At 45.6% G+C, this 62,518-nt stretch overlaps 1 protein-coding gene across 2 annotated transcripts; it reads right to left on the bottom strand.

Annotated features, from left to right (window-relative positions):
* Positions 1 to 2,096: 2,096 nt before the first annotated feature.
* On the bottom strand, positions 2,097 to 24,050 carry SHOX (SHOX homeobox). 2 transcript variants are annotated; one of them, XM_083734564.1, is made up of 5 exons: positions 23,148 to 24,050; positions 18,829 to 19,037; positions 10,249 to 10,306; positions 10,033 to 10,124; positions 2,097 to 4,206 (listed from the first exon to the last, which is right to left on the bottom strand). In XM_083734564.1, exons 1-5 carry the CDS (start codon positions 23,491 to 23,493, stop codon positions 3,961 to 3,963), a joined length of 951 nt encoding a protein of 316 aa, XP_083590690.1. In that variant the 5' UTR covers positions 23,494 to 24,050; the 3' UTR covers positions 2,097 to 3,960. The 2 variants fall into 2 exon arrangements, with proteins under 2 accessions (XP_083590690.1, XP_083590691.1); XM_083734565.1 differs by having other exon boundaries at positions 10,036 to 10,124.
* Between the last annotated feature and the right edge of the window lie 38,468 nt (positions 24,051 to 62,518).

Genomic DNA, 62,518 nt, shown 5'->3' with positions numbered 1-62,518 from the left:
CCGCCAATTTCGTTAGGGCCTTCTGTGCTTTGAAAAATCTCCCCACTGAGCCCCATTTTCAAAGGCCAAATGAGTCCCATTAAATATGGCCATCTGAACACCCTGTTAGTCCATGGCAGGGTGGGGAACCTGTTGCCCTCCAGATGCTGTTGGATTCCAAATTCCAAACAGCATCGTCTTTGATCAGGTCTGGGATGGAAGGAAGGAGCTGTAGTCCAGAAATATCCAGAGGCCCCCAAATTCCCCATTCCTGGCCATGAAACATAAAATCAAGGTCAAATGCATTTCTACTGAAAAAGGCATGCTCAGGGTGTAAGAGATGGGTGCCTCCTTCTGAAAACAAGTATCCCTGTCATAGATAGTGTATGTTTTAAATAAGCATTGTATCACATAGACTTTATTTAGTCTTGTTGAGGGGGGGGGTCAGATTTCAAGTCAAGCAAAACAGATCCGTCATATCCAACTTTGCACATGAGACAAGTCATAGTAGCTCAGACGATTGTGAATTTCCAGCAAAACTGGGCACTACCACACATTGGTACATCTTTATGGTGAATTAAAAATGGAATGTGCTGGCTACATATTAGTTAATTAGACCCAAACAGTTCTCTTCTCCCATCTATTTATTCAAAGTGCAGGAATTGTATGAGAAACAGGAGGAAGATTTGCAGTTTTTGTTATACTGCATTAGCAATGGGTGGGGTTAATGGGAGTTGTATTCCAAAACAGCTGGAGATCATCAGTTTGGGGAAGGCTAAAATATTTGATCTTGATGATCTGTTATTAGTATTATGTTTAAATTCTCTACTTGGTGTTACCTACTGCTTCGTAGAGGGACACGGGTGGCGCTGTGGGTTAAACCACAGAGCTTAGGGCTTGCTGATCAGAAGGTCGGCGATTCGAATTCCCACGACGGAGCTAGCTCCCGTTGCTCGGTCACTGCTCCTGCCCACCTAGCAGTTTGAAAGCACGTCAAAGTGCAAGTAGATACATAGTACCGCTCCGGCGGGAAGGTAAACAGCGTTTCCATGCACTGTTCTGGTTCGCCAGAAGCGGCTTAGTCATGCTGGCCACATGACCCAGAAGCTGTATGCCGGCTCCCTTGGCCAATAAAGCGAGATGAGCGCCACAACCCCAGAGTAGGTCACGACTGGACCTAATGGTCCCTTTACCTTTACAGCTTCATAAACCACTTTCTAGCTGGTTTTTCGCTAGCTCAGGAGCACACAGCACAATTGTTCCTCCCTCCTATTGGTTTCATTCTGTGGGATTTCCACACAGCACATCCCTCACAGATTGCACCCTTTGGCTGTAGCATAGAGCTACCCGCATTTGAGGCCAGATCCACACTACCAACATAAATCCAGTTTAACCATTATCACTCTTCTCCAAGGCACCCTGGGAATTGTAGTTTTTTCAGGGAACTCAAGATGTCAGAGAGCTTTCACTAAAGCTTTACAAGAGTACAATTCACAGTTGTAGGTTAGCCTCTATAAAACTAGTGTTCAGATTGTAGTGTGTTGACATAAACACACTTCCTTCCATGTGATTCAAGCATAGGCAAACTCACTCCTCCAGGTGTTTTGGGACTACAACTTCCATCATCCCTAGCTAACAGGACCAGTGGTCTGGGATGATGGGAGTTGCAGTCCCAAAACAGCCAAAGGCCCGAGTTTACCTATGCCTGATGTGATTGATAGTTATGCATACATTGGTGTGCAGGGCTGCCGCAGCTATTTTTAATTTCAGGTTTCCACCATACCCTTGACAGAAAGAGGTACTGGGGCTTTCACAAAGAGGTAGGAAAGTCGGGCAAAATGTTTCAACTTTGAAAACTTGTCCAAAATATAATTGTTTTGCGAAGAATAAATAAACTGAGAAAAGAGAACCATCCTGACAACAAGATTGCACGCTGGTTAGAAAAGAGAGAGCGAGGGAGAGGGAGAGAGAGATAGAGATGAAAATATTGACTTTTTAAGAAATACAATACATTCTGTCCTATGGACACTTTGCTGGGGTGGGGGAGGATATCAACAAAAACCTCCCAAACAATTAATGGGTTGCTTCAAAAAAGAAATACACTGGAAGGTCAATGGAACAGACTTAATGATTTTATGCTGTTGAGATGCAAAGATTCCATCAATGAGACTTGGATATCATATGCAAAAACAGATTTAGAAGTAGACAAGAGCAGTATTTGTTTCCAGAAGAAGCACCAGTTAATAAATTGGTTGAAAGGAATTTACATGTAAGTGAGCAATGTGGGTATAATAAACTTAGACACTTTGGTAATATAATTTCAAGGAGTTCTCCTCAATTTCTATGAGTCGTAGTAGCAGCTCATACTAGCTGATAAGCTCCAATGAGCTTGCATTTGGTGTATAAAATTGGCTTCAATTTCCCCACCCCACCCCCCAAAAAACCCCACTGAACTTGTCCACCTCTACATGACATTGACTTGGTTGTTGTTTCCTTACTTTAAAACAATTGCCAAATAAAAATAAAATTATAGTTATAATAATTAATACAGGCATTTGAGCTTAGTTCCCAGAAATATGGCACATGAACTGGATTCATAATCATGGCGGTTCTCTTTTATATATGCAATTCATATTTCTTTCCCAATCTGTAGAAGGCCCAGACTTTATCATTTTGGCAACAAATGGCAATTCCCAGGTCTGAACACAAAGGACCAGGTTACAGTTCCTGCAGAGTTGGTTTTTAACAGAAAAAGAATGCGCGGCTATTTCCCCGCCCCCCCCCCTTTAATCTATAATATTTACAGTATTGCACTTTACTGCACTTAATTGCATTTCACTAAAATTAACGCTGCATCAGTATTATGCTTTTTTAAAAAAAACTGTGTCCATCTTTGACAGATGAATCAACCCCTCTAGATCCTGTAAACCAAGCAGGCCTTCCGCAGAGATCCAGACATCTGGAAATAAAAACGGTGAAGTAAACCTGTTCACATAGTACAAGCATTTCAGCATGTTCAGGTGGTTCTCAGTAAAACAGATGTGTTCATCATTGTTCCAGTCATTTGGATCACCAACTAATTTGGGTGTCTCTCTTTCTCACACGCACACTCAGTTGTTGTTGTTCTTGTTGTTCCTTGTGAAGGATGTAGTCATTTGGACACCCCATTGTGTTATTGCTGCTTTGTTTAGAAAACACTGCCTTGTCTCAGATCTGAAATTCCACGTTTAAATTCAAACCAGTTCTGCAGCAGCAGCAGCTCCATAGCGATGGAAGAGATTCATGAGATTGAAATAATACCATTGGCAACAAAGAAGAAATGTCATCTTAATGGAGACCAGCCCCACGATGTTGTTAAGCTTTTTCCCTTTTTTTCTGTTTCAGTATACTTGGAGATTTTCAAATGTTGTTTAAAGTTAGGCACATGCACGACGTAGCAAAACTGGCAGCAGCAAATGGTGTTGGGCTGACATGATCATCTTCAGTTTGGCCAGGGTCCACTTCCATTTGTCCCAAGATTCATAGATGCCACGTGATTGGAGGGTTCTGTTCCCCGCCCCCCCAAAAATCTACTTTCCTCCAAAGTTTCCTCAATTTTTTCCCCCAAAACTGACACTTATAACTGAGATCCAGACTGATTTCAAACTTAGTATTTATGCATCTGGTGGCTGAAGAACAGTTTAACTGCAATCATTAGCACTAAGTGCTTTTTGAAATAAAAATTTAAAACAGAAAATAGGCCAGTAGGTCCTTCAGTCCTCAGATCAACTGAACAAGTTGCTGAAGTCTTGGAACAAAATAAAAGGAGAGGATGAGAAAGAGAGGAAAGAAGGAACAGGCCAGCGCTGAGCCTGTCTACAAGTACTTGTGGGCCTTTAAAAAGGTACCAGTTGTCCTTATCGCAGCCAAGCTCGGAGACTGGATAGAGGAAATAAACTATTGTCCATCCCTGGCAACAAAATGGCTTCTGGGGAGGAAATGTCAGAGCCCCAGGGCCTCGGCGTGCTTCCGAGCCTTGAGCCTCAAGTCAGCGATGCTGGAATTCTTGCTGTTGCTCTTCGCGGCCGCTGCTACTACTGCGGCCGCAGAGGCGGAATCTGCCAAGGAGGCAATGGGAAGTCCAAAAGGGGGCGGGGGAAACATCAGATAAGGGGCATGTGCAGCCAGGTGAGGGTGGAGGTGAGGGTGGGCATGGGTGACGCCTTCCAGCTGCAGCTGAGCTTGGACCTGAGGGAGCAGAAAAAGGACACAGAAGCAAAAGGGACAATGAGTAAAGGAGCTTCCAGGAGGGTAAACAAATGAGTGTCATTTTGTGCATCTGTAAATAGGCCGGGTTTTCAACGGGACATACACCAGGATAGGTCTGCAGCCTGTAGGAATAGAATGGCCTTCCGTAACAGGCAGATGTGGGTTCCTGGTAAACTGGGCTAGGTGGTTAAAAGGTCTGTAAGCTAATACCACAATAAGGTCGACAGGATATCACAGTGTTGTTTTTGCTTCTAACCACTGTCATCTGCAACAACAGAGAGATGTTCTCACTCTGTTGTCAGCATATCATATCAGAAACCACTTAAGGTCCAGACCCAAATAACCATGAGCACTTTCTTCTTATGTCTCAGCATTTTAATCTACTGTTGAACAGTGCCACACTTTGTACATGGTGATCAATCCTTTACCAATGTTCCTTAACTTGTTGAATTGCCACATTCCACTCATTATTTTACTGCCATTAACTTAGAACTGCAGAGTTCCCCTTTTCTGGATCTTCCAGACACACAAACTCTTTCCTTTTCTGTAACATGGTTCCTCTACATAGCGATACCTATTCAAGCTTCCCCTTGGCTGGGAGAGAACGGCTTAATGGCAGTGTAAAAAAGGTAAAGGGACCCCTGACCATTAGGTCCAGTCGCAAACGACTCTGGGGTTGCGGCGCTCATCTCGCTTTACTGGCCAAGGGAGCTGGCGTACAGCTTCCGGGTCATGTGGCCAGCATGACTAAGCCGCTTCTGGCGAACCAGAGCAGTGCATGGAAACGCTGTTTACCTTCCCACCGGAACGGTACCTATTTATCTACTTGCACTTTGACGTTCTTTCGAACTGCTAGGTTGGCAGGAGCAGGGACCGAGCAACGGAAGCTCAGCCCGTCATGGGGATTTGAACCACCGAGCTTCTGATCAGCAATCCTAGGCTCTGTGGTTTAACCCACAGCTTAGGGCACCCTGAATACTGCATATCAGGCTCTGGGCACTTTGCAGCAACCCCACAGTGTTGTTCAGCGGTATTAGACCCCTATTGCACATTGGAGATCAGCAGAAGCTGAGTCTGCAGAACCCTGCATTGCTTTTTTATATATATCCCCACACTGCAGGTAGAACTGAGACAGCAGGATAGAGCAAACCTGCAATGTAGTTCACTTTTTTTTCCCAGTTGCAGATTGGAGGGCTGTGCTAAGGAAGAGCAACTTACAGCAGCCCTGCAATGTAGGCCACTTTTATAGATCAGGCCAGATGTAGAACTATATGAATGGCCTTCTCAAACCTTCTCCCAGGCCACACCAAGCACTCGTTTGCAAGAAAAGCCTTGTGTTCCATTGGCTTGCATGCAGACTGGTGTTTTTTAAAAAATAAAAAGTGGGCATGAAGTAAGACCTGTGTTATGGCAGGGGAACCTATCTTTTCTGCTAACTCTAATATTTCAACCCCCTTAGCCACAGACTCTGGTAAAACCTGCACATTTTGTTTCAGATCCTCACTTGTGGCCTGATATTATAATGTAAGGCCCTACCCCATGGTGTTTTTTATGAAGCAAAATTAATGCTTCCTGGGAGGTCACACAGACATTTTTTCCTTCTCCAAGGAACTAAAAAAGGAGAGCCATACCCACAAGTGTATGCAGGAGAGAAAGTGCAGCCACACACATTTGCAGTTACTGCAGTTACTGCTAAAGTCCTTGTGGCACACGTCCAGCAAATAAAGGACTTTTGAATAGTAATAACAATAATAACGTTAAAAAGGCGACGGTGTAATTAAATAGCTGCAAAAGTGAGTTTGAACTGGTCCTAAACACTACTGGACTTTCAACAGAAACACGTGCTGCCAGATCTGATGCAGAGTTATAGCCCCAAGGTGCCAGATAACTTCTCTGGTCTTTGTTTATAAGGTTTATAAGTCCCCTTGTAAGATTTGTTTTAAGATGGCTATAAATAATTTTTCCTTAGTATAGCTTTTTAGCTTTGAAGCTGTTGAATTTTTTTTTAAGTATAGGGCGGGGTGGAATGGGGAAATTTGGCTCTGTTGCTAGCCTGATCCAATTCTATTCTCATTATCATTATTTACATTTATATACTACCTTTATCATCCAAGGATCTCAAGGTAGTGTTCTCCTCCTGCCCATTTCATTCTCCCAACAACCTGTGAGGAAGGGTGAGGCTAAAAGGTGGTGAGTCACCCAGGGAGCTACATAGCTGAGTGGGGATTCGAACGCTGATCTCCCAAGTCCTACTCCAACCCTCTAACCATTACACCACATGTAAGGCATGCCAGGGATACAGGATCAGTCTGTGAACAGAATCACATCCGCTTCATCTCTTTATTATTTGACCACTTTCTAAGAATACTTAACAACGGTTCAGGGACACTTATGGCTATCTTAAAGCATATTTATTTGTGGCCATCTGAAACATAAGGGACTGGGGACTAGACACTTATTAAAGCCTGAGAGGGTTTAGGTGGAAAAGATTTGTTGTACGTGTGTGTGATTAAATTCAATCTCTTTGACAACCGGTATGAGAGAGTAGGTGGCTATTCAAACATTTGAATAAAACTGAGCAAGAAGAACCAAGTGCTTGTCAATAGTCTCCACGCCTTCCCACTTTCACTGCCCGGAAGTGTGGAGGCATTTAGTGCCTGGACAGAATACTGCCTGTACATCTCTGTATGTAAAAGGGTGAGATACACTTAAGAGAGGGAAGAGAAAAGTCAAGAGAAGGGCCTCAGATCTTCCTGAGCTGGCTACTCATCCGCAAGCCTCCTGCCATGTGGCCTTGTCTGCAGGCTTGCTTATTTTCTCCTCTTCCTCCCTTGTCCTTGGGTGGGAGAATTCCATCAAAAACTATGGCCATCTTATTCAGGCCACAGCTCCCCTTAACACGTCTAACTTCGAAAATAAATGGAGCTGTTTTTCTAGTCAGTTTCACCCTCAAGCTAATGAAGGTGAAATTGACAAAGTAGCAAAGGTTTCACATATTCGGGCAGCCATTGAGAGGCAAAGAAAGGTAAAGAATCATCTCCCCAATATTTTCTTCCTCCTGCCTGTGTTTTTTAAGGAAAGAAAGTGGAACAAGTTCTATTTCTCTGTGTCTCAGTGGCTAGGGTGCTTTTGCAGGGAATCGACCAGTTTTCTTTGACACAGGTTGTTTCTGACACATTTCCATCCTGAGAAGTACCCAAGCCCCACTGACACGTGGGGGGGGGGGACTGAAACAAGGACCCTCCTGCCTGCCTACCCCTCACATCCTGCCTCGCTAAGTAAGTGTTTTTGGGTTGTTACTTTTTTCCCCTTATCATTTGCATTGGAGACATTCAAAATAGACTGGTCTGAATGGCAGCATTTCTGGGTGGCTTTCAAAAAAGATAAAGTCCACGCGAGTAGCTTTGAGGCAATGTGAGGTTAAAAGTAAAGGTAAAGGGACCCCTGACCATTAGTGTCCAGTCATGACCGATTCTGGGGTTGCAGCGCTCATCTTGCTTTATTGGCCGAGGGAGCCGGCGTACAGCTTGCGGGTCATGTGGCCAGCATGACTAAGCCACTTCTGGCGAACCAGAGCAGGGCACAGAAATGCCGTTTACCTTCCCGCCGGAGCGGTACCTATTTATCTACTTGCACTTTGACGTGCTTTTGAATTGCTTGGTTGGCAGAAGCAGGGACCGAACAACGGGAGCTCACCCCGTCGCGGGGATTTGAACCGCCAACCTTCTGATCGGCAAGCCCTAGGCTCTGTGGTTTAACCCACAGTGCCACCCGCATGCCTTAATGCGAAGTTACAACCTCTTAAAGAGAAATTTTCACACATGACCACCACAACCCCGCAGCCCAAGTTCCCTTTGTTAAGAGGATCGGCAAATTTCCACCCAGCTCTTCTACGTGTGCCTTTTTAGCGGCAGCTTGATCTACAGCAAATTAGAAGATGAAGCGCTTCACAACATGGAGAGAAACAGTTACCACCACTGCTGCTTTGCTGCGGAACAAGCCCCTGTTAAACGGCACAAGCATTCGGGAGTGAGAAGCTGACAACTCTTGGTGTCCTTCTTAAATGTGTTAACAACACAGGATCTAATTCAAAACAGAAACCAAATGTGTGTTGATTTCTTCTCCTTGGACCACCCTGATTTAAGCCTCGCATGTGAAATCACCAAGGGCGACGTTGCTTTAGTTCTGCCAGAGATAAATGCTGCTGCAGAAGAAATCAACTACTGTACCTAGGCCCCACTTTTCTGAAACCCTGTTTGAAATAAATGGGACCTTTCCAGAAGCCCGAGAATCACAGGGGTGCTTAATTATATAGGAGGCTGTAAATAGATGTGAGCTGAGGCATCTCTGCTGCTTACTGACTTTTCCCTATGGCTTGTGTGTGAGACTACTTTCAGTTCCCAGTTATGAAGACTAATGGGGCAAAAAGAGTGAGCAAAGCATGGTTTTTGCATTCCATACAGTGCTAGTGCGACATAGTGACTGGAGGGTTAAAGACCTGCATTCAAATCCCCTTGCAAGTAGCAGGTTTACAGTGAATTTAAGGGCAGAGAATGCATCATTCAGTACTCATTACTTAAATCAATCTAATAAGGTAGGTCTCTATTATTGCCCATATCAGAAGATGGCTGAGAAACAGACTTCTTCATGGCCATGCAAGTTTGGGAGGTGGTTTCATTGTGTGAGTCCTGAAACATGCTTGTGCTACAGTATTTTCTTTGTTGCTTTGATAAAGATTAGCTTTGAACAAAGAGCAGTTTCTCAGCCTAACCTACTTCACAGGAATGTTGAATCCACACCACGCATTTGTAGCACATGGCTTTCCCCAGTCTCAGTGAAAAGTAGCTTGCTACAGGTGCCGGGAAGTGTAGCTCTGTGAGGAATGAGCGACAGTTCCCAGGATTCGGGGTGTGTGGAGGGGGAATAAGTGTGTTGAATGTGTTTTAAATGTATGGTGTGGATCCACCTGTCCCTTAAGCAAAATACAGCTCAAGCTATGATCCTGTATACACTTACCAAGAATGATGTCCCCATTAAAAGCAACATAATTTACTTCTGAGTGAACATTTCTAGGACTGCAATGCAGGTGTGCTTTAGGATGACTACTTAGGAGAGAGGAACAAAAATAATGGAATTCTACATTTAGGTATTTGGGGGAGTGAAGCTACAATTACCTGGATTTATTTTCTTCCCCTCTGCATTCAATATCTTTCCCGCCACAGGTAAGAACTGTTGTGCCTTTAAAGACTACTTGAAAGGCAGAAATTTAAGTGGTTCAGTACAGAGATTAACGTGTTTGGTTTCTACTAAAAGTAGCTGAGGCAAATCAACTACTCATCTTTCCAAGTGGATGAGCAGAAGTAGCTGGAAATTTTGTTTTTCCAAACGATGCAACACTCCACATTACTATCCTACACAGTGTTCACTCAGAAATAAGTCCTACTGGTTTCAATGGCGCTTACTCCCACATTGAGCGTGAACAGGATTGCAGCCAGACTTGGAAGCCACAGTGAGGAAGTCCTCGTTCCAAACCTGGGGGCGCTTGTCGATAAGGGCGCCTCTGAGGGCGCGCAGAGTGCACTCCTTCGCCACTGACCCATCCCAGCCTTGAAAAACGCCCCGACACCAAGGGGCGTGGCTTCCTGACGGACCTGCGCTCCGACCACGCCTCCTGCCCCGCCCCCTTCGGTCTGACAGCCCGCGCGGAATAGGCGTGTCCTTTTCTACAGAGTCCCTCCCCTCCCGAACCTCGATTCGCCTCGGACGTACAGGGAGAGAAACGGGTCAAAAGGAATCAAAACGAGCTACCTGCTGGAAAGGCATCCTCAGGGCGCCCATGTTGACGTAAGGGGCCACTCGGCAGGCGTCTAAGTGGCTGGCCGTCCCCAAGATCACACCTGCAAAGCGGAGGGGGGGGGAGACACGTGTCTTGGTGAGGAAGGAACCTCGGGGGTCTGGATAGCGCTCGCCAACCCCCTCCCCTCCCCCAGCCCACCCAAGCACTTTCCAGCTCGAACTCACCTTTATGCATCTGGTTCTCCTGTTTCCGGCATTTGGCTCTTCGGTTCTGGAACCAAACCTGCGATCAAAGAAAATGAGGGGAGGAGAGGTTTGTCACCATCAGTTCTGAAGCGTCTGGCAGCCACCCGTGCTTATAAAAACGAACTTTTTTGACCAATACAGACATTCCCCCCCCTTACCCACACACGCCCTTGCTTAATATTCAGTCCTGTTGGGCTGGGAAGCTTGCTCCCTGTTTTGTGTCATTTTGATTGCTCGTACAATAAAGGAGTTTTATTTTGATTGATACGTCTTATTATAGAGACAGGTAAGTTCCTACCTAGCCACAGAAGGACAAGCTTTTGAGGATATTCAGAACACACGAAAATATGGAGTCCGAATGTCAGATGACAGAAGCTATCTCAGCCCGTGTTCCACAGTCTCAGAGAGGCAGAGGAAAGATGAAGACCTTATACTTCGCCTCCCCCCCACCCCCTTCTTCTTCTTCCAGAATCAAAGTGGCAGTTTTGCTATGCACGCTACTGAAACTTCTCTTTCCTCTGCTCTGCTCATCTGGTGGCTTTCTCTCTGAGAAATGCTTGTTTATTTGGCATACAAGTAACAGTATACATCACGCAAAACAGCAGGACTAGTCAAAGGCCCTTTTAAGACAAGGGTCGTGGTATTGGTAAGCTGGTTTCAAGAGATTCACAGTGTGATCCTTATATGTGTCAGAAGTAAATCCCGTTGGCTTCAATGGCGCTTCCTGTCGGGTAAGCGTGTATAGGATTGCAGCCTGAGTTGTTTCGAAATAAGAAAATAGGAAAGCGTTCCCCCTCCCGTCCTATACAGCCTGTGCTATACCACTAAAATGGTATAAATGCAGCATTTCCTTTCCCGCTGTTGGAATGACAAGCAATCCTGACGTCTGCACTGGTAGGGGTTGGCACAGTTGTGCACTAGAATGGGGGACTGTGTAAACCTCTTAGAGGTTTTTGTTGTTGCACACACACCCATACACACACATTGTATTTTTTTAAAAAAAACCTGAACTAATGACCTGAGAACAGTGACTTTCTGTATTATTCTTATTACTATTACAAAGCATAAAGCAGCCACCAGATCAGAAAATGTGGGCTGCAAGTGATGAGACGAGTTTCACTTGCAACAATTATAGGTGCAAATAGAGCAGGTGCGATCCGAGTGCGAACAGAGAATCGGACAAGAATCGAAATGGGACTCATTCGCACTTCTGCTTAAAAAAAAAACCACCAACGGAACAATGCGCAGCTTGGAGAAAGTCGTCCCCTGTTGTAAAATGCAGAGTTTGCATCTTGATCCTCCCAAGCATCGCTGATGTCAAAGTCAAGCAAACAAGCGCTTTTAAGAGGAGCAGTCAAGCCAGGAGCGACCTCCCTCCTTAGGTTGCGAATCCAAATTCGCAAAGCACCGCGAAGTTGATGTGGGGGTGTAGCCGCTTCCTCCCCGCGCATGCGTACTCTCTCTTTTTCCTTTTTTTTAAAGTCCTGGTCAAAAGGAGACTTTGCTTCCTCCATCTCAAGGGATTCAGAGGAAGGGGCTGCCAGTGTGGCGCAACGGAGCCCCAAGGGCAGCAACCCTTCGAAGGTATAAGAGGCAATACATGGATTGGTCTGTGGGGGCGCTAGACAGAGCCATGAAACATCCCCAAAGTTCCGCTCCCAGAGACCACTAGGCTGGTGCTGGGGAAATGAAGCTCTTCTAGAGTTTTTAATACTGTATGGAGAACCGGTCAAGCATATGAGCCCTCACCTACAGGCTAAAGTGCGACAACCCGGGCACAAATTGAGCGCCTCGGCGCGACAAAGAAGCTTGCACAACTGCTCAGTTTATAGCACTTCGGATATCAGTCAGGAGGAGGGACAATTTGGATTCCTGCCCCCCCCCCCGTAGGGGAGGAATTTTGCAAGGATATATTCAAGGCTTAGACCGCAAAAAAGTCAATGTATTTGAAGAGCTATGCGTGTAGTTCAGTATCCCATAAATATAACGCGAATGATACAGGTCCGCGCGCGCACTTCTTTAAACCAAAGAATACGTTCCGATCTAAAGGTTTACATTTAGAACAGCAGCCACTCTTGAGGGACCCGGCCAGAAATAGAGAGGACTCCCGAAGAACAAACAAATACGGCCTGAAATGGGAGGGGCACTATTCTCCTCCCTAAAAGTGTGTGTGTTTGTAATGCTTTTATGTTGTCAGCCGCCTTGGGCTCCCTTTCACCGGGAAAGGCGGAATATTAAAAGGGGGCAAATCATTATGTCGAACTAGCAGATGAACAAAATGCCTCAGGGGCTATCCAAAGAAAGAAACTGTTTAGTCCAGCAACAAAGACGGCCCGTTTGCCTAGCTTTTAATCCGGGGAAGGGAAGCAAAAAGAGCCTCTTTTTGGCATCTCCTATTCGAAATCAGGAAAACAGGCAGACGGCGTTCAGGAACAGAGAGCCAAGCCGCAATCCAATGCCCACACCGACCTTGGAGCATGCCCCATGGAAGTCAATGGGGTTTACTGCTGAGAGAACAAGTATAGGTTTCGGCTGGCAGGCAGCTAAGGGAGATTTCCCCGTGGGGAAGAGGTTATCGGCTCACACACTAAACAATGAGACATAAATGTGACAGATCGCCACACACACACACACCCAAAAAGTGCCCAGTACTAAGTGCCGATTTACAATTCACATCCATCTCACATCCATCCACACACACAATTTGCTCTCTCGCGTCCAGCGTTCCTCCAATTTGCCTGAATGTGGCTTCCTTTCCCCCTGTGTGCCAGGCAGTGGCGTTTCCTCGAGGTTAATTTTGAACGCATATAAATAAAGGACCAGTTTTAGTGGGTTTCCCCCTATGTCGACTCGTGCGGCATCGCTTTTTTAAGGAAAAACGGGGCGGGCGGACTTGGTGAGTTTCAGCTAAACCCTTTTATTCCCGAATTTTTGCCAGGGTTTATTAGGGCTTTGTCACATGCTTCCATGCTGACCTTGGAATTGCCCACTAAAATGGCCAACCATGGATCCACACCCAAACACTGATTGCTCGGAAGAAAGTCCCATCACGGTTCAGTGGAGGGACTCCTCATTTACTTGGGATTTACTCCCGAGCAACCATGCAACAGAAGAGGCTGCCAGCGATTAAGGTTGCGATCCTAGAAGAACTTCACAGAAAGCAATTCTAGAAAAGTAGCGAAACCAGTAAAGTTTCCTTGAAGATTAAAAAGTATATTGTGGCATGAACCTGTTTCCTTACAGGCAAGGCACAGCATTTCGTTGAATTCCGCCGGGCTTACTTTCGAGTAAACGATGCTCAGGACCGCCCTGCACAGCCACGACCCCCAAACCCTCCCTTGAATGTCAAGTCAACTTCGAATGCAAATTCCGTTTATAGGGAAATCAATTAATTCCACGCAAATCATCCAGAAGGATTATTCAAAGGGGGTTAATCCAACAGATTTCAATTACCCCTTCCCATTTGTCTTTTGACTGGGTTATGGATCCCACCATAAATCCCTTTTTCAGAGCCACGATTGACTTTTAAATAGGCTTGACTTCCACGCGACAATCAAACACTTTCCAAACTTGGGTGGGAGGAATTATTTCTAATTCTGCCGTCAGATTTTATTCTTTTTCTTTTTTTAAAAAAATTGCCATCCTAGTAATCCTCCCCTAATTCCGGAAATTCCCGTGTATTATAAATTGAGGCGGGGGGTGTCCTTAGATCTCTCTGGCGTACCAAACAGCATGGGAGCCTTCTCCCATGAGAGGGGAAGAAGATGTTTTTTTACAAATATGTTTAAAGGATTACGTCTACCGTCAAATGCTCAGTGTCTCCACCACCCCCCCTCCTCTTACTAAATCAAACTTCAGTCAGCCTCTGTCTGCTGAGACAGATCAAATCTGGGAGTTAAGCAAACATCGCTCCCATTCGCCCCGCCCCCCCTCCAAGTTCCTCAGCTTGCCAAGTTGATCATACGGTTAATTAATACTAACTGCACTTCCTACATCACATTTCGCCTCCGAGCTTTCTTCAATTGCCTTAATGATGGCCATTTACAACGGAGTAATTAGTGCAAAGAAAGGCTTCCAAAGACATTAATTATCCAGGGGTAGTGGAATGGTTATCTTCAACAGGAATTGGCCGCCTTCACACGTGCGCTAGTGGCGTCGCCTCCCCCTCCCTGATCCGGGTCTCTAATAGGTGATGTCTCGAATTAAAAGCTGGGGGAACGGGAGGGGGGGTTTGCTCAATTTCTGAGCGATCCCTGAACTTTTTGAAAGGGAGCTTTCTTTACCAGTGGAAATGTCCCCTTTCCCTTTTAATGTCCTGATCTCTGGCTCCCTTGGATTTCCTGGTTCTGTGAAGAGCGCAACACGCAGCACAGCCTTTGGGAATAGATAGACGGCCGTACGACCCTCAACACGCCCAGTCTCGTGGGATCTCCGAAGCTAAGCAGGGTCAGGCCTGGTTAGTGCTTGTGTGGGAGACCACTGCCTAGGAACACCAGGTGGGCATTCTTAGCTCAGTCGTGAGACTCTTAATCTCAGGGTGCTGCAGTCGAGCCCCACGTTGGGCACACGATTCCTGCACTGCAGGGACTTGGACTAGATGACCCTTGCGATCCCTTCCAATTTTACAATTCTAAGACTCTTTCGAACACCTCTGGAAACTTGGCCACTTCAAGCGGACTAACGTTTGGAGTATCAACCTCCTCCATCTCTCCGCCTTCCTTGGGAGAAAGGGCCATTGCTTTCAGCGAAACACCGGTGTGCTGAGAAATTTCAGCTTTAGTCAAATTCAGCCGAAATATTTGGGTTCTAGCTAGGTTTTGTTCCGACCGTTAGCATTGTGAAAGCCCCACTTGAAACGAAAATGTTAGTTTCTTAATATAACCACCTACCATTCATATAAACCTTGAGAATGGGGATCTTTTTATGATATGTCAAATAATAATAATAATAATAATAATAATAATAATAATAATAATAATAATAAATCCTGCTTAATTAAGCCGGGGAAGGAAATGTGCATTTAAAAGTTGTAAACAGAAAACCTTCAGCTATCCTGAGGACAGAGGGTGGCTGTACTGTATTGACAGATAACTAACCAATGAGTAAAAATGAATATGCCCCTCATGTTATTTATTCTTCATTCCATATCCTCTTCTCTCTCTCTCTCTCTCTCTCTCTCTCTCTCTCTCTCTCTGCGTGTGTGTGTGTAGCTCTTTATCCAGCATTAATGATTTTGGAATGACTCCCATGACCTGCCTCTGTGCTAATTCCGATCTCTACGCCACTCGTCATAATATAATTTATACCAATTCCGGGGAGAGTTCCTTCCCCACCCCCAAGGGTCGTTTGGTCGTCTGTTATCCTGTTAAAGGAGGCAGACTTTATTTTTATTTTTTAATCACACATCGGGTGCAGATATGTGGCAAATTCTGTGGCAAAAATGTCCTTTTACCCAGCTTTAGCCACCCGGTCAGGAGCAGCGTGCGAGAGGCGTGTGATGTGGGGGACTAATCCGCGTTAAACGCTGCCGGCTCCTACCAGTGGCGCCTGAAATGCACTTCTTAAAAAGACTCGCTGTGCCCAGCTGGGCAAGGAAACGCGTCCCTTCCCATTTTTTTTTATTTTTTTTTTTTTTATTTTTTTTGCTTTGGAAAAAGGCGAAAGTGATGAGGAATAAAAGTGATGAATTAGCCCGCGCGCGCAGCCATCATAAATCAGCCCGGGTGTGATTCCCGATCAATTCCAAGTAGTCATGAATATGCTAAGTAAAGCGCAGGACAGTGTTTTAGACAGTTATTTCTTCATTAAGGATCACTCAGTGATTTCTTTCACAAATGCTTTAATCTGATTTCCTTTTGATTTCCATTAGAGACAGTGAATAATGACATTTAATTTAGCCTTGCGCCATAAAAACCCGAAGATATTTGCTCGTAATTGAATTACTGCCTGCTCCTCACTATGGTCTCATAACTTTCAATTATAACCCTGACAGCTGGGCGATATGAGTTGCCGGTACAACACTAAAAATAAAAGGTTAATAAGAAGTAGCTACCGTAGGAGCTCCAATTTATTTACAGCACATTTCCACACTAAATTGAAACTAGATCCTTTAACAACAAGGGACAGGCGCTACAGACGGGGATTAGGAGGCAATTCGGAGAGTATTAAAATATCTTTGGGTTGTTGTTGCTTTCGCCCTTCGGTCTCCTTCTTTTTCTCTTCCTCCTTTAATAAGATGCCGACCGAGTCCTTTTTAGCCGATCGAATCCTGATTATGTTTTAATTAAGGGTTCTCTCTAAAACGGCTTTCTCTGGACTATTTTTGAGGGGTGGGGAGAGACTGAAGGATGTTTTCCCCCTTCAGAAATATGAGAGACAGAGAGAGAGAGAGAGAGAGAGAGAGAGAGAGAGAGAGAGAGAGAGAGAAGAAAAAGTTGCTGGGGAGGGGGAGGTGAGACGGTGGAATATTTCATGAAACCTGCAAGCACTTGGAACGCCAATTTTCCTGTAACTATGAATATCCTGTTAAGGTGCCGCGCTACTCCGGTAATAAACTACTTGAAAGAAAGAGTGCGGAATTCAATTACAAGTAATTTATTTTTATAGAAACACTACGAGTAATTTATTTTTATAGAAACGCTACATCAAGGCTCTGGCAAGATATTATACCGGCTCGCCTAGAAGGAGCTGAGAAGATGACATAAAAGTTGATGTCCCCTTCAGCCAAAGTTTAATCTTTTCATTCATTTATCTTGGGCGGTTAGATCAATCTTCGGCGCGGGGGGTGGGAGCCACGACTTCTCTCTCCCTCCCCCTCTCAGTATTCCCCCTCGTAAGCTCTCCTTTCCAAGAAGAGCACACCAGTAAGCGCTATTCCGTTCCTGGGGAATATTTCATTTATTGTTGTATTTATTTAAAACCCGAACTGTTCAGGAGCCTAGTTTTCCCAGCTGTTTCAGGAGGAAACAGCCTACAAAGAAACGTTTTAAAAGTTAAATGGCAGACCTGCCCTGGAAAGAGGAATTACACGCAGGCGTTCTAGGCGCACAAAAATGCTGCTCAACGCTGGACGTGGAAGTCAACCCCACTAATATTAGTGGGGCGTTCATACTAAAAGTAGGGGTGGCTAACTCTTCTGTTAGAGTTACAGATAGGTAGCCGTGTTGGTCTGCCATAGTCAAAACAAAACAAAAAATTCCCTTCCAGTAGCACCTTAAAGACCAACTAAGTTAGTTCTTGGTATGAGCTTCCGTGTGCATGCACACGAAAGCTCATACCAAGAACTAACTTAGTTGGTCTTTAAGGTGCTACTGGAAGGGAAAAAAATTTTTTGTTTTGTCTTCTGTTAGAGTCGTGGGGCTCTAACCCCCCAAAGTCCCAGCCAGCCTGGGAACTGGTCAGGGATTATGGGAAATTTGGTCCAGCAACATCTGGCGGGGTCAACATCTGGCGAGCCACCCCTGACTTAAAGCATTTAGACTGAGATTCCCCTTTCCTAGTGTGACTCTCACCATCACCTCCAAGGAAAAACACTGGGGGAACTGGAAGCGTGGTTCATTAAAATAGTTTTTTGGTGCTGTGGGAGTTCAGCCAGAATAAAGGCTCAGCTGGAGCTCAGTCTTCCCCACATGCCTTTGACCCCAAAGCCATGCTACAGGCTGCTCTCTTCCACGGAATCATAGAATTGAAGAGTTGGAAGGGACCTCAAGGATCATCTAGTCCAACCCCCTTCTTCCCTCCTTTTTGCACAACCTCTGTTTGAGGGGGTTCGATGCTGCGACAATCGCCACATCCTGCATCATCCTTTTTTAATTATATCTATTTTCTTGTTTGCTTCTTTTCCAGCCCCCCCCCCCTCTTTAGTGAGCAAGGCTAAAGGCCTTTTTAAAAAATAAAAAATGCATTTTTAAAGGCAACAATCTGTTCTTGTATAGAGCATATGCCTTGGCCGCATGACCAGCAGGCAGGCCCCACAACCCAAACATCTCCTCGAGGATTGGGAGACGTTCTGTTTTCCAGGGGGTCGACAAACGGAGCAGATGGGGCACTATGAATTCATACCCTTGTTATGCAAGTCAAATAGAGGCACGTTTCCCCTCCCCCCACCACCACCGCCGCCGCCCCACTCCCGGGCTCTGGATAATCCAGTCCCAGAGCACCCAACCAGCCTAGCTTGATCTACACCAATTGTTCTCCGAAGTTGCTCCCACCCTCTCCCTGTTAAAAACAAAAATAAGAGAGGAGCAGTAGAACCTCAAGGGAAAAGGGAAAGGTTTTTCGTTCCTGGCTGGGGCTACTAATCAGGCCTCTGATTGGTTAGCGAGCGGCACTCAGGGATGTTTCGAACGCTCCATGTCTGCTGAAAATTCTAAAGGGGCGAGAAATCGAGAGCAGCGCCAGTGGCTGGAATTTCCCCCCATGGCTGCTGGCCCCCTCCCTCCGTCACACGTGTCTGGGTGCTGCGCGTGACAAAAAGGAGGGGATTTCAATGCGGTAGACAGAGATCCGAAACAAGGCCAGCAGGAGGAGGACTCTGGTCTTCTTCTAAGGCTGCCTTACCTGAACCCTGGCTTCCGACAGCCCCAGCCTCTGGCTCAGCTCCTCCCTCATAAAGGCGTCCGGATAGTGCGTCTCGTCGAAGAGCCTCTCCAGCTCGTTCAGTTGCTCCAGTGTGAAATTGGTTCGACTCCTCCTCTGCTTCAGCTTGGTCTGGCCGTCCTCGTCTTCGGATTTCACCTCTTCCCGCTTGTCTTTGCACTCATAGATCCCTGCGGGGGGGGGGATGGGGATAGGGAAGTGGAAACGAATACAACAAAGTTGCGCATCATAGAAGCCTCCTTAATTTCCTCCTTAAAGCCCTCGAGGCGGGAGAATTGGGCACATAGTTTCCCCAGCCAAGGCGAAGGACGGTCGCCCTGTGAGCACCCCCCCCCCCCCAAAAGGCAAGCAAAAGTTGGCATCGTCCCATATGCTCAGATGACACATTTGGGGGGTTGAGTGAAATATTCATTAGTAAAATTTCGGAGCGCACAGAGAGCTTCCTCTGATCACAAGCGTAATTGACTGCTACGCAGCCAGGGGAGATCTTTCTCTCTCCTTGCATTTCTCCTGTTGTAGCGAGAAAATTCTCTATTTATTTGGGCGCAGAACAGGTGATGGTCCTTAGAGAGACCTTGTGTGACTCACATATTCTCCAGCTAAGGTTGCTAACTGCCCCTTGTAAGGGGCATCTCCCGTCTCTCCAGGCATACAAACTTTATCATCTTATTTTTGAAGACTGCCGGATCATACCTCGGTGGCAATATGTTGTCGCGGCTAGGAAGTGTGGCCTAGGTTTTCTGAACTGACAAGCCTCCTGAGAAAAGTTAAAGATCCAAATACCCCACGCAAGCCAAGAGTAGCAAAGATTTTACGCGAAACAAGTGTAAAGAGGAAATGGCCACTTTCAGATGAGGCTCTGAGACGTGTCCACTATTCCTGGCCAGTCGCCTCCACCGGGAGGGGATCGGGGCCTCATTTTGCAGTCTAGACATGGCGGAAGGGGATCGGAAACACGCTTTTTAAAGACATGGTGGAGCCCCCCTAATAGCTACTGAGCAATAAGAAAAGCACCAGAAAAACGTCATGTTTGTTTCGCTCCGTTACGCGCGCTTTAAAATAAATCCAAAGGATATTAGAATCCATAGTCCCCAACTGAGAGGCTTTAGGAATGTGGGAACCGACACACACACGATATGAACCCAGCTTTCCTGTGACCAGGTAACCATTAGAAATGATTCGGGCGACATAATCGGGATGACCTTTGGCCAAAGCAGGTTAAATGCTGCCTTTTGTGGGCTGTGCTTAAAAAACAAAAACAAATGGCACAAGACGATATTCTTATAACCCATCGCCTTTCCAATATAGTATTGATAAAAGCCACCAAGCCTCAAGTTCGGTCCGTTTGGGGGAAGAGTCCTCCCTCGGGATAGAAATCGGTAAGAAAGGAATCACCCAGAGGAAAAGATAGCGATTCTGCTGCAGCAGCAGCAGCAGCCTGGGCCCGGTGCGCTCTGGGTGGCAGAAAGAGCGTGGCCTGGACGCCCTCTCTGCCCCGCAGCCACGGCTGGCCTTCTGAGGAGCCAACACGTCACTCCCGCAGCAAAACGTCACGTTCGCAAAGAACAGGAGCGCGTGAAGATGTAACGAGGGACTGGGCAGAGGGCGGGGGAGAGAGGATTTCATCTCGCCTGTTCTGAAAGGGATTGGAAATTCGGAGGTTGGCGCAAGGACTTCCTCTTGCCGCCTTTACCTGGGGAGCTCAGGTCACACTAACGGCAATAACCTCGACGTGAGCGCTCTCCAGCCAGATGCAAAGGACCCCCTTCCCACCTTAGGGAAGGAAGCCTTGCTGGGCCCAAAGGGGCACCATTCCTCTCCGTGGAACTTATTTACTGGCAAGTTCAGCGGCAACGCGGAGGACTGCAGCCTGTCGGACAGCTGGTTTAGATAGACGTGCCCGTCTCCAAGCGCATTCCCTGGAAGTAAATCCCCTCGGTTCCAGCCTAACTGGCCTCCCAAGGAAAAGTGGGTTGGGATCAGGAGTGACACGGTTAAACTTCTGCTGTCCTGTTCTATTGTTTTGCTTTGACTTTAAGGAAGCAGTGTTGTGTTCCAGCCTACTACCTCTTATATGCAAATCTTCTGACATCGAAAGGTATTATATACCTCCAAGTAAAATAAGTTTAAGAATCAGGACATTTGGTTTACAGAATAATTTTAACTGATGGGACACACCGAATTGCCTAAGTATCCCCAGGCAACCCTCAAATTGAACATAAAACTATATATAAATGTATCCTCAGCGAGAGAGGTTTTTACTGTCGTGGCTTTTTAAAAATACGACGAAGCAGCCTTGAATTAAGAGGGGAAATTTTTAATTTAAATACAGTGTTATGGTTACCTACAGGGTTTTGTTTTGCACAACAGCTACCAAACACAGGTGTGAAACTAACGGATTTTTGACACTAGGAGCAAGATCTCTCAACACACACTGTCTATTAGTCTCTCGCCCTGATTCCGCTGAAACTCACTTCCGGCCCAGGATCGCTACATTTTTTGCGCCCTACGAACATTCGAGGGGTTGCCTCCCTTACAACTCCCTTTAATGGAGACACGTTCCAGCGTTCCAACCATTCACAAATATGGTAATGATTTTTCGCTTGTAATGTTTGTTGTACCGCTGGAAACGAGTCTTCCTCCATGGATTCTTCCTGAGGTTGATACCCTTTTGAATTACTTTCTTTTTTAACCGAAAAACAATTACAAACTTGAGATGTGTGTGAGAGAGAGAGATTACAATATATTTTATGACATTTCAGAGTTGCGTGTTCAGGTGGCTGCTGAGAATGAAGCACGTTTTCAATAAACGGGTATGTATATAAAATATTAGATATGTATATTGTTTACCAAAACAGTAACCGTGCATTAGAACTGACAGCATTTCAGGAAACTCAAAGGATTTCACGCCTTCCTATTTCAAAAAATGTATTCTGAAAGGCCCTTCTCTCTCTCTCTCTCTCTTTCTAATATATATATGAAATTGGAATTATTAAAGCTTCACAGAAATTAAATTCTCATTTATTTAGCCCTGCGTCTAAGCTCTCCTTCCATTTATAACGAATCTAATAGAACATAAAAAGAATTATTAATAATATGTAGAATTGATATTAAAGGAGCGAGCAGATTTGAGTGATAGGGCTTTTCTATAAAGGACAGAATGCTGTTTCGTTTCGTTTTGTTCTGTTTATGGTACAAGTGGCCCAAATCTCCTAAATACTATCGATCCAACACACTGTTATTATTTTACGAAGCGAAGGAGCAGAACGAATGGCGGAGTAAAACATATTTTAAGGAAGGGAGATTAACATAACTGAGCAGCCCTGCTGAATTTTAATTTTAAATTTTCCCTTCTCACACCTAAGGGATTGCTGCATTTAATCCCATCGTGTCTGCCCTGGAGGAAACCTGTCTTAAATCGCCGAAAAACGTTTTATCAACTTTCTTAAAAATTTACTTTCCCTCACCCTCAGAATGCTCCCTTCTATAGGCTATCGACCTGGTGGCCCGGGGTGAAGGGACTCTATCTTACACATCAGGAAGGAAGGAAGGAAGGAAGGAAGGAAGGAAGGAAGGAAGGAAGGAAGGAAGGAAGGAACTGACACCCGGAGAAACTATCGACACGGGCTCGGTACAAAATCCTAAATGCGCTTTTCCTTCCTTCTTTTCTGCTTCGATCCTCCCCGCAGGCCTCTGACCAGTTTACCCTGAGCTTGGCTTCCCTTACGCCTCTTTTTAATGGAAGAAAAGAAACAAAAAAGAAGCCATAATTGAAGCCACGAAGTTGGAGGCTCGTTCCAGAACAAGCTCCTTCGGGCAGCAACACAAGCAGGCAACCGGGCAAAGGATACCCGGGCTTCCGATCGAATCGGGTCGTCGATGCGAAACCTGCTTCTTTCTTTTTCCTCCCCGCCTGCCCCCCCCCCATCTCCCCGCACTCCTATTGTTCCCAGAAAAGCTAAGGGGAAAGTTTGGGTGTTTCTCTCCCTCCGCTCCCTTTTCCTTCTACTTTCCACTCCAGAAGTGCTTCACGATCCCAGCGGCCGTTCCTGCTGTTGCTAGACAAGTGGTGTATTGTTGTTGTTGTTGTTATTATTATTATTATTATTATTATTATTATTATTATTATTATTATTATTATTATTAGTTCGCCCCCTGCCCAACCGCTCCTCCCCACCCAAAAAGCCTCGAGGCCTTCGGCGCTGGTGTCTGGGGCAGGGAGAGGAGGTGGAGAGACAGACCCCCCTCCACACGCCTGGTGGGTCCAGTGCCCTCCTTACCTTCCGAGGTCCTGCTGGCGTGGTTGAAGTCCTTGAGCTTGTCCTTGTCTCCGTCTCCGTGCTCCTTGAAGAGGTGCACCGGGCAGTGCGCGCCGCTCTCGGCCAGCTCCTGCAGACTGCCGGCTTCCGAGGCGCCCAGCTCCCGCGAGCGCGCCAGCCCACTCTCCAAAACTTCCCGGTACGTGATAGTCTCCTTCTTGTGGCCAGTGCCTCCTCCGCCACTGCTGCCGCCACCGCCGCCTCCTCCTCCACCACCACCTCCGCCGCCGCCACCTCCTCCTCCGCTGCTGCTCTCCTTGCTTTTCTGGTCGAAAGATTTGGAGACAAACGCGGTAAGTTCTTCCATGGCGACCCGGTGGCTGGGGAGGGGGAGGGGGAGAGAAGAAGCGCACGCTCGCGATCCACAGTGAAGAGGTCCTCCGAGCTGCAGCGGCTGGATCTGGGCGTGGGTCGCGGTGGTGGGGCTGGTGGGGTGGAGATCTGCACTCAGGAGGTCCAGGGGGCCGCCTCGTCGGTCCAGGCTGCTGCTGCTGCTGCTGCTTGAAGGTGGTGTTGCGCGTTGCGTGCGCGTGTTTTGTTTTAAATCCTCCTCCTCGTGACAAGCAGCGAGGAAGACCACGTCGAAGAGCAGAGACGGGGCGCTGTCTCGGGGCTTAGATCCCTCCCGCTGTTATTTATGCCTTTCAATGGGGAGATCACACTATTTATACATGGCTACCTCAGCCCAGCCCCCCAGCTCTCTCTGTCTCCAGCAATTACTGCCTCTTCCAGAGTCGCAGGCAGGACTCCGAGGAGAGATCTCCCCCCACCTCGGGCCAGCAATTGGCTTTCTTTGCATTTCATCGCGCTTTGGCACCCGTCGCACCTTGATTTAAGGGTGGCAAAGAGCAGGGAGAGGGAGGGAGGTAGGGAGAGAGGGAGGAATCCAATGAAACTCTTTCCCTCTCCTCTTTCTCCCCCACCCTCCCTCCCCCACTCCATCCCATAGCCTCCTCCCAAACAGGTATCTCTCCGCATTCTTTTCAATGGCTCGCAGGAACCAAACGGAAAGGAAGTCGTGGGGGCGGCGGCGGCGGCGGCGGGGGTGGGAGAGACTCGAGGAAGACCTGACTGGCTACCAGGAGATCTTCTGCTTATTATGGACACGCTAGGAGCGGGGGGAGAAAAGCTGGGCCGCCAACTCTTGCTAGACAACCGGGAAGGGGGAGGAAATGACAACAAAAAGAGCGGACTCTGGTTGTTCAATAAAAAGGTAAATCCGTGCCAGTTGGAAACGAGTTTTTCTTGGGCGACCGGGGGGTTGTTTCATTGTCGTTCTTGATGTGTATGTTTTGAATGTAGAAACCTGTTATAGAAAAAAAAGGCATCTTTCGTTCAAATGTCTTTCTCCTCAGGAACGTGGTCTTCCCTTCCTCTAATGCTAAGGGAGGGTTAGGAAGACCCCCCCCCCTCCTTGGGTATTTGTGTCTTTGTAGGGAGAGGGGCTCCCAGTGGATCGAGAGAGGGTCGCGTCGGGGGGGTCTGTGTGTGTGTTTGCAGCAAATGGCAAGGAAGAGCCCCGGAGCCCCGTGGAGACTAACAAATGCAATCTGTAGCCTAAGGTTTCGTGGGCCACAGCACCCGCCGCCCCTCTGTCCGGTGGAGGAGGCTTGGGCCCGCGGAAGGCTTACGCCAGAATGGATGGGGTGGGTTTCTTACATCGAAGTCTACTGGGGAGTTCAATGGAACTTGTTCCCAAGTACAGTGGTACCTCGAGTTAAGTACTTAATTCTTTCCGGAGCTCCGTTCTTAACCTGAAACTGTTCTTAACCTGAAGCACCACTTTAGCTAATGGGGCCTCCTGCTGTTGCTGCGCGATTTCTGTTCTCACCCTGAAGCAAAGTTCTTAACCCGAGGTACTATTTCTGGGTTAGCGGAGTCTGTAACCTGAAGCGTATGTAACCCGAGGTACCACTGTAAAGTGCGTGGAAAGTGGGTGACAGGCAGCAGCCTTAGACTTCAAAGCGCCGAGAGATGTTGAGATTTCTAAACTCTGCTCTCTCGCCCGGCGAGATGAAATGCTGGATGAGTCTGTCTCTGTGTGTGTGTCTGTCGATCGAATCGACAGTTGTGCCAATTTGCCATGGGGGATTCTTATTGGGACTATCTGCAAAAAAAAAAAAAGAATGCTGGTACCTATGAACAGGATTAAAACTATTTATTTCGAATTACACACACACATCCAAACACGTGCTGTCAGACTAAAAGCAGGAATCCGGCTGGTTTCTCCAACTGCAGTCTTGCAGACTGTTCTTGCTTCTGTTTTGCTTAGGGCGAACTCCTTTTAAAAATAAAACTCATTTAAAAAGAAGCAGCAGCAGCTTAGGTTCTATGCATGTTTACTCAGAAGTAAACCCACCCACCCCGCTGCTCCTTAGTACTGTAAATATAATTGGAATTGGGAAAACCCTAAACGTGTTTACCCGGAAACAAGTCATCATATTAAATTCAGTGGCACTAATTTCCAAGTGAACATTCGTCTGGCGCTCTTACTCGCAAGTAAAATGCCAATGGATTTTTATTCCCTAAAGTAAATTACATTTTCTCGCTCGGATGCTAGCATCTTCATCCCCACTGTCGGCTTCAAAGCCCGTCTCCATAAAATGACGTTTATTTGCACATATTGGCAAATGTGCAGCGATAGATGGGGATTTCTGGTTGGTTGTTTCCCCTCCTCCTTTGTGTGTGTCTGGGGTGGTGGGGGGGGGGGAGAATGCACGATTACAACTCAAATCTCAAAGGATTTAGCCTTTCACAGACTGATGACAATTGTTAAAGGATCCAGCGGGGTATATCCGGTCCATTCTGGTGCCTTAAAAACACCAGATTTTCCCACCTAAAGCGTGCCACAAACACCAGGCAAGAATGTTCTAATCGCCTCTTCTGGTCTGGCGTCCTTAAGGGGAGAATTGATTAATGAAGCTGCGTGCACCGCGTCGCCTCCCCTTTCCCTCGTCTCCAATTTTAACAAATCTTGTTGGGGCATTGAATTATTGTTTCCTGTCTAGCACGGCCCTCTCCTCCTACCCCCCCCTTCCTTCTGAAGCTGCGACCCTCGTGCACACTTCCGAGTAAGCGCGCCTAGGATCGCGCTGCGTCGTGCATCTTTGATTTGCAAGTGCAAAATGCCACACCGTTCCGCCTTCTGCGTTTCGGATCGGGGAGCAAGAAACTTTCCGGATGGCTCTAAATCATTAACAGAACCCTAAAACAACGCGCGCGCGCGCACCCTCCCGCTCTCTTTTTCCCCACCTCTCCCCGGAGGCTGTTTTTAATTAATCCGCCGGTGCGCATAAACAGCAGCCTCAGCCACCTCCACCAAGGAAGAGAGGAGGAGAGGGAGAGGAAACAATTAATAAAAGCGCTTTTTAAAAGGAGATCAATTCCGGCGTGAATTTTAAAATAATTATCTGGAGGAACTAGGATTGATCGTTTGATCTCGGCGCAGTCTACGGGCCTCCAGACGTTTACGAGGGGTCTTGCTCCCCAACCCCCCACCCCACCCCACGCCCAGCTGAGAGCTGGTTCAACAAGCGAAGGGGGCGCGGGCTTCCCTAGATCAGAAGGAACGGGTCGTCAAGCCTGCGCGCAAAAACCAATCAGACGCGAGGGAATCAGCCACGGAAATTGAGGATCAATGTGCAAAGCGAAGAATGGCGCGCGCGCACAGAAACTGCGCTCCTGGAGCATCCATGGCGGAAGGCGCTTCCGGACCAGGAGGGGGCAACCCAGGGCCCGATCCTAACCTCACCTTCTTGAACCTGGTCACAAATACAGCCACGTAGATGTGCCACCTGGCCCTTCCTCCAAGGAACACAGGGGAAGGCATATCTGGTGGTCGTCTCGTTTGTATTCCGCCAACAACTCTGTAAGAAGCGACGCCCAACACAATTCGCTTTGCTACAGTGTTGTACCTAGCGGAGAAAGCGAGTTGGGGCAACAACAAAACAAGCTCCCGCTTTTAAGTCGGTTAAGGCAGGTGGGTCGGAGGTCACTGGTCTGCATTAGGAGATCTGGAGTAAGGCACTTGATGGAAAGCTGGCGTATGGCCTGGATGAAAAGGGAGATGCGATTGTTGAAATCAATGCAAACCTCCAAAGTTCCAAACCACTTTGGTTCTCTGGAGGTACCAAAAAAGCAGAGAGAGGAGGAGAGGAAGTGACCTTGATACAGGTGCCCCGCCATTTTTATTGTCCAACATTTCTTCTTCCTTTTCTTCTTATGTTTATTTTATTTGAGGGCTACTCTTCTGTTTTTTTTTTGCTATCTCCGAAAAGACCACCGCCAGAAATGGTCCAGGTGGGAGGATTTCACCCACAGGGGGGGAGATTCTTGTCATATGCCCCAAGCCCCACCCGCTTGCCATCCCTAAGTACCACTTCTGTGCAAAACACTTAAAGAGTTTTCTCTACACTGTCAAGTGTGAAGATCACGCCACGTGTCTATCCTCTCCTACCAATCGCAGCTTCTGGGGAAAATAGACCCGTGTGAAATCGTTGGCATAGAACAGTGCGGACAGACTTATCACGCTCTTGTAGCGTGAAAGATCGTGAATGCATTACTGTAGGAAGAAATTGCGTTTAAACTGGTGGAATTTAATTCCAAATTAATGTTTCTTCCACGTTCACTAGAGTGTTTGGATGATGATGGTACTTCCCAGAGATATTTCTCTGGCAAATCTCACGGTAATACCGGCAAAACAGAGTGGCTATTTAATCTATTTCCAATAGCCCTGAAGGAAAGTTAATTTCCTTGGATCTCAAAGCACCAGCATCATTTGATCGATTTGTAAATACTGTATTGTTGTTGCTGGTGACTTCGGAGGCGGTAATCCCCATTACTAACAAAGCTCTCCAAGCTCTCTCTTCTCTTGCACCCTTTCTTAAACAGAAGTAAGCCCTCGTAGACACCCAAGCTGCGCCTGTGGCCGCCTGTCTCTCCCTCCCCGTGGCAAGGAAGACTTGAAGCGCGCATCAGGTGCAGATTCTTGGCGGAGATTGCGCGCGCGCGCGCTTAAAGTGGTCGTCCGCATGCCTCCCACATCTGCCTCGTCAAATGACGGATTTCAAAGCTCCCTTCTTCTGGAAGGCTGATATGATCTAGCCTTGGTCTCTGGGCCTGGCAACTCGGTACTTCCAGGCCCCCTGGAAGCAGACAGGGCCGATACCACTCCCAGCTGTTCAGGAAGAATGGAGGCGTTTGGTAGGGAGTGGGGCGGCTTGCTGCTTCCATATAAGGGCCCTACTGAACTCAAGCCGGGGAAGCAAAACCGCTTCCATATTTCTCGCCCTGACATTTTTACGAGCGTCCCGTGGCAAACATAGGTTGGCCTATTTGCAACACAAATTAGGGTTCGTTCTCTGCTCGGAGTTGATGAATTGGGCCATGGTGGAAGCGGGGAAAGGAGGGCAAAGGGAAGAGGGGGTGGGGGGAGATGGAGAATGAAAATCCAGAAATTTGATTTTTCAGGAAGGAGCGATCTGAAAAATGAATTGGGGTTTGCAACTTTGTTCCTCGGCGTGGAACTCGGGAACTTTCTCCAAGTTGCCTGCTTGGCGGCTGGATCCAGACCCGGCGCAGCCCTCGCTCCCGTTCAAACGACTGGGAGTGGGAGCGCTGCTTGTCCCTTGGGAAACCTTTCCCCTCTCTCTGCCTCCGCCAGACAAGGAGACACACTGCCCAGGGGTGCCCACACAGGGAGAAACAGAACTGACAAACCAGAATCTGCATGCCAACTGCTAACGTTTTCACAAGCCCAGGGAGATGAGTGTGTCTGAGAGTGAGTGTGTGTGAGAGAGAAATTTTATGCCAGTGTTTTAGCCCGTATCCTTATTAAATCCGAATCTAATGGTTTCTCCCACCAACACCAGTTTCTCCTTTTCCTTCCATCTGGATCCGGATTAATGAAGTGTATCCTTCGTCTTCTGTGCCCTCTTTCCCTCCTCCTAGTTTTACAGAAAAAGGGCTTTTAAAAAATACTGGGTTTCTTTCCTGTGGCTTAAAAACAAAACAAAACAAAACAAAACTCTCGTCTGAGAAGGGGAGACCGCACCCTCTTCTTCCCACACAGCTGTTTGGGACTGGCTCTGGACCTCCTCGATTTTGCCTCTGTTCTCAGTTCCAACCCTCCCTTCCCAGGCGGCCCGCCTCGTCTGAAGGACTCCAGAGACTCCCTCACCCAAAGACAAGCACCTTTGCTTCGATTTCAGGGTCCCCGGGTCAGAGCGGAACATTTCCACGGAGCAGCGGTCAAGTGGGAGGACAAACAGGGCAGCTGTAAGGGCGCAGCAGACCACATTTTCTTTTCATGGCATCTGGCGATGGGCTAGTTCTGCTCGTGCTAGCTCACATAGATGGGGGAGCGGTGTGTGTGTGTGTGTGTGTGTGTGTGTGTGTGTGTGTGTGTGTGTGTGTAGATGATAGAATATGAATGTGGGACTCCCGGGCCTTTCCCTGCGGAAGCGAGGGATGTGAGCTGCGTCTAGATGCCCAGAGGAGAAGCTTATGGTATATAAATGGGGAAATGTTATCGGGTAGAGAGAGTAACATAACGAAGTCCTCGTCCGCAGCAGCCTCAGACAGAACATTTCGCCAGAGGTCTTGCAGGAGAACTTATTTCCCTTTCTTTCTTTCTTTCTTTCTTTCTTTCTTTCTTTCTTTCAAAACGCCATTTGTCTTTAGCTTCAATTCGTCTTTCTGATCCTTTTCTCTGGCGACGACTGGATAGTTTTTCTCTTCTTTTCCCCCTGCCTCTAATCCGGAAACAGTTCCTGAACGTGGCTCTCGCATTGGCAAGCTGGCATTTCCCCTAGGCCGAGGGCGACGGGCTGACTCTCCCGGCGCCGTGGGGGCGCGGTTCCCCAGTAGCTAGACAGCGACGCCGAAGGATGCCGGCGATGAGTAAAGGCGGTGATGCTGGTCAAACTCTCGAGATCAGCTGTAAAGACCAAGTTGAGAGTGAGCGGCTGTTTTAGCCTCTTAATCCTGGGCGTCATTAGACCCTAACCAGTTTTAAAATGTCGTTTAGCAAAGGCATCTCCCCCCCCCCCCCACTTTAAAGCTGCTCTGGCCATTGTCCATCAGAGTCCCCGACCCTGAGAGTCTTTTGACCACCTTACATGAAGACGAGCAAATAATATTTCTCAGAAAAAACAATCAACCTGGCCTTTCCATTCCGTTTCTCTCTCGTCTTTCCCCACATTTTCGCTGCTCATCAGTCTAGGGACAATTTGTTTTATTAATCCGAATGGATGCAGTGTTAATGCGTTTCGCTTTTTCTGCGAATAATTAAATGGGCTTCTTCCTTCCTTTATTTTTTCTTTCTTTCCTCTCCGAAGCCTTTAAATATTTATAAGGATCGATCGAGAGATTTCAGAGTGAAGGGGTTTTTTTCTCTTCCTTAACACATTTCATAGGAGAGGTTAAAAAGAAAGAAAGAGAAAGAAAGAGAAAGAAAGAAAGAAAGAAAGAAAGAAAGAAAGAAAGAAAGAAAGAAAGAAAGAAAGAGCCCGCGTCTTCTCTGTATATGTTCTTTATTGATTTAAGCAATAGCCGCATCTCCCATAGAGGGGCTAATAGATTTTAATTCAAATAGGGGCCTTCAATGGTGATTATGAATGGATTGGATTGATCCACCCCAGCCACACTGCCCATCTAGAAAATTTAATAAAAGGCGTGATTATGGCTAGGGAATGCGTGGCGGTCGTCATGTGACATCCCTCCTCCCCACCCACCCCATCCCCCAATTTAAAGATTTATTTTGGGATCATCCTGATGGTCGCCACAGGAGGGAAATACGGTGGGATGAATCAGCTTTTTATATTCTGAACACAGGCAGGAGAGTCTTTCGCGCGCACCCGAACGGGAGCTGTGGGGTGCTCTTGCGCATATACCCCAGTCATTTCAGTGGGACTTTCGCAGGATAAATCCCCCCACCCGGATTGCACACAGATTTGTGTGCGCCTCTATCTCCGTGAGAAAGACTGCTTCCCTGCCCTTCCCCTTTAAAGTGGGAAGCATTTGAATTTCCAAAGATTTATATTACAGTCTTTGGGATTTCAAATGCTTGCCAATTTGAAAAAGAAAAGAAAAGGAACAAATATTACCCCGCCCCCAACTCCTCGCCACACACACACAAACACACTCCTGCTTCTTTAGGAACCAGCCAGATGTCTCGAGTGGCTTTTGACGTTGTTTTTTAAGACGGAGATTTTCTACTTCAAACTAGCAATAGGCTCAGGCTCTCTCTGAGTCCACAGCAGCGCAGAAAGGATTTGTTCAGAAGCTTCAGGGTTAATTTCTACGGTAATTAACAGAACGTGTCGTGTACTCGTATTCTTTATACGTTAAAGGCCGGGGCGCAATAAGGAGCGGAGTTACGATAGTTTTAGGCTCTGGGCGTCCTGGTCTTGGGAAAGGGGCCCATCTGTAGATGATAACGCGCGTTCTTGCTTCCTATCTAAAATGTGTTTCGACAGCCCAGATCTGTTTGGGGGCCATTCTGCTCCTTCTGCTGGGCGGGATCCTGGACTTGCCTGCATGGTGATCTGGAGTTGTGCATTCCCCTTCCAGCTTACAGAAAAGGGAGAAATAAACCCAAGAGAAAGAAAGACAGAAAGATCAACTTCTTCCTAGTCCATCGAAGTTAGTTTTCACCAATACCCGGGGGAGTAATCCATTCATCACAATGAGCAGTCGATCGATTTATTAATCTAGGGTGGTTTTTAAAACGCAGCTTATCTTTCTAGGAACCCGCTCGTTTGTTTATCTCGTTACAATTAGCCTGTAAATATCTCTTGACTCATTCAGTGCTGGGAAGCGGCGGCCTCGTATTTCCAGTTAAGAAAGCAAAGCAATCATACTATTCCCCCCCCCCCAGAGCCCTTTGGGTGTGGGCGTGTCCGTAAGGCATTCATCACATTCACAACAACCCTGTGAAGTCGGCCCATTTGATCCCAGTTTTTGAACGGAGTTTCTCAGAGCTCAGCTCCAAAGCCTGTTTTATATGCCTTGCGCCTGGGTCTGGAGGCATATGTAGAGTGCCTTTCTCTGATCCCCAAAGACACTCCCACAGATCTGAGATTCGAGGTGAGAATTTCCAGGACGGAGAGTAAGACACCCGGATAAATGTAACCCCCCCCCCCAGGACCTTCATCTTAGAAATTACACGGGAAAAACTGACCTACCTAAGCCAGGAACAGCTCTACTGCAGCCGGAAGCTGTTTCATATTATCCCTGCCACCCTGACAGCAAGGCGGTTCAATGTAATATTTAAACCATGGAAACTTGGTGGCAGTCACCTATGCCTTTTGGAGGCCCGGAGCCTTCTTAACTAAGGATTCAAGAGGTTCAGCTGATCTAACCCCCCCTACCAATAGGGGGATGGATGGAGGAGACTCCGGGTCTCTTCACTCAGTGCTTCTATGCAGAGAATGGCCAGAGTAGCCAGCCCATCTTTTATATACGAGGAAGTCTGAGCTGCAGAGGAAATCTTTGGCCTCTGAGACTGAGAGGGCACTGGAGAGGCTCGGATGTGGCCTGCAGACTCCTGCGCCTGACCAGAAGGAGAGGAACGTGTGTTTGAAGAAATCGTTAAGGGCGACTCTTTCTTCTTCTTCTTTTTTCCAAACTCGCAATAACGATTCGTAACTGAGTGAACTCGGCATATTTGTCTTTCGATGGTTTTTCGGCGCTCAATGGAATATTTTGCAAGGAGAAGAGAAGAGAAGAGAAGAGAAGAGAAGAGAAGAGAAGAGAAGAGAAGAGAAGAGAAGAGAAGAGAGAAAGTCTTGTAAATTGTTAACATTTTTTTCAGTTATTTCCCCAACTAGCATTCCATTCCAAGGAACTGTTACTTTCCACCAATTCTCAAGGACGATTTATGGGATCACGAAGGCGGCTAGTGGAAATATTATACAGTGGAAGTTTGCCGTCTCTCTGGGATTGCACACCATTTGATAGCCATTTCCAGATGTTAATATCTTTTGCGTGCGCACACACAAATTAGTGTATTAGAAAGGAAGTCATTTCCTTACTGAATTAGATGAGGCCGAGGAGACAGTCCTGCGCGCGCACACAGAATACATACCGGATCCGAGAAAATGCACACACACACAAAATAACTATATATACACACTTTAGTAATCTTTGCAGACACGATCCCCTTGGAGCTGGAAAGAAAGTGGCAGTATGAAACTGGCACGGCTAAAAGGGCCCGATTCACCCAGGGGTGCCCAGCTACGCTTGTATGCCTAAGCGATTTCTGCGGGCATAGAGAGTATTTGCACACACACACACACACACCCTCCCATTAGACCCAGACACCGCCGCTACTTGCAAGGAAAGCGATTAAATTCCGCCTTGCCGGTGGCTCCCTGCCTACCCCACCCCGAGCCGGCCTCCTCTAATAACTGGGAAGATGAAAAGCACCTTTTCAGCCCTTTTTGCCTCTGTTTGGAGGTAAATCCCATTTGTGTCTCTGGAAACCCCTTCGAATCCAATCCTAAAGCACCCATTTGGAATTATGTCCGGACAGGAGAAACAGGCCTGGGTGATGTCAGCGGAATTTTAACTCGCAACTAATTATGCTTAAAATGGCAAGTCGAAAATCCCTTCTTGGATGAGATCTACTTTAAGACTAATATACTGCACCGCCTCGGGTCATTTCGAACAAGATCCAGCCAAAGACAAGCACTTGTTTTTAAATGGGAGAGGGAGAAAGGCGTGCTTTCCATTTCAACTCTCAGGAATTGGCAGAGAAATCCCTATACCAATCTACTGTATTCAGAAGGAAAGCCTGTTGAGTTCCCCGGGACTTACTCCTGGGTGAGGGGGAGTAGTAGGACTGCAGCCTAAAAGTGCTTAGTACTGTCTGCATCGGGCCCTACTGGTTTCAAAGGAACTCCTCCGACCCCCCTCAGGATTTCGGTGTCATTGCTCGAACTTTGCGTAGTCCTGCCCCAACCAACTACATTTATTCGGAAATTCAACCCCAGTTTATAAATCTATTTTACTCACCCTGAATGAGGCCAGTTCAAATCACCGCAGGGAAAGTTAGCGGCGCACTGGAAACTGTGGGACTGCAAGTGCACACTGGATTCCTCAAAAGACTGAACTCAGTTTTACTAGGAAACCAAAGGCACTTTCCCGGGTCAGTTATCTGTTTAGGGTTGCAGCAGCCACGTGCTTAGCTTCGGTAACGACGCCAAGCCCATCGCCACCGTACTCCTCGCTCTCACTCGCGCGCTTTGTCCCGAATACACGGGTTCGAAAGGTTCACACGTGCACAAGTATCCCGCGATTTGCTGAGGCGTGGCATGACTCTCTGCCGGATGGGAAGAGGTGTGAACTGCGGTAAGGGCCGCGTGGGAAGAGTCACGGAAGCCACGGAACCGCGACTCTGCCACCACTCCCACGTGCGAGCGTGGCGCAGATGACCCAGGGGCGCGCGTGCACGCGTCCCCATCAGTCCCTGAGTCCCGTGGATTTCCATGGAGCTTGTTTCCCATTTGGGTAAGAATCCTGCACAAATGCCTCCCCCCCCGCCAGCTCCATTTCTCAACAACACGCGACTTGCGCCATAGATGATTCTATGAGTTCAATTGCCCACCCAGGGACGGAGTGGTCTTCCATTCGAGCTGGACGTGAGGAGCGGAGGGGGCCGTGAGTTGCCCTCACTCGGCCCATCTGCTTTCAATCTCCCTAGGCCACGGCAGACAATGCAGGAGGGAGGCCCGGGAGCTCGCCTGGCCCCTGGGCCATCTAATTGAGGAGCCGGAGCCCAGCTGCAGCCCCGGGCTCCCTAACACGGGCTTCCTAGCCAGGGCTTAGGGACGGCTCCTTCTCCCCGCCAAGCCTCCTCCACCTCCCACCCTCGGCAGGGGCTTCTGGCCCCAGGCTAAGCCCAGGGCGAAAAGAACAGCTCGACCTGGCTGCTGGACGCCAGCCAGACGCCCGCCTGGCTTGGCGCAGCGGTCCTTAAGCTGCCTTTGCCGGAGAGAAGGAGAGCCTATGCTAATAGAGAAGAGGCTGGATGGAGAATGAAGAAGGCTGGCTTCTCTCCCTCCCCGCCCCCCACACCTTTGGCACACAGCACATGGAGAGATGCTCACTTTCTCCAAAGTGGTCCTTCCAACAGAAAGAAAAAAAATGGGAGTCCCAGTTGCGAGTCTTGGGTTCAAGTTCCACCACTGCCCATTCAAGTCGTGACCCTATGCACACTTGCCAGAGAGTAAGGCTGCATCTGTACTAAAGCCGTTTCATGCCACTTTAAACACTCATTCCCGTCTCATTCCTTGGAACGATAGTTTATTAAGGGTTGTTAAGAGAGCCCTCACAGAGTGGTTCAACAATCAATCCCTCTTTCTCTGGAAACTGTAGCTCTGTGGGGATAGTGGCCTCCTAACACTATTCTCGGCGCCCCTAACAAACCACAGTCCTCAAGTCTCCATGGAGGAAGCCATGACGCTTTAAAGTGGTATCAAAGCGTTTTAAAGATATAGTGCAGATGGGGCCTAAGAGTTACATTGAATTCAGTGGGACTTCCTTCCTCGGGGCTAGACTGGCAGCCCGCTAGTCGCACTTTGGTGGACTACACTAAGGGGATCATGTATGAACCAGTGGAGTTCATACATGATCCATTGTCATTCTATACTTCTGATAGGTCACAAAGAGGGCTGCGATCCTATACACACTTACCTGGAAGGGAGGTCGTAAACGGGGCTTACTTCTGAGTTGATACGGACAGGATTCCAGTCTGCGAATCATTTTGTCTGATAATATGTTCTTATATACAAGATCACAGCCAGCTTCCTAAACAGTTGATGTACCCGGAATAATCACCGCTCACACACAAATCTTCATGCCGCCTGTTTAAAAACGAGAACCCCCTTTAAACCCCTCTTCAATTCCCGTCCTGCAAAAATTAAGCAGAGTGATTAACGCGTGTTACGGAACAAGTGGTTGGAGCTAAAGGCCCTGTCCTTGCTGTTTCTCCTCTGCAGCTGGTACCCAAGGTTTACACAGCCACTGACCGCGTTACTTCCGGGCACAGCCACAGTTTTGTATTCTGAAAGGAAAGTTGGCAGCAGATTTATTCTTATTATTTTTCAGCGCGATCTTCATCGATGGCATGGAGAAAAAAGCAGCAGGGCCTGTGGAGAACCCGCCGTGCTGAAGCGAGGCAGAGCTGGATCTGATCAGGGCCTGGATGCGACCCTACATGTATTATGAGAACGGGCGCACACAAAGAAAAGCTCCCCGAGTTTCACGGTTAAAGGACCCACGGGATCCACATGAGTCAAATAAATGAGCAAATCAATGAGCTGGCTCTCACGCGTGTTTCCAAAACGTAATAACCACCAAGAAGAGAGGTCTCCCCCACTTCCTTACACACAGATAAAGAAGGCCCCTGATTTTCTGTGGGAGCCTCTCAGACGACTCCACCAGGCGACCTGAGTGATCAAGTAGCAAGAAGTAGCAAGGGAGAGGGACGCCAAGCCGAAAGTGGAGAAAGAAAAACTCCTCTTGAATTGCAGCTGGGTGGCCGAAACTCCCAGTTAGAAAGAAATGTAGAGCTGAAAGGTGTCCCCAGGGGTCATTTAGTGCAATTCCCCTGCAATACAGGAATCTCAACTAAAGCACCCATGGAAGATGCCCCCCCAACCTCTGCTTAAAAACTTCCAAGGAACCCACAACCTTCTGAGGCAGGCCGTTCCCCGGTTAAACAGCTCTTACTGCCAGCAAGTTCTTCCTGATGTTTAGCTGGAATCTCATTTCTTGCCACTTGAATCCATTGGTTCATTCGCCAGGAGGCCCCGCTGCCCCTCGATTTGAAGAGAACACTCTCTACCCCGAGGCTAAGGGCCAGATCTTCCTCCCTGAGCGCTGGGTGTTTGTTGCCTCTTCTACCCTGAAGAAGCAGGAAACTGTAGGCGCTGCCGGGTTCCAAAAGTCCTTATTGGACGAGGCGGGAGTCCTTTAGAACGTTGATATTTCTATGGAATTTTGACCCCTGACGGCATTCTATGTCCTGGGGAAAATCCTACCCCTCAGGGCGCAGTTAGGGTATATCCTATATAACTACTTTTCCCAGAATTCTTTGGGGCGAAGTCAGCCATCACACAGATCCAATCCGATCCAATTCGGAAAGGGGACGTATAGTGGGATTCGTTGGTTTGGCGTGTAAAATGGGTTTGTTGGGAGGGCTGAGGGAGCGTGGGGCGACAACAGAAGACCCAGACTACTTGATGTCACCCATCCAGTTTAAAATCAAGCCGAGGGTTAAACAGCAACTGTTTCCAACTCAAGACCATGAGAAGTCAGAGTGGAAAAGAGACTCTCTCCTGCAGAGATGAAAAACCTCAGTTGACCTCCAATCATTAGGTTTCTCGGGGAGAAAATTTCCAGTTTTCTAGGGTGCAAGCCGAGCTGGAACCCTCGAGCTCCCGGTCAGTCCTTTCCATAATCTAGAATCAAATAAGCCCCCCTCCCCCCGATCAACAGCCACAAATGTAGACCCACCATCGTGTTTCCAACGGACTAGTAACCCCTCTGAGAGAGCTTTTTTTGTGCGGTAGTCGAGGAGGTGGAAGAGTGGACGGTTCCCTCTCATTCTTATGAGTGGTCTGTGCGCATTAGCGTCCGCAAAGGCGCAGTCAGGAGCGGCGCTGAAGACGGGTTGCACATTTGATAGGGCTGCGATGTGGAGGCCTTTACACCAAAGGGAATGCCCTCGGGAGCGCGTTATACGCGAGACTTCCCTATCGACGGTGGCCTCAGGATCGTTCTCGCGATCGGGCCCTTTCCATTGGAATGAGCCGCAACCTCGCCGAGCTGGGGCCCATCATCAGCCAAGTATCAGAGGACAGGAAAATACCTTTTAAAAAAAACACTTGTAAAAGGCCTTGAAATTAAACGGCAATGAATTCGAAGCAATAAAGAGCTTTTAATGACTTGGAGTTCCACTTGAACCAGAAGAGAGTGTGGTCTTCTTTTTTAATTTTGGGAAAGGGGTGAAGAAGTCACCAAACCCAGTTCTGGAATGGAAACTCTACCCGAATCTGTTTTGAACTGGGAGGCGAGCTGAGGATCTCCCCCCCCCCCCACACACACACACTTTTCTTTCTCGCTTTAAAACAAGGATTTCCGTTGTTCTGGAGAGGCAGAGAGGTGGTTATGTCAGGGATTATAGGAGGTGGGTTATTAGAGCTGAGATTATAGCAAAGGAAGGAAACCCCGAGCGCCAAGAGTCAGGCTAACAGGAGGACAACAAAGAATCTCTGAGTTGGAAGGGGGGAAACGGGGTCCCAGAAAACCGCTAGACTGCCTTCCTTGGAAGCAGCAATCCTAGTGGTTTCTGGGGGCACCAGTTCCCCAGAATTGAATATTTAAACAACTAGGCATTCTCACGGTCAGTTCTCCAACAGCACACCCAAGGCTGAATCCCTGGTGGGGAGAAAGCCTCACTGGGCACAGGGGCATTTGGTACTGAGTAGAAGGGACGTGGGTGGCGCTGTGGGTTAAACCACAGAGCCTAGGACTTGCCGATGGAAGGTTGGCGGTTCAAATCCCCGTGACAGGGTGAGCTCCTGTTGCTCAGTCCCAGCTCCTGCCAACCTAGCAGTTCAAAAGCACGTCAAAGTGCAAGTAGATAAATAGGTACCGCTCCAGCGGGAAGGTAAATGGCGTTTCCATGCGCTGCTCTGGTTTGCCAGAAGTGGCTTAGTCATGCTGGCCACATGACCTGGAAACTACGCAGGCTCTCTCGGCCAGTAAAGCGAGATGAGCGCTGCAACCCCAGAGTCGTCCGAGACTGGACCTAACAGTCAGGGGTCACTTTACCTTTATTGCGCTGTAGAGCTGCGAACCTGCATAGATTTACATGTGGGTAAGTCCCATTGATCACAGAGGTCTGGGCAAGCACATTTAAAAGGTAGGACCCAAAGTTTGGGCACTCAGAGCGGTTTGAAAAAGGACCGGCGAAGGGGAAGATCTCATAATGGGTATGGATAGATAGGAAAAAGGAATTCTCACCAGGGAAGTGGCCAGAGATAAGATCTCAAGGAAACCTTACAACAAACCTTACAGCATAGGCTAGTATTATTAACGCCCCCATTGCGAGGGTGAGGGTGCAAGTAGGTTTGCCTAGCTGCAGTTCTGTACAATTAAGTGAAGCCAGTGGGGACTTGCGCAGGATTTCGCTGTAATCCTCTCCAGATGTTGGAGAGCTCCCAACTCCCATCAGCTCCAATGGCCAAGGATGATGGGAGTTGCAGTCCAACAACATCTGGAGAGGCGCAGGTTAGCCAGCCCTAGTTCAAACAGAGGAGCTCAGTCTTCTGGACATAGCGAGTAAAGGGGGGCTTTAGTGTCCCCAGTCTCAGGACCACCTCCCAAGGGCCGGGTTGTCCCGAGACCCTTGGCCCTGAAAAGTACGCGTGGGAACTATCCAGTTATTACACTATTCTCTTCGTAGCCAGCTTCGCTTTGAACCGCTCAGTCGGCAGAGCACGAAGCTCTCAATCTCGGGGTCCTGGGTTAGAGCCCCTCGTGGAGCAAAAGATTGCAGAGGGTTGGACCCTCGCAACTCTACAAAGATATGATTCTGCATAGAACCTGAGACGTCCTCTTCCCCTTCTCCTCTGCTTGACGAAGAGCTCTGTGTCACTGGAATTAGATTTCCGAATCTTGAACCGGGGGAAGAATTCGGCCTTCTCCGTAGACCAGCCCACCTTGGAGTAAATCAGCATAACTTGGTAGGAGTCAGGGAAAGGTCTCCAACGTTGGATGGGGGACAGCAGAGACAAATGCAAATGGAAGAGGAACAGCAACGCAAAAAGCCGTCCTGGGTTGCTCCCGCTGCTGCCCACGTTCCTTTGACAATGAGGAGAAGAGAGGGACAGGGATAGGGTTTGTCAACGAAATGCTTCCATCGTGACAAGGTAGCTGTTGACATAAGGGAGGCTTCTATTGGCCACGGTGGCTGCGTTCTTCCTCCGCTGTTGGAGGCATTCTGCTGCAGAGAATCACAAGCTTGTGGACTTCCCATAAGCATCCTTTGCGCCACTGAGAGAACAGGCTACTGGATTAGAGGAACCTTGGGTCTGATCCAGCAGGATCTCTGATACACAACCGTAGCTCGATCCTCTGCAGAGTTAAGGGCGCCGACCACCAGGCCCTTATGGCGCAATCCTATAAATGCTTGCTGTAAAGTGAAATGGACACCCACTATGCTCAAGGAGCCTTGCTCCCTAGTAAGTGTTGTTAGGGAAGAGCCACCATCTGCCTCCTCAGAAATAGGTCCCTTTCTGAACCCATTGAGACTCAGTGAATAGGATCTCGTCCTGGCAGTACAAACCTATATCTGTCCACTCGTAAATAAGCCCCGATGAGTTCAAGGGGACTTACTCGCAAGTAAGTGAGGATTGGGTTGCAGCTTTCAGGACTTCGTAGCTCAAAACACGTTCCCTGCAATGTGTTATTATTATTTATTTAATTTATATGGCATTTAGGGCTGAAGTTTTCGCTTATGTGAGAGGTTCTGCCCTCTGTGATCTTATTTTTCAAAAAGCAAAACCTCCCGAAGTGATGCATCTTAGTGAATGTCGCCCTTTGCTCCTAAGCTGAAAGAAAATGGACTTTCTTCCAGAGGGGCTGGATCGTGTAAATATTAGATTAATGTGTCACTAGGGGTTGAGACTTTCATTTTTTCCTTCAGGAAAGAAAATAAAAGAGTGTCCTTCTAGAACAGAATTGCACGCTGCGTTCTCTTCAATTCATCTTTTCTTTCTACAGTGTGTGGGATATAGTTCTCTATACAAAGTCCTTGGAGGCCCCGATCCTGGTCAGATGCGAAGCTCTGCGAAAACTTAAAAGCGAGGAGACCTCACACCAAGGCGTCCCTACTCGCCCCCTTAGTTTCAAATGGACAGGTGCTACGTCTGGGTTGGAGCATCTCTGAATGAAGCCGACTGCAAATGGGTCTGACATCTCCTTGAGCTGCACTCTTCCTGCAAGGAAAAAATCCCCCACGCCGGATTCTTCGTCGCTTCCACGGTCTTCTCGAGGCTTGACATCGGAATACCCAAGTTCAGTGAAACATCTCCACCCATAAATGAACCGCAAACTTTTAGGATTGACGCCTCTTCATTAGTCTTCCCGATGATCTAGAAACTTTTTGTTTTTGAAGAGAGGGGGGCGGGACTTTTTGTTTTGGAGAGCTCAACCCACCCGTCCCCGCACCGAGCGAAATTCCCACTCCCATTCTAAATATGTTCATAGCCCGATCCTGAACAACCTTCACTTTCACAGGACTGATGGAGTCTAGGATTGCAGACTTCTCTTGGTTGTCTTGCTTCAGCTGCTTCTCACGCAACTACAGCTTTTAAAGCAAGTTGTACCCGCGCCAGACGGTTCAATATCAACTGGCTTCCAGGCAGCCCTGCTCTGGAATCCTGGGCAGGTGTGTGTGTGCGTGGACAGTGCTAGGCACCGGAGAGGCCAGATCTGGGTTCAAATTCACTTCAGGGAGAGCCCCATGTCTTGAAAGGCTTGGAAAGTGCACCAATCACAAGGACACTAGAGAAGAACTTTATTGTCTTTCTCCAACAAGAACAAGCAACAGGAAGTTTCTGATTCTAAACAAATCAACTAAGTGCAGTGCCACCTAGTGACTAAACTATATCATGACACTATCCATATTTCCATTAAAAGATTTATGCCCTAGTGCAAGGGTCAGCAACCTTTTTCAGTCGTGGGCCGGTCCACCGTCCCTCAGATCATGTGGTGGGCCGGACTATATTTTGGTGGGGAAATGAACAAATTCCTATGCCCCACAAATAACCCAGAGATGCATTTTAAATAAAAGGACGCATTCTACTCATGTAAAAACACGCTGATTCCTGGACTGTCCGTGGGCCAGATTGAGAAGGTGATTAGGCCGCATCTGGCCTACCCCTGCCCTAGAGTATGGAGCCCAGGTTTCCAGTTTTGGAGTGGAAAACTATTGGAACTAGGTTGTCTGGAGTTCCACATGCAATGGTTATCTATTTTCCATTAAATAGATGTAGGATCAGCTCAGTAACAGCTAAGTCATAACTATAGCATTCTGTACTATTCTACAAGGACTCAATGGGACCATGGTAGGGATAAAGTAAAAGAGAAACTTATCATGATAGTCTCTTGTGCACAGCAACACCACAGCTTTTTGTAGTTCGTCCTAAGGGTGCAGATGGTTATATAATTTTTTACCTATTAGCTTCCTCAGACAAGCTAGCATTATGAGTTGTCTTCCAAAGAGTGAGAGCAAAAGTTATTGCAGAATGCGGAAAAAGAGTGAATTGGCTGACTCCACTCCTATACATAGGAATTTCCTGCCCACTGATTTCAGGCTGATACCTTCACTGTATGGTTCTCAATGTATGCTTAAAACTTTTATGTTCAAGAAAGCCCATCTAGACATGATGTGCATTTTAATATATAATTTTATTTTATAAGGTATACTTAAAAAAACAACCTGATGATTATTTTGAAAAATGTTAAGCAAACTTTTTAATATCTTATCAGGAATACTAATTTTCTATTTCAGGTAAACTGCGTAAAGGTTTCGATGAACAAGCATGACATAAATCTTGTTAGTTAGCTAGTTAGCAGATCAAATCTAGTTTACCTTTGTGGGAGTGCAGAAACCTTGCACAGGTAAAGGACAGTTTGAGTGCTCACCCACTGCCATACAGGTGGAAGGAAGGCCTCCTTATAGGCTTTGGTGATTCCTACACTTCTTTAACTATTGGCTAGCTGAGATCCCTGGACTGTTGTAAGCAAGCAGCTGTGAAAAGCTGTAAGGTTAGCCAAATGGCCCACAGATGTCAATTAATCCCCCCCCCATGCCTTGGCAACACTGGCGGCTGCCTGGAGATCTCAAGTGTGCTGACTTCCTTGTGGAGAATGAGTAATTCACTCACTCCGTGTTATTAATTAGAAGATTAGCAGCTGTCAGGGGTGGACTTGTCGGCCGCAGAGAGAGAGAAAGGGAGAGAGAGACTCTTTTAAGCAGGTCTGGAGCATGACTACGGAGTGTGCCAGCCAGCTCCCCTTATGATGCTCAGGGCCTGCTTTCCCCATTAACGCTCAACTGGAGGGATAGGATGGGAATCCTGAGAACCTGAGTTCCTTTCCAGGCTGAGAAGGGAACCCAACCCAAAACGTTCATCACAGGCAGCTGTGCTAGGGCAACAGCAGCTGCTAGAGAGCAAAGCCCCAGGGACAGAGGCTAAAGGTCTCCTGCTGTACGAAAAAGAGAGGGAGCAGGAAAAAAACCCAGCTTAGACCTTTCCGGCAGCTCATGAAAGCTACAAGCTGGGTGTGAAAAGAGTGCAAGGTGAGCTGGAGCAGTTAAGTCAACTGCTTCTTATCACCTCTTCTCTTTGAAACAGGCTGTGGGGTCCTGTAGAGTAGGGGATTCCACCCCTGGCTTCTCTGTTCCTTCATACGGTTTCATGCTCCTTTTTCTCAAGTGCAATGGAGAAGTTCATTTGCAGCTGGAATAGGGAGGTTGTGGGCCTCCAGCTGTTGTACTATGACTCCCCTCAACCCTGACTGCCAGGGATGATGGGAGCTGCAGCCAATCAGCATCCAGAAGGTCACATGTTCCTCATCCCTACCTTACAGGCTCCTTTCCCCTTCAGAGGAAGAGCCCTGGAGATTTCATACCCTCCAGCATAGGAATGTCCTATATAATAATAATAATAATAATAATAATAATAATAATAATAATGCCCCATCCATCTGACTTGGTTGCCCCAGCCACTCAGGGTGGCTTCCAACATATATAAAAGTATAATAAAACATGAAACATTAAGAAAGCTTCTCTACAGAGGGCTGCCTTCAGATGTCTTCTAAAGGGACTGTTCCTGGAAAATAAGGACACTTGGAGGGTCTGCTTATGCAAGTACCCAACAAATTTGATATATGATAATAATCATGTTTAGTTGGAAATAATATTAATTCTGTTCAAAAGGTGTTATTTCCCAGTAAGTGTGCATCTTAACCAGTGGTTTAAGCAATTAAAATTTCGTAAGCTGAGGAAAACTCTGGTGGGTCTGCAAGTTAAAGCTACATTTCTTTATTCTTGAGGGCTATTTTGGTTCTGGTGGTTTAGTGCAATCATAATCATAAGTATAATGTATTCTTATTTATCTTATTTATACCCCGCCCAACTGGCTGGGTTTCCCCTGCTACTCTGGAATATAGAATGGAGAAGGAAATATTGAAAATAAACTTTGTTTTTGTTTTAAATGTACATTAACTTATGCTTCCTTCATTATTTCAAAAGACATCCATGTTCAGGTTTTGATCATTTGCAAATTCATGCAAATTTAATTGGTTAAATTTTAATTTGGTTAAAAGAGAGACAATCAATCAACTGAAATATATTTCATTGGTTGACACCCAAAATATACACATGGCCTGATGGTGACCTGTGTTACACACCATAATAGCCATAATGACTAAAACCACATTTTGGAAATGTGTTATCAATCTACCATTCTTCCTTTTTGGATGGAGTCCAGATTATTAAGTATAGTGCAACACCTATACTGCTTAACACCAAATGAGCATAATCTGAACAGGTTAAAAATATGTGCAAGACACATCCCCACCCCAATTCAAAACATATGGGAAAATTGAAATTGCTTATTTAAAAATATATAAATATGTTTCACTAACTAGATATCTAACCTTTAGAGCCCTTATTCCTCCATATCCTTTTTTCTGAATGCCCTAATTTGCACATTTCAAAAAACAAATATTAACTATAATGGGCTGTGTTTTTAATTCAAGATCAGAACTGGACTTTATTTATACTTGGCTTATATCCACAAAGATTGAGTTAATTTTCAGTTAAACTGCAGGTGAAAGACCATGTGCCCTATTTAAATTATTCAGCACAAATACATTTAAATCTAGTATAATAGGTGAATTCATCGTTACCGTTGCTTTGCAGCTTAGGATTGGAAAATGACCTCTAATAATAATAATAATAAACCTCCTCATACGCTGCTTAGATTTCAGTTGCCAACTTGCCACTAAGGACCTGATTAGCTATAAATTTATGGGAATCTGCAATAACTGGTGTTTGCCTCCTGATAATGTTTTCTGACACATTTCAGGAGACTCAGCTGATCTGTGTTAGAGATCACTGTACAGAATCTGCAGTTTATACAGGCAATAAGTAGACAGAAGGTCCATTTGAGACCTTTAGCTATAGAGAAGCACTAAGGAAAACGGTTTCCATAGAAACGTGCCCCAAAGCTGTCGTTAGTATAGGAAAAATAGTTTTATGATTATTTCAATGAAGTCTCGTATTTTTGTTTTCAGTACTAGGTAAATAAAATAGGTACAAGGTCAGTGGAGTGTGGAGATGATACTTGAAACATGGCGTCGGGTGGTGGCTTACATTGCAGTCTTCCTTCAAGCATGCCATTGGATGGTGGGCAAAGTTCCAAAATGGCAGCCAGGTGAGTCACTGTCTGGTATCCTCTCTCCTCCCCAAAAACAACATATGACATCTTAAAAGCTACCAAATTCAATCAAGATGTAAACTTTCATAGGCAGGGGCCTACTCATCCAATGAGATCCTGAACCAGTTGTTTTTCATGCATCCTGGGAAAGAACTTCTAGAAACTAATCAAAATAACATGGGCGGTCAGGATCTATTCAGTTCTCTAACAGCTCTGTATATTTTTGGCCCAACACATAGGAGTGGGAGCAGAGGATGCTGCCAGTTGGTTGGTTTATCTAGTTTAGTATTGCCTACATTAACTGACAGGAAGTCTGCTCTACCTGGAGATGCCGGAGGATGAGACTGGGACTTTTTGCATGCAGAGCTGATGCTTTAACATTGAACCATGTTCCTTGCATTTCTGTCCTATTATCTACCCAAGGAGCTCAGGGTGGCTAAATCACAACAGTCAATAGGTGCACTATGGATCAGACCACTATTTAGACCAATAATTAAGCATTAGATGAGTAGAAAGTTGGCTGATTTTAGCATCCATGTCTGAAGAGATAGGAAAAGAGTATGCTTTGTGCATGATCACCCCCCCCCATGGATGTATGTGGGGGGGGGGGACACAGCATATACACTGATGTAAACAGTCTTGTGGGCATCTTACTTTCAGTCTGCCATCTTTATTCAAAATGGCGGCTGGCATACAATGGTCTACGGAGAGTGGCACCCCCTTGTGCCAACTTTGGTGACAGTGTCTCAAGAGGTGGCTACACCTTTAGAGAGAAAAATGGACAAACTATTTCCCAAATATATGATAGATTATGGAGATTTCTACCCCAGCCTTGGAGTGTGCTCAATGTGGCTTGCAACAGTTAAAAATGACAACAGATGCATGTATGATAAAAGAAATACGCAAATACATTAAAACAAGCTGTATTTGCAACAGATAAAAGCAGCTTTAAAAAAAAGCATAAAGGAATTAATTCACTAAAAACCTTGGCAGCAGTGAACCATGTGGTGGAGCACCATCACTCATGTGACCTCTGGTCTGTACTTACTGGGAGGTAAAGTAGGCAGGCAAGGCAATGGCAAGGTCAGTGCAGTGCAAATGCACCAGCAGAGCCAATCTAGTGCTCTCGCTGGTGTGTTTGCACCATACTGACCTCACCACCATGTCAAGCCTCTTCCTCTATCTTCTGGTAAGCAGCAGTAACACGATGAACCAGAGGTCAGGTGAGAAGCAATGTGCCATCCGCTACTGCTCCTTAGTCCAATCGGTCCAGCAGTTGCTGGAAGAAAAACCACATAAATATTTGGAGTATATATACCCCACCATTCACCCAAAGGTCACAGGGAGGGTTACTGCACGATAACTATATGCAACAAATGATTTCAAATATATAACTTAATCAAAGCTTGGGAACAACAGCGCTTCCTTGCCAAACAGCAGGCACCTACAAGAGAGGAGGGCTCTCCCCTGGCAGGGAACTCTGTAGCCTAACAAGCTGTGACTGGTAATGATTTCAGGAATGTACTTCATTCCCAGAGAGTATTAACCCAAATGTGCAACTTGCCTTTGCCAAGCTCTGAATTCCTCTAAATATACAGCAGAATGTGATTAATGCTTCAGATACTAATATCTTTAGTGATGTCCAGAACTGGGAGAGTACAATTAACACACACACACACACACACAGAAAATACATAAAAGCTGAATGAGGTTCATATAATTTCCTTTCAGAAAGAAGTGCTTCCAGTGGGCTGCAAACACTAATTGATTAATTGGCATGTTTAATTAATAAATCAGCACTTTCAGATTTGGATTCAAAATGATAATTTAAGTGGTCCACTGTGGGTTTCAGTGCTGATGACGCTATCATTTTAAAAATTTATTTTTTAAGAGTCTGTATCTTTCATTCAGCCAATATGTTTTGCAAGTTTATGAAGAATAAGTAGTTTTATTTGTTTTAAAGTGATAATTGATAACACTCTCTGATAGGTGACTAAGACCAAACTGATGCCCAGTTCATAAACACATCACCCTGATCCTGTATGGTTTGGTTGGAACAGAGCTCTGATGCACACACAAGAATCACCTAATCAGTTTATTGGGGACAGTAGCTTCCTGCATGCAAAGACATGCTATTGCCCCTCCATTGAACTGAATGGGAAAGTTTATCTGGGCAGGATTTCTATGTATGTAATAGAGATGTAAAATCATGTAAATTTTGTAAGCATGTGAGAAAACCCATTTCCCCCTGTTCCCCCTCCCGGGGGGAAATAGAAATTCGGGGGGGGGGGGGTGGAAAAATACGCAATACTTATTTTATCATCATCATCACTGATTTATTAACCACTTTCTAAACAAGACGATGTACAGGAAAGATAGTTAAAAACAGTTAAAAACACACATTTGTATACAAAAAAACCCAGTTTAAATACATTTAAAACAAAATTAAAACCATATAAAGCAGACATTCATAATAAAAAAAGAGCTGTTTTTTCCAGCTGGATTTTTAGTGACCTTTACAGATCAAAAGTCACTTTGCTACTTTGGGAACCTAAAATGTATTATGTATAACTTGGTTTGTGATAAAAAAAATATCACGAAATCACGCTGGGTATATTAAAAGCACAGTTTGCTCAAACAATCAGTGCAAACTGAATTTTTAAAAATTTATATATTATTTTTTTGCCTTGGAGCCACAAGCTGCTGAACTGTAAGGAATCTAGCACCTTTCTCGTTTTGCTGGTTTATGAGGAGCACGCCCAAAACAATGAAAACAGGAGAAACCATCAACATTATAGTAAAGAGAATTATTATGTATTCTGAAGATTATTATGTCTCCTCTGGTCCTCCACAGTCTCAAACCGCATTCATTTCCATAAAAAGAACGGGAAAAAGAGAGGGTGGAAGAAGATTCAATGAACACTACATGAAATTTAATCAGTCTTATTTTCTGAGCGATTACTATCACTTTCTCCTTCTTCTGCCTCTTTGTGTTTGTCATTATATTTATTGTGATTTCTAAAAATGGAAGGTTTTGCCTGGATGGAAACAAACTTCTCTGCCCTTTCACATGTCACAAACTAAAATGTCTCCATTTTTCAGAAAACAAAGAAACAAAAAAAGGCTTTCGGAGGACATGGTTCCCCCCTCCCAAATTTTTATGGTTCCCCACCCACCCACAGGCCTTGACACCTCTAGAAGGCATGCAATATACCAGAGAACACACAACATGGCATTTGATCAACAGGGCAATTCAGAGGAAGTTAATCCCACTGTGCTTAGGATCCAAAGATGATGTCTGGCTGTTCATAGTGTTCACACAAATGCTGCAAATAAAGTCTGTCCATTTGCAGAGTATCTGCCAGTGCTGTGCGGCGGTCTGGAGTGCGTCAGGTGCTACAAACTAGGAATCCAAACCAGAGAATGACCAGACTGGTGTGCTGGTCCCAGGGGGAAGGTATCGTTATCGTTGTCCGAGTTCACAAGACGAGAGGCGAGGTCCGAAACAGGGTGCCGGGCGGGGAACAGGAACGCTGGAAGGTCAGAAGCAGGAGGCCGGGCAGGGAACAGGAACGCTGGAAGGTCTGAAGCCAACAACGACGTTGCTCCCGCAACCTGGGACCGGGCTGACTGACCTTTATCTTCTCTAAGGCCAGGGGCGGTCCCGGCCCCCAGGAGCCCCGCCTCCCTTGGCCTTAAGGCGAGCACTCCTCTGGGAACAACCAGTTCCCTTCGCCTCTCTGCCCTAAGCCTCTGCAGTTCAGGAGAGGCTGAAGGGTTACTGGGCCCCGGAGGAGGCTCACCTGTAGACACTGAGTCCTCAAGCACCTCTGGGGCCAGAATGGTTTCACCTGGTGCCTGCTCCTGAGGATCTGACACAGGTGCAGGCTCCTCAGAATCTAGGCCTTGCCCCAGTTCAGCCGGCCCTGGAGGCGGGGACTCCTGTGCAGGCTGGGATTCCTCTGGTTCAGCCTCTGAATCGGAATCCCAGGCCATCACACTTAACCTTCCTTCGTGCATGCCTTTGTTCTCTCATCCTAATCTCTAGGGCCTAACAAGGTTATGTGTGTGGGGGTGTGGGGGTGTGCGTGGGTGTATAATTATTTTTCCCATATACCCCCAATAATAACCTAACTATAACAATAACAATTAATTCCCAAATTATACAATTATCAAAATGCCAATCAACTTCCAGTTAATAGATTTTAGTTAAAGTGGCTCCCCGCATGGTGGTTTGGGTGCATTGCCAATCCACTGCGTTCCATAATCTTAATTAACATCAGTTACATTTAGTTACAATAACAATCCCTTAATCAATAAGCATTGATTTCCATTTGTGATTTTACAATATACAGATTTATAAAGCTTCAGGTAAGGAACTCAAAGTGAACTTGAGTCTGGACTAAGGATTCTGAACTCCTGTCTTCTGATTTGATACAAAATATCCAATCTCAGAACATTTCAGGATTTGAGCATCTGCCATTGGTCCTTAAACTCTGAATTATGATTCGCTGCTTGGAAGTTTAGACAGCCAATCACATTGGGAGTGGAAGTGGCCCAGGCCTTCTGAAATGTATATAAGCAGTTGCTTTGCCCCTGTTGTCCAGTTCTGTTAGGTCAATTGTGGGAATGTTCAGGGATGCAGGAGAGGATTTATTGTTTGATTATATCTTTTTCAACCTGTGTTAACAATTTAGCAGAGTAACATTCCCCTTTTTAAACAGTGGATGCGTTTGCTCAGGCTCGCTAAAGCCTCTATAATAACTGTCCTGGTATTTTCCCCTTATTCCCTCATAAAAGATAAGACACAACACAGTTTTCTATAAAAGTATAAAAAGAGTTTACTCACTTACATTCTGTTCACAATTGGATCCCAGAAGGCAGACTTAGCTTAGAAAAGTAATGTACACCTGGAAACTATCCCATAAGGAGACAGTCCCTTTGTCCTCTCTTGCCAAGAGAGCATCTTTAGGCTAAGCAGACGTTGCTTCTTCAATGAATGTAGTCAGAGATAGATGGCTGACCAATCCTACTCTTTTGTTACCTGGGCAGGTGAGGTCACGCCCACCTCTAGTCACATGCAGAGGAAGTCTGTCCCAGCCTAGGAGAAAACAGGAAGTTCTGACTGGTTGGTCCAGACATCCCCTTTTATATCCACTCTAGGGATGTTATACTAGACTGCTCTTGTGTTTCACATCCCACATCAATAAAGCTTTTTGTTGTTATCACTGTGTCTTGCCTCATGGGAACCCACTTACACTTCAGGTAGCTTAGAGACTGCTTTCCAAGTCTCCTTTCAATGGATCCTTCATATATCACTAGTCCTTAGGAGGCTTCTGGACCTAGAGCACTTCACTAGGCACATCTTATGTTGATAATGTAACTTTAGTGTTCTGAACATTCCCAAGCACCCACCTGGGGCTTAATAAATGTCAAAACAACAGTACCAACTTCCATAACTGTGTTGTGGAAGTTTCGCTGTAGAGAAAAGAACAAAGAGTTTTGTGACACCTTAAACTTGCATTTCTCTATCTTCGGCTATAGTGATTGTGAAGAGAGGAGTGAACTCGCTGATTTGAAGAAAGGATTAATTTGAAGACTTGAAATGAACATGTGACTGACTCAGAAAGGGCGAATCCCAAGAAGGAATTATTCTTCCAATAGAGAACACAAATCGCCATGACAGCAAAGCCTTTGCAAAAATTAAAAATATTACAATCCAAAATGTATCTGCATAGAACAACAGTGTGTTGGGAAAGCTGTGACTTTTGAAAGTAATTTTTAAAATGGATTAAATCTGCAGACAATTCACTGAGAAAAGAGCAGAATTCCATAAGCCAATTGTCCATTGACCATGCCACCAATCAGACAGAGCAGACAAAGTAGAGGAAAGCTACAGGAAAAACTGGACTTTGCATATGAGAGAGCTACATATGGCCAGCTCTGGAGTTTATACTCTTTTAATCTGAAGCAAATTCACGGATACTTGAATCAACCTATCCAAAGAGGAAAGAAGTTCCTGAAGGTTTTATTGCTTGCCATATTTCTGCAGCTCTGACTATAGCCTTTTGTTTGGTCTGAATAATTGTTTTCATGGGGCTGTCGTCTGTTTTGTTTACGTATTTTAAAAAAAAATTAAGGCAAGTGAAGCATTTATTGCCCACTTAATTCACAAAATGAAATGGCAATGTGAAAAAAGAACAATGGTGCTTTATGCGAATGCATATGGAAAGATAGTGACTATTTTTACAGCTTCCACAACTTACGTCTTAGTCAAAGTTAATATAGCCAGACTTTTTCCAGACAGCGACAGCAAAAGGGACTATATATATAAAAAAACCGGGCAATTTAAGAGGAGAATGCACTGCCTTTGCATCTTGATCCCATTTGTTTGCGAGTGAATTCCATTTGGATCCATGGAACTTACTTCCAAGTAAGGGTTGATGCATGGATACATGTCCATCGCTTGGCAAACATGGTTGGGTGGAGTACCAAGTGAACACATGTCTCTTACACACTGTAACTAACTTTTATGTGGGAACGAGCCACCATGGATCAAGCCTCACAGATGCAACTCTCCCAGACACACAGGCACTTTATGTGCAATGATTTTTGACAGATCTACACCATAAAGCCAGCGGTGAACCATCAACCATTGAGAAATCAAGTGTTGCAGATGTATATGCAAACATCCCAATTACACTTTGGCTCAAGGAAATTGTTTTTCTCTGTAACTCATTACTGTAACTGAAACCCACTTTTGGTGTCCCATACCCCTCCAAGAAACAAAGGTCATATATATACTTTCCCACTATTCCACCAACACTGAAAACCAAAATCACTAACAGCCTAATACTAAACATGTTTACTCCAAAAGGAATCTCCCTGAGATCAACAGGACTTACTTTTTTTTTTCGTAAACATTGCAGTCTCAAAATGTTAATCAAATACAGACCTATGTACATGTTGCTACATATGAACTGGTGTAAAACTCTTCACTCTTTGCAAATAATAAAAAAATACAATGTAACCTTCAGTAGCACTGTAACTAAGCTCTCCAATTTGTTTCCAACACGTGTGTCTTTGTAACATGACAGTGAACATAATGCAGAAACGTTTTTGGTGACATGAAATGTCATCTTGGTGAAATTACTGGCTCCAGCAAATGCTAATTGATGGGAATATTAAAAGGTTTTGTAGGATGCTACCATCTTGAAAATAGATTTTGTTTGTTTGTTTGTTTGTTCGTTCATTTGCAGCCTTCCTTTTTCTCCAAGGAGCTCAAAGTGAATTGTTCTTCCCCTCCTCATTTAATCTACACAACAACCCTGTGAGGTAGGCTAGGCTGAGAGGCAGTGATTGGCCCAAGGTGAGTTTCATGGCTGAGTGGGGATTCAAACCTGGTCTCCCAGTAAAGCGAGATGAGCGCCGCAACCCCAGAGTCATCCATGACTGGACCTAGCGGTCAGGGGTCCCTTTACCTTTACCACCCCCTCCAACATTTCTCCAATGAAAATAGGGACACCCTAAGGAAAAGCAGGACATTTCAGGATCAAACCAGAAACTGGGACGGCTTCTGTAAATCCAGGACTGTCCCTGGAAAACAGGGACCCTTGGAAGGTCTGTAAGTAGCTAGCTTTTCAGAAAAAATATTCTAGGAACACTTGGCAGTATAAGCAAGTCTTAATTAGAGCTTTTAAAATTAAAACTAACGAGGCTAAAAATGGTTTCTAGGGTTTGGACAGAGCAAGTGACTGTTCACATTAAGCAGGTACAGCTTAAGTAGAATGTGCTCCATTTGGAAGCATTTAGTTAGATCTGTCTTATTTGAGCCACATCCTAACATTTCTCACCTGTTAATGTACACAGTCTGGGAACCTTCAAAAGAGTCAGGGTCTGCTATTTTACTTTATGAATCATGTATAGCAAAAAAATAATAATAAAAATTCCACACTATTCTGAGATGGCACATTGTCAACACTTGTAGTGTTTTGTGCTAGGATTCCACATGCAGTTTGTGAAACCACTGGAGGGTTTCCACCAGACGCTTGCAAGGGCCTCTCCTAATTGAACTTGCCCAAACTCACATGAGTTCAGATTTAATCCAATCAGCTCTACATCACATGTCTTTCAACATTTACAAAATATTTTTTTCTAATTGTGACTGCTATGGAAGCAAATGAATCAAGGCTCAGTGGAAATGAAAGCCAGCCCAGATTGTGTACTGGCGTTTTAACTTGACATCTGCACCTAGTTAGGATGCTCAATTTCCCTAAACTCAAGTCGTAAAAAATGGAAGTAATCTGCGGCCTGTTTGTCCATCATTACGGGGCTGCAAACCTGCAAATCAAGCCTGGCTGGAATGACCAGCGTCCGGCAGCCCATGGACACAGAATGACGCATATGGGAGAGGATATTGAGCAGCACCCTGGAAGAAAGTCAGGAGAAAAGTTCACAAAGATGTGTGTGCATGACCCAGAAGCAGGGTGTGTGTCTGAGAATGCGCAGAATGGAGCGCATTAACTGTGGAAAACATATGTGACTATTTAGACCCTCATTATGGCACCAGGCCTTTTAAATAAGAAAGATATCATAATAACCTCTTTTTTGTGAAAAATGTTTTTGCAAACAGTGCATGACAGCAAATCCAGCTATAACTAAGTTCCTGGGCTCATTCCCATGTGCATGTCCAAAGGGGGGGGGGGACCCCACGTATTTTTAACCCAAGTGTTATAGCATCCCATGGTAGCAGGCACAGTCTCACTTTCTCCTCCATATATTAAGCATGAGCATGGCCAAGGAAAACCGGGGGGGGGGGGGGGGGACGACGACGACAGCCAAACAAGTCTAAATTGATTTAACATGAAACTGCCATGTTACCTGCAAAAATCATAAAATGGCAGAAAGTTCCTTTCGGAGGAAGTTCCTGATGTGAACATTTGTACAAATGTTCTTTCGTGGTTGTCCTTGACTACCGGGGTCAGAAAACACCGCGCTACCATGTGCCATCTATAAATGCATCAACCAACATCATGTACAGTTGTGTTGCAGTTTCTAGAGTTCCAAGATCTGTGGGGGGGAATCCCAGCAGACATGCTGTAAATCTACCTCTTACTAAAGTGAGATTTCATTGCATCAATGTTGTATCATATATACACAATTTGGTGATGCTGAATGAACAGTTGGCCTTGAACTCCTCCTAGACCATTAGGTCACAACACAGGTCAGTGGAAAGGTAATTTTCCCAAGATTTGTAATAAGGTCTGGGAGCTGACCTCTGGCCTTAATGTCACAAGGTATTCATTATCTCCATATGAATGATATACACAGGCAAAGAAACATACATTTTTTATGGATCTGGATGAATGATCACTGATGGCTACCTTGCATTTGATGGTTTTATGACCCAGATAAGCTCTTATTAGTAGAACTCATCAATTTCTAAAACATAGCTCACTTTTTTCAAATGGGGTAGTGCCTTTCATACTGTGTGTGTGTGTGTGTGTGTGTGTGTGTGTGTGAGAGAGAGAGAGAGAGAGAGAGAGAGAGAGAGAGAGAGAGAGAGAGAGATGGTAAGCAAGAATATGTGTCATTTCACAAGCAATCAGCAAATAGGATATAGTAGCCCAGAACAATTTACTTAGAATTAAATATATCATTAACACCTCTTTCAACAGTTGCAGGCTTGGGGCCAGGTTGCTGTTGAAACACATCGGAAGGGTCTGTAAGAAAAAATGTTGGCAGGCCTGCACTGGAAAAACCTAGCCCCTCATGCTACCAAATTTTTATATGAAAAGCTCACAAAATTCTGGAGCCCCTTATACTTCCAGTCTAAGGGTATCAGATGCAATGGAGGGCACAGATCCTACACCAACAATAGTTCTGTAAAAAAAAAAAAAAAGAATTTTGTAAGGCTAGCAATGCTTCTTAGCTTTCGGTTTGTTTGTTTTAAAGAAATCTCTAACTTTCCTCAAAGTAAAAAGTTATAAAGCAAAATGTACAGGCAACCTTAAAGATTTCCTTTCTCTAGCCTGGCTGCTCCCACCTTTCCGTATTTTTAGCCAATGGCTGAAGTCTGAGCTGTGCTTGACAAGTGGGTGTTTGTTTTGAACACCAGATATACCCAGGGTCCTAAAGAGCCGCAATTTCCCTTTTCCCTTTAGTGGACTTGCCCCTCCCTCTGCTGCCCTCGTTTTCTCATCCTCAGAATGCATCTTTCCTGTGGGAAGGAGTTCAAAAGGGCAGGTGCCCCCACACTTAAAGGGCATACCCTCCAACATTTCTCAGATGCAAACAGGAATAGTCTATTCTACATCACAAAGCTTCTCCTGTGTTTGACCTCCCACACACATATATGGCATATACACATATGCCTTGGTCACCTTGAGCCAATTATAACCTCTCAGTCTTTTCTACCTCACAGGTTTGATAAAAATAAAGGTGTGAGAGAAGGGATCGTGTACACCTTCAACAGATAAATGAAAAGGAAAAAAAAAATATCTGTAAGCTGCCTTGAGTCCCTGACAGGAAAAAAGGCGGATAACAACAGCAACAACAACGTCAACAGGAACTGTGAGAATGATCAGGAACATACCAGAGAGCAAATCCTTTTGAACTCCGTGGGACTTACCGGTAGCTCTGAGTACAGTGGTACCTCTGGTTAAGAACTTAATTCATTCTGGAGGTCACTTCTTAACCTGAAACTGTTCTTAACCTGAAGCACCACTTTAGCTAATGGGGCCTGCTGCTGCGCCCCCAGAGCACGATTTCTGTTCTTATCCTGAAGCAAAGTTCATAACCTGAGGTAATATTTCTGGGTTAGCAAAGTCTGTAACCTGAAGCGTCTGTAACCTGAAGTGTCTGTAACCCGAGGTACCACTGTATAAATGCTTAGGATTGCAGTGTAAGGCTGCCCAGTCTTTACCCAGTTACCTGGGACTAAGCTCAATTGAATACAGTTGTACTTACTTCTGAGTAGACATGTAAAAGCTTGCCTTATAAGGGTCACTTTACAAAAAAGGAATAAACACTCCACACGCTTCCTAAAAAATGGCAGGCTACTGAAGCCTTGCAATTAAAGAACTTAAAGTGGATTGGTGAGATTTCCTCCCAAATTACAGGATGTGCTTGGTATGCCAGCTTCGCCATTTCCTTCATTTGGTGCAGGGATTTTATTTTCAGTATCAACTAGGGTTGCCATATTCCAAAAAGTGAAAATAAAAAGTGAACTTTTTTTTGGCAAAGTTGTTGAGCTTGAGACACGGAGAGGAGGGAAAAGGAAAACTGGGATGTTCGTGGGTCAAATCAGAAACTGGGACGGCTTCTGTAATTCCAGGACCGTCCCAGGAAAATCAGGACACTTATGAAAGAGTATGTAAAAGGCCAGTTCCAACCTTGTGCAGGATGGGCCTCTTGGTGTGATGGTATCTGCAGTTTGCCATCTCCTGCAGAACACAATGATCAGTTCAATATGTAGTGGGGTGACATGATATTTTAGGTATCGTGGTCTCAAGATATATAGGGCTTATACACAAGAAGCTTAAGCTTAATTCATTAGGTCCTCTGTTGTTAGCTTAGCCCTTTCATCTAACCTATAAAAGTGTAGCCTTTTAATCTAAACGGGGGTGGGGGATTAAAGCAGGTGTTTTCTAAAAGACGTAGCTTGAAAAAAACAGTTTATTTCACATTTGGGCTGGTGACAAAACTATGTTATTAACGTCTTTCTGTGCAAAAAGCTCACTTTCTAATAGATTTAAACTAAAATATGTTAAAATAGGAGTAGACACAAGGCCTCTGATTCACACTAGCATTATTCATTGTTGAAATTACTGCACAGGAAAACAAGCTTTTTTAAACGAAGAAAGGAAAAGGGCTGAATTATTTATGCACCTCTCCGGTCCTGATTCGTCAGGTCTCTGCTAGAAATCATTCTTAGTCCATTTTCTATGGCTGCCACTCTGAAATGGCAGGAAGCGAAAGGAAAGATTCATATATGAATGTATCCCACTCAATATTTTATCACTTGATGACTTCTCACTTGATGACATGACACTAGAACCTATTTCCAGCTACTTTGCACTTGAAAAACCAGAGATTAAATAGTCTGGGTCTGATACTTTACAGACCCAAATGGCCCAATTAGTCTAACAAGCAACTCTGGGCTGAAGTGCAGATCCAAAATTTAATAATTGTGGAGTGGAGTGTAAATATATGTTTACTTGGAAGCAAGTGTCACTGTGCTCATTGGGGCTTACTCTCTAGCAACGGCTGCAGCTTTAAGCACTTTTAACCCTGGCCTATTATGGTTATTGCTTTGTTCCAGAGACATTTTTCTCCTCAAAATTTCAAATCTGATGCTAGGGTCTCTAGCCTTCTTTATCATCAATTTTTGTTTTAATTATCCTTAGGTGTAAACAAACAAGATATAAATGCTCATTATCAGCACAATGGAAACAATAATCTGGACAATAGACAATATATTATCTACATATATAATAAAAAAATTGCCACACTGAAATTGCCATCCATTAGAGGCCACATTTTGAAAATACATTAAGGAACAAATTATCTGGAAAGGCGGGAGGGGGGAGGATTAATTACCACTCCACATCTCAGAGAGTGTTTTTCCATTAGCCACAATTAGTACACTAAGGCTAAATTAAAATTATGCCCCATTTTGCACTTATTGCAAAGAAGCATTAAAGAAAGAAAAGAACAAGAGCAAAGGGATGAAGAGGAAAAAAACAAACCCTAAGCAGAGTAATTAATATATTGGCATTTCTGAATCACCTCAGAGCTAATCAGTCATTGAGTCTTTTTAATTGTGTTTATTTAACTAATTCATGTTAGGTGAGAATCCCAGGACAATGTGTTGACTTTGCTGAAGCCATTGGGAGAAAACCTGGTAACAAAAGAGCTTCGGGTTTTCCCTGGCTGGAAATAAAAAATATTGGCGATCATTTCTCACTAGCAATATTGAGATGCAACCTACAACAAAGTCGGCAGAAGATGTGTCCAGAGTCAAGGAATTTTGTCACTGACAACATAAATAATAGTTCAGTCCACCTGGAGCGAAAGGCAAGGTTTAATTTTAAGCTCAGAGCCAATCTCCACTTGACTAGCAATGGGTCTAGCCATACTCTGAATCCAGTTCACAAAGGGTTAATGTTCAGTGCTCGCAGCAGTGTACGGAGGAGGAAAGTGTCTCCTACAACATGGGTGGTCATTGTTAAACTAGTCAGCAGTAAAACATACATGATCTTCAGCTCATCCTGGGTAGGTCTTGTTCCATGAATCAGTTGCTCAAAGTCACCACCTCCCCACAGCCCTCTTCTCCAGGGCTTTTTCTAACCAATCAGAGACTGTGCCTGCATGAAGCCTGTTGCTGCTCCGCCCATTTCAGCCCTCTTCCGGATCTGGGAGACAGGGTGAGGGAGCTTGCCACAGCAAGAGTGGAAGACACCCAGGCCTCTTCATCAGCCTAACATCTCTGCTCCATGGCCTCCCTCCTCCCGCTTGCCTGTTTCAGCTTCTGCCTCTGATTCTGCATTCTTCTCTGCCACAGACTCTTCCAGCTCACTAAGCGCTGTTACCTCTTCAGCTTCCCACACCTCCTGTTCCCAGTCTTCTCCCTCTTGTCCCTGTGACCAGTCATCGTTGTCCCACCACCACTCCCTGGGCTCTGAGCCTTCTTCCAGCTGGTACCTCCCTCTACTCCTCTGTATCCAGCCAGTCCATGGCAGGGATGTTATTGGACTCCAACTCTCATCAGTCCCAGCCACCATGGCCAATGGTCAAGAACAGGGGTCAGCAAACTTTTCAGCGGGGGGCCGGTTCACTGTCCCCCAGACCTTGTGGGGGCTGGACTATATTTTGGAGAGAAAAATACGAACGAATTCCTATGGCCCACAAATAACCCAGAGATGCATTTTAAATAAAAGCACACATTCTACTCATGTAAAAACACGATGATTCCTGGACTGACTGCGGGCCGGATTTAGAAGGCGATTGGGCCGGATCCGGCCCCCGGGCCTTAGGTTCCCTACTCATGGTCAAGAATGAAGGGAGGTGTAATCAGCAGCAACAGGAGAGCCACAGTTTCCCCATCCTTGTCTTACAGGTATAGCTTAACACTCCTCTTTATTTCAAATCCACTAACTATTCCTCTTCTAGTTTTGGCCAGGGAAAGGACAACCTTCTTTCATCTCTCACCAGCTTTTAGATATGACAATGGTAGCCTCTTGGACCAGTTCTGTGAGTTGGAAGTGAGAGGTATAGTGTTGCAGTGGTTTGGCTCCTTCCTAATTAGCAAAAAAGTCTGAAAATTTCTGCACCCCATATTATGTTACTCTTTTTAAAGAAGAAGTTTTTGTAAGGCACTTTGTGAAGGTTTCAGCCTTGGAAAGCAGGATAAAATATCTAGATAAATAAATATTATACAAAACACCTGTGTGATCAAAGGTAGCATATGTTATTTCTCATTTGCAAGTCAACACAGCCATAGGAACAATCCTAATGCTTTTTGTGCCAGCATATAAATGTATTGGGTGTGTCATTCCAACAGCTACATCAAAGACAATGAATACCAGACTATAACATTGCACCAGTGTTGTAGGGAGTAGCATAGGTGCAAATATTTAAAGGTGGAATGCTAAATAAAAAATGCATTTCACTGTCTCCCATATTTACTGTGCAGACTTCTCACTAGAGCAGAGATTCTTACAAGTTTGACTTAGGGGCACACTCCACAGTCACAAACATGTTGCATGTATTTTGACTACAAGGTCCCAGAACAAGAGACAAAGATTCTTCTTTCAACTTCGGAACAGAATAGTCCAATTAATATTGCCTCTGCATCCTGTCTTCTTCCCTCCCCGCCATCATTCAGGGATTTCTGGGCAACAGTTGTTCTTCAGGATCTCCCTCCCAGGTCATTTGTAGTTTACACAACAAACAAGGATATTCATGGATCATCTGGGATGATGTCTCTGCCAAGATGTTTGTGGTGGGGGGTGGCGCACAGTGTGATGGATTCTTTCAAGATGGCGGCTTAATTTTTCAAGGCCGTTCTGTTTTGGAATCACTGTAACAAATAAAGAAAAAAAGAAACAAAACCAGATTTTTCCATTCTAAGTACACACACACACATATATACATATGAGATTAAAAATGGTGAGGCCCCTAGGGAGTGAATTTTTGATTTGAAGGTTAAGCCAATATTAGTGAAATAAAATAAAATAAAGTCAAGTGAATCAAATGGCCCAGAGCATCACTACCACAGTCAATTCCAAGGCTGTTTTGGTTACAAAATGAGCAACCGACTAATTGTGTAAATGCTGTTAATTAGCTGTGCAGAGCCCCTAACCGGGCTTTCCCCTGTAACTAATAAGAAATCAATTAGCTAATGAAGTGGCCATTAAATGCTATGCTAATCTTTGCTGGGGTATTTTTAATGTTTCTCCTTTTTTCCCTTTTCTTTATGATCCTTCCTAATTGCCACTGCCATACGGAGCTCACAGCTTTCAGCATGTCTAATGAAACATCATTATATCATAACTGGCATTCTTGGAAGAGTTAGTGGCAAATCTGCTTCCCAATTATTTTTAATTGCCAGACATACTCATAACTGGGCCTTTTACCAATCGGTTCAGAGCCATGCACTGTCATGTAATATACACAAAGATAGTGTTTGCCTTCCCGTGAATATAAAGGCTGGCTGTACTATTGGCCACAGCCAAGAATGTGTATTGCAAGCAACCCAAACAAGAAACAGAAGCAATTGCCTTTTCACTGCTTTTGATTGGAGGCTGCAGAGACTAGACACATTGCCTTCACACTGTAGAAAGAGCCAGACAAATCTCAGCCTGCAAATGTCACTACATAGCACCAGCTATTCTAAACAGCAACCTTTTGCAAATGAGCGATGTTAACTTTTGCATATGGGTGCTGGCGGGGGGGGGGGGGGGGGAGAGAATTCAGCATCCTGGCAAAACTGTGGGCTTCATTCTCAGAAAATGGTCTGTCTCAAGCATCTCAGCCCCTTTACCTTTTCCTTTGCTTTCCTCTCTTCCCAAAAGCCCATCAAACCCTACCCCTATTCTTGATTCTTGCATGTGCTTTTGTGTCTGGGTGTGTCTGTTTCTTAAGGGCATTTAGCTATTTTGTGTATGTCTTCCCTAAACTCAAGCAATTCTCATTTAGACGTCAGAGCCATTGACTCTAGCGGGGGGGGGGGCCTTATTCCCCCCCCAAAAAAAAAACGGGTATCAGTTTGCAGCCCCAGGCTTAGGCAATGTTAGAGTTGAACTGGGGGAAGAACTGGATTCAGGTTTTCTTACTCAGTTATTCTCACTTGATCCTAGTTTCCCCATGTGTAAAAGGGGGGAATAATCAAGATGAACCTCACATTTCTTTGCATGCTCAGAAGTGTAAAATGTTAGATACATCATATCTTTTTTTCCTCTTATATCTGCATTAATTTTAAAGAGATGCATCATTTATGCATAATTGCATAGTTTCCCATGATTACCCCTCTATAACTGAAGCTCAGTATGAATGAAGAAATAGAGGCAACATGGAACCCTGTGATTATGAAATGCTATAAAATACACCCATAGCTAATATCCACCTTTCGACTGACTAATACTATCTGATAATGAAATCACATATAATCTAAATGAAGTACTGTAAATATACTTGTGCTGAAGTAGATCCAGTCATGGCAGGATTAAAGTTGGTGTGTCTCCCCCCCGCCCCCACCCGCCACCCACAATGTCTCTTTCTATTCAGTAGAATAGTACACAGGACATCTGT

This window comes from Podarcis gaigeae (genome assembly GCF_964106915.1).
Source record: "Podarcis gaigeae genome assembly, chromosome: 4".
NCBI lineage: Eukaryota > Metazoa > Chordata > Lepidosauria > Squamata > Lacertidae > Podarcis > Podarcis gaigeae.
Note: the sequence above shows the minus strand (reverse complement) of the source record. Positions and strands in the feature narration are given on the sequence as shown.

Bases quoted from the DNA above. Each gene is read 5' to 3' on its own strand.
- SHOX (XM_083734564.1), bottom strand. From the start codon at position 23,493: ATGGAAGAACTTACCGCGTTTGTCTCCAAATCTTTCGACCAGAAAAGC. The intron at 10,307-18,828 runs GTAAGGCAGCCT...CTTTGATCGCAG, and splicing joins TGTCGGAAGCCAGGGTTCAG to GTTTGGTTCCAGAACCGAAG. The intron at 10,125-10,248 runs GTGAGTTCGAGC...TCCGCTTTGCAG, and splicing joins GGAGAACCAGATGCATAAAG to GTGTGATCTTGGGGACGGCC.